Source organism: Nicotiana tomentosiformis, chromosome 6, assembly GCF_000390325.3.
Source record: "Nicotiana tomentosiformis chromosome 6, ASM39032v3, whole genome shotgun sequence".
NCBI lineage: Eukaryota > Viridiplantae > Streptophyta > Magnoliopsida > Solanales > Solanaceae > Nicotiana > Nicotiana tomentosiformis.
Window position 1 is genome coordinate 74,055,839 of NC_090817.1, and position 72,089 is coordinate 74,127,927.

At 40.2% G+C, this 72,089-nt stretch overlaps 2 protein-coding genes, 1 non-coding gene and 1 pseudogene across 3 annotated transcripts in view; 1 reads left to right on the forward strand and 3 right to left on the reverse strand.

The window, feature by feature from the left end:
* Window positions 1-25,800: 25,800 nt before the first annotated feature.
* Window positions 25,801-25,880, reverse strand: TRNAL-UAG (transfer RNA leucine (anticodon UAG)). The gene has a single exon. It is a non-coding gene; the product is annotated as a tRNA-Leu (tRNA).
* Window positions 25,881-25,954: 74 nt separating this feature from the next.
* LOC104088110 (general transcription and DNA repair factor IIH subunit TFB4-like) lies at window positions 25,955-30,038 on the forward strand (annotated as a pseudogene).
* Window positions 30,039-37,201: 7,163 nt separating this feature from the next.
* Window positions 37,202-40,705, reverse strand: LOC104084531 (CASP-like protein 4A3). The gene is made up of 3 exons (XM_009588418.3): window positions 39,977-40,705; window positions 38,579-38,714; window positions 37,202-37,678 (listed from the first exon to the last, which is right to left on the reverse strand). Exons 1-3 carry the CDS (start codon window positions 40,573-40,575, stop codon window positions 37,484-37,486), a joined length of 930 nt encoding a protein of 309 aa, XP_009586713.1. The 5' UTR covers window positions 40,576-40,705; the 3' UTR covers window positions 37,202-37,483.
* A 30,396-nt stretch (window positions 40,706-71,101) lies between these two features.
* LOC104096535 (protein EXECUTER 2, chloroplastic) overlaps window positions 71,102-72,089 on the reverse strand; it is a 7,629-nt gene continuing 6,641 nt past the window's right edge. Inside the window, exons 10-11 of the mRNA XM_009602919.4 lie at window positions 71,589-71,681; window positions 71,102-71,474 (exon numbers count right to left, since the gene is read on the reverse strand). Of these exons, the coding sequence (XP_009601214.1) occupies window positions 71,373-71,474; window positions 71,589-71,681 (195 nt within the window). The 3' untranslated portion in view covers window positions 71,102-71,372. The remainder of the gene's footprint in view (window positions 71,475-71,588; window positions 71,682-72,089) is intronic.

A 72,089-nucleotide genomic window follows, 5' to 3' on the forward strand; every position in this document is an offset into this window, starting at 1 on the left:
ACAACCATAATGTTACAACCAACTCCTCAAATTTCGTGAAGATGATAACCGTAGGCGCATGTGCACAATTAGGAAATTAATGAATCAGATAAATTATCATAGAAATAAAATTCTCACACACGGCATGGATAACTCACGTGCCAATAATATGAATTGTCCGGCATGGTCACAGGCCTCCAGTCCCCGCATATCATACAGGAGAAATTAAACAAGTACACTTGTATATGATAATGAAATAAGATTATCATGCTCATGGACTAGTATAAATAGCACGCCATAATGTAAGCATGTGCAAAGTATGCTATCACACTTCAAATCGGCAATTTAACGCAGAATTAGTCACTACCCCATTTATTTAGGGAATCATCTTCTTTGTAATCTCAAGTATAGCCCAGATAGTTCTCAACAAAGGTACGAATACGGGAAACATTATAACTTTATGCTTAACAGTCAACTCTAAGCATATTATAGCCTAAGCATTCTTCATAGTATGAGTACTTGCTCTAATGCCCGCACATGGCTCAAACCTCACATATATGCGCTCTCATAGCGCATAGTTATCACAAATAATTAACGCAACTAGTGCATCCACCGAGTTTTAAATATAATAGTCACCTCAAATAGGTCGCAACCCCGAAACAATATACTGTTGAGAACTTCCAGCCTCAAAATTCATCGAACACATGAATCACCGTAACTAATCCCAACTCCAGCACTAAAATGACTAACACATCTTCCATTCATGATAATCCCATGAGGAATACTTTCATAATTCTTCCGTGCCACATGGCAATAATTTGAATATCAGTAGTCTATCAACCAGGTGAGTACTACAATACCGATGAACATCCGTAAGTTAAAACACAACGCGCCTTCTAAAATGCGCACCTTTCTTAGGAATTACCGAGCAGTTATAATATTCATCAAAATATTTGAAACTGACCATGTTGTCCAACATTCGTTACCTTCTCTTCAAGACTGAACTGTCACCTTGTACATGTAAATCCTAATCTCGCACAACACACCACATCTATTATACCATCATTTGACAAGCACAAGAATCCCATTATCAACTCTGAGTCACCAGCAAATTACATACCCGATTAGTTAGAAACCTTCCTCTTGCTTCCTTCCAGGAGAAAATCATAATACATAACACGTTTCCCACACCAATAGAAAATATCCGGTTCAAACCATGGTAGAAACCATCAAGAACACTTTGAAATCCATCTGCACATAACCAAGCTATTAGAACTAAATTCCTCTAACTCGACCAAACCATGTAGGTCACCAAAACCCAAGAATATTACCATCAAAACATCTGTAGAGTCTCACCACATCATAAGTACCCCTATAAATACCACAACCGAAACACCCACTCTGAAAATACCTTATTTGAGTCTAAGGTCGTTTCATTCACCTTCCTAATACCGAAATAGAAAATTCATAATGATATACAAAAATGCCACAAGTCTCGACACCATCCAACTTAAATCTCAGATTTTAGCCATAAACAAATCTGCCAAAAATTCTCAATTGTTACATATTAATGTCGAATCCATTAGAACTTCCTCGAGAGTCACCCCCTTTGTTCCAATCCACATTACACCGCCCAAATGGGCCAAAAGACACGTGCCACATAGTACAACAACACTCAAAGAAGTAAATCTACTTTAATACCACCTATCAAATTCATACTCCGTGCGCACTACATCATTCACAAATAACAACTCACTTATCCTACGATTCATATACTCATAAAGCGTAATATAACCTGTATCCAGAAATTTGCTTACTCGAGTCTTCCTCGATTTCCACCTCTGTAAGTCATAACTAACCCACAAATATGCCTCAAACCAAAACTAAACTTTAACATATATCCATGAAATTGAATTGTCAATAGCAGACTCCTCCACTTGGCTCAAAGCCATAGAACAAAACACTCGATAACTCATAATACCCATACTTTATTACTGCCTTGATACCGCGGTCAGTTCAACGGAAATTCTCCTCAAGCTCAAGACACACCAACCATAAAATATCTCAATCATCCGCTAATCTCGCATTCATCTCTTAACACTCAAGTCAACTTTCTCAACCAGATTCAAATTCAAATCCCAACACATACGCCTCACTGGCAGAAAAGAAACTCTCTATTCACATAATAAGGAACACACCTACATAGATTACCCCGCAGGAGATAACCCACCTGCTTAATCTCAAATTTGCATCTTGTTATACTCTTTCGCAGCCACAGTTACTATGAAATCACTTAATCTTTCTGAGTCCAAACTCATTAACCCGACACGAGAATTTAATTTGGCACAAAATTTAACAACGTGAAAGATCTTTCAAAATATTCACACTTGAGACTGTACAACACAACAAAACAAAAATAAAGCACCCAATGTCCTTCCTTTACATTTCAAGGAAACACTTTTCATCAAATTCAAATCGTCTTAACATATCCCGTAGTTATATCATACTTATCACAAAGCCATTCCACCGCTCATCGAGCCACAAATTCCACTCGTAGGGACATTACCGGACATATGAGTCCAAATGTACAGGTTACAACTGAAGTTACCGGGCCTAAGCTGCAGTCTAAACCTAGCCTCAAGTTCTCCATACTGGCTCATCACCAAAACACAGAATACACATCTTGAACCTCGTTCATAGAATCCCAAGTCGGCAATGCACAGCTGATACCGAGCGCTCATATGTGCATACGAAATGCGTGGAAGGAATTCAAAGAGTTATGTTTCAAGCTAAATCGATTCCATGATAGAATACAAGAAAGTGAAATTTTCCTAAGGGTTCGGCAGCCTCTCGAAGATAAGTACAGACGTCTCCGTACCGATCCGCAAGACTCTACTAAACCTGGTCATGACTCGTGAGACCTATATTACCTAGAGCTCTGATACCAACTTGTCACGACCCAAAATCTCACCCGTCGTGATGGCACCTATCTCAATACTAGGCAAGCCAGAAATCTCAATAAACCACATATCTTTTAAATTTGAAAACAAAATGATTAAATTCAATGGAAGAAATCTCACATGTACAAATATAAATACTCCCAAAATCCGGTGTCACTGAGTACATGAGCATCTAAATGAATACAAAGTCTGACTGATAAATATCATTGTCTGAAGTATAGAACAATACAATAAATAAACAGGAAGGGAATCAAGTTTGCGGTCGTCAAGCAGCTACCTTGATACTCTCCAACAGAAATAACTCTGAATTCTAGCAGTTGGCGTATCCGGGAGCACCTGGTTCTGCACACGAGGTACAGAGTGTAGTATGAGTACAACTAACTCAATAAGTAACAAGACTAACCTCTGTGCTGAAAGAAATGACGAGCTCCACAGGTACAGTCCAGTATAAATAATGGTACAAAAATGTAGGTATGCTTTCAAATTTAACAGTTAAACTCAGTACAAGTGAAATAGATCAATACTGCATGATATGAGGCATATGGCATCTCAGTAGAAAGACCTCGTATAAATACTGGTCACAAATTATTCGATCACTCGGTGCTGTTTATGGCCAATCCAGCCCAGGGGTGTTCCAAACCGTATATAAATACACATCGAATGACAGTCAGTCACTCAGTACCGTATAAGGCCAATCCAGCCCTGGGATAATTTATACCCAAATATAAATAATACGATCAAGATCCATGTCCAAGTAAACTCATTATAATACAAATAAGTAAGGCAAGTCCATGCCCTGGGAAAATCCATCCCAAATATATATATATATATATAAGCAGTAAGTAAGGCAAGTCCATGCCCTGGGAAGTCCATCCCGAATATATATGATCATCTACGCTCATTGGGGGTGTGTACAGACTCCGGAGGGGCTCCTTCAGCCTAAGCGCTATAAGTCGACCGCGCTCATTAAGGGTGTGTGCAGACTCTCGGAGGGGCTCCTTCAGCTCAAGCGTGATACAAATCCAATATGGCCTACTGCAGGCGGGCAGTCCCGATCCGTATAATAATAATGCCAATAAGGCCTGCTGCAGGCGGGCAGCCCCGATCCATTTAATAATAAAGCCATTAAGGTCTGTTGCAGCCGGGCAACTCCGATCAATTTAATAATAAAGCCAATAAGGCCTGATGCAGGCGGGAAGCCTCGATCCATATAATAATAATAATGTATAAAGCCATTATGGCTGCTGCGTCGCGCAACTCAATCCCATAAATATCCTAACAATGGAAAAATATTACTGAGTGCGAAATGTATATTTTTGAATAATTAATTCAATAGCAACACGACCTCATGGGTCCCAAAATATTGGCACGTAGCCTAAACATGATCTTTAATAGGAGCCTCGGCTCAATTTCTCTAACACGGGCCATATATTCAGATAATAACACGATTCTTTAATTTTTACAACTTCACAGGATTTATTCAAGACACAATTTCTGTGGTGCACGTCTACATGTTCATCACCTTTCGTGTGTGTCACCTTCAACAATTCATATCATACCAAATTCGAGGATTCATACCCTGAGAACCAAGTTTAGAAGTGTTACTTACCTCAAACCGTGTAATTCTTTACTCCGCTATGCCTTTGCCTCGTGAATTGGCCTCCAAATGCCTCAAATCTATCCACAATTAATAAGATTCAGTCAATAAAATTTATTGGAATTAATTCCATAAGAAAATGCTAGTTTTCCATAAAAATCTGAAATTTAACTCAAAAGGCGCCTGTGGGGCCCGTATCGCGGAACCTGACAAAAGTTACAAAATTCAAACACCCATTCTGATACGAGTTCAACCATACCAATTTTATCAAATTCCGATAACAACTCGACCTCCAAATATTAAATTTCATTTTTGAAAGATTTTGCAAAAATCTTGATTTTCTTCCATTTGAATCCGAAATAAATGATGAATATAACCATAGAATCATGAAGTATAATCACTTTTGGATATAGAACACTTACCCCAATCCATATGGTGAAAATCGCCTCAAATATCGCTCCAATCCGAGCTCCATAGCTCCAAATGTGTTAAAATGGCCGAAACCTCAAAATATATCTTCTGTCCAAACATTTGATCTTCGCGATCGCGAAGCACAAAATTTTTTAGCCCCAAAATTGCTCTTTGCGATCGCCAAGAACAAACTCCCCCAACTCTTCCAGACAGCCTCTAGTATAATGGTCATGACGTTTTGTACAAAACTCTAAATTACAAATGTTTAAACTTTCTGAAAACTAGACACACCAAGGGATATAACTTTCATTTGTTTCTCATCCCAATTCGTTATAGATTTCTAGATATAAGTTTTCAAAGTCAGCCCTGTGCAATAGAGATTTCCGAACTCTTCCCAGCCAGCCTATAGTATATTTACCATAACTTTTTGTACACAACTCCACATGACTAATGGTTTCTATTTCTGAAAACTAGACATCAAGGACTAACACTTTCATTTTTGGATCATCCTCCAATTCCTTATAGATTACGAGATATAAGCTTCCAAAGTCGGGTCAGTGCAGTAGAATTTTCTTCTACGCGATTGTGAAAAGGGTTTCGCGATCGCGATTCACAGTGCCCAAACAGCAAAATTGCTCTTCGCGATCGTGACCTTTTGTCCGCGATCGCGATTCATACCTCAGTGGCCAAAATCAGCAACTAAAATGGCCTAGAAATGGTCCGAAACCACCCCGAAACTCACCCGAGCCCCTCGGGACCTCAACCAAATATACCAACAAGTCCTAAAACATTATACGAACTTAGTCGAAGCCTCGAATCACATCAAACAATGCTAAAATCATGAATCACACCTCAATTCAAGCCTAATAAACTTTGAACTTTCAAATTCTATATCTTGTGCCGAAATACATCAAATCAATCCGGAATGACTTCAAATTTTGCACACAAGTCATAAATGACACAACAAAGCGGATCCGACCTCGATATCAAAAAGTCCCCCCATCAAACTTCCCAAAAATTCAACTTTCGGCATTTCAAGCCTAATTCCACTACGGACCTCCAAATAATTTTTCGGACACGCTCCTATGTCCAAAATCACCATACAGAACTATTGGAATCATTAGAATTAAATTTCGAGGTCGTTTACACATAACTCAATATCTGGTCAACTTTTCCTACTTAAGTTTTCAATTATGAGACTAAGTGTCTCATTTCACTCTGAAATCCTTCCGGACCCGAACCAACTAACCCGATAAGTCATAAATCAATTGTAAGGCATAAATTGAGTAGTAAATTGGGGAACGGGGTTAAAATAATTAAAACGACCGGCCTGGTACACATCTCCACCTTCTTAAAAATCTCAAAAGGTCCGATATACCTAGGGCTTAGCTTGCCCTTCTTTCTGAACCTCCTAACACCCTTCATGTGCGAAACCCGGAGTAAGACCCACTCCCCAACCATGAATGCAATGTCCGCATAACTTCTCTGTCTGGATTGGGTTGTACGAAGTCGATCTTGAATCAATTTAACCTTCTCCAAATCATCCTGAACCAAGTCTGTACCCAGTAGCCTAGCCTCACCCGACTCAAACCAACCCACTGGAGACTGGCACCGCCTACCATACAAAGCCTCATACGGGTTCATCTGAATGATCGACTGGTAATTGTTGTTGTAGGCAAACTCCGCGAGCGGCAAGAACTGATCCCAAGAACCCCCAAATTTGAATAGTGCGCTCAGACTGTCCGTTTGTTTGAGGGTGAAATGTTATACTCAACTCCACCCGCGTGCCCAACTGATGTTGTATGGCCCTCAAGAATCGCGATGTAAACTGCATACCCTGGTCAGAGAAGATAGATACCGGCATGCCATGAAGCCTCACAATCTCACAAATATAAACCTGATCCAGCTGCTCTGAAGAGTAAGTAGTCACCACTGGAATGAAATAAGATGACTTGGTCAATCTATCTACAATCACCCAAACTGCATCGAAATTCCTATGAGTCCGTGGGAGCCCAACAACTAAATCCATAGTGATTCATTCCCATTTCCACTTTGGGATCTCTAACCTCTGAAGCAATCCACCAGGCCATTGATGCTCATACTTCACATGCTGATAGTTTAGGCACCGAGCTACATATTCCACTATGTCCTTCTTCATTCTCCTCCACCAGTAATGTTGCCTCAATTCCTGATACATCTTTATGGCACCTGGATGAATGGAGTACCGCGAACTATGAGCCTCTTGGAGGATCAACTCACGCAAAACATCTACATTGGGCACACATAGCCTGCCCTGCATCCGTAATACACCGTCATCTCCAATAGTGACCTCCTTAGCATCGCCGTGCTGAACCGTATCCTTGAGGACAAATAGATGGGGGTCGTCATACTGACGCTCTCTGATACGATCATAAAAAGAAGACCGAGAAACCACATAAGCCAAAACTCGGCTCAGTTCAAAAACATCCAATTTAACAAACTGGTTGGCCAAGGCCTGACATCCAAGGCTAATGGCCTCTCTTCTACCGGTAGATATGCTAAGCTGCCCAAACTCTCAGCCTTGTGACTCAAGGCATCGACCACTACATTGGCCTTCCCGGGATGATATAGAATGGTGATATCATAGTCCTTGAGCAACTCTAACCACCTCCGCTGCCGTAAGTTAAGATCCTTCTATTTGAACAGATGATGTAAACTCTGATGGTCGGTGTATACCTCACAAGGGACACCATACAAATAGTGCTGCCAGATCTTCAAGGCATGAACAATAACTGCTAACTAGAGGTCGTGGACATGATAGTTCTTCTCATTCACCTTCACTTGTCTAGACACGTAGTCAATCACTCTACCGTCCTGCATCAACATCGTGCCGAGACCAATACACTACGCATCATAGTTCATAATATAAGACCGCGAACCCGAAGGCAACACCAATATTGGGTTGTGGTCAAAGTTGTATTGAGCTTTTGAAAGCACTCATCACACTCTTTAGTCCACCTGAACGGAGCACCCTTCTAGGTCAGTCTGGTCATAGGTGCTGCAATAGACGAGAAACTTTCTACAAATCGACGGTAATACCCCCGCCAAACTATGAAAATTCTGGATCTCCGTAGCTGAAGACGGTTTGGGCCAACTCTGCACTACTTCAATCTTCTTCGGATCTAACTTAATCCCCTCACTTGATACTATATAACCCAAAAATGCCATCGAATCAAGCCAGAATTCACACTTTGAAAATTTTGCATATAACTTATTTTCTCTCAAGATCTGAAGCACGGTCCTCACGTGCTACTCATGATCCTCCCGGCTCCGGGAGTACACCAGAATGTCGTCAATAAACACAATAACAAATGAGTCAAGATAGGGTTGAAATACACTGTTCATCAAGTGCATGAATGTTGTTGAGGCGTTGGTCAGCCCAAAAGACATCATAAGGAATTCGTAATGACCATACCGAGTCCTGAAGGCAGTCTTCGCGATATCTGGCTCCCGAATCTTCAACTGATGATAGCCTGAACGCAAGTCAATCTTAGAGAACACTCTGTCACCCTAAAACTGATCAAATAGGTCATAAATCCATGGCAATGGATACATATTCTTCACTGTAACCTTGTTCAACTGGCGATAATCAATACACATACGTATAGAACCATCCTTCTTCTTTACAAATAAGACTGAGGCACCCCAAGGCAACATACTGGGCTGAATGAAGCCCTTATAAAGCAACTCTTGCAACTACCCCTTTAACTCTTTTAACTCTGCTGGGCCCATACGATAGGGTGGAATGGAAATGGGCTGAGTGCGTGGTAAAAAGTCAATGTCAAAATTGACATCCTTGTGGGGCGTCATGCCTGGAAGATCCGCCGTAAATACATCTGGATACTCCCTCACTACCGGAAATAATTCCACGGTAGGAGTATCAACAATTACATTGTCACGACCCAATTTTATCTATAGGTCGTGATGGCGCCCAACACCACAGCTAGGCCAGCCAACTAGTGAATTAAACATAAAATTATTCTTTCAATAATTTTTTCGAGTAATTAAGCTCTTCTTACTTGCAAAATTTAAGAAAAATAAAAAGGTTTTGGTTAAATAAAAGTAAAAAAAATAATTAAATCCACAAATTCTACTAGAGTGTGTTTCAAGACCTGGTGTCACAAGTATATCAGCCTATAGTAGATTATACAAAAGAAATCCAAAATATTGTCTGAACACGAATAGACAAGAAACAAATACAAAGGGAGACATTGGGTGTTGCGGAACGGCCAGGAGAAGTAGCTCACTACTAAGTCTCGCGATAACGTGGGTATGTGCCGGTAGAACCATCTACTGCACCTATCTTAGATCCTGCATAAAAAGTGTAGCAAGCGTAGCATGAGTACGTAAAATAACGTGTACCCACTAAGTATCAAGCCTAATCTCGAAGAAGTAGTGACGAGAGGTCGACCTTGACACTCACTATGGGACAATAATATTAAAATAGAAATATTTAAATAAACATAATTTATGTGAACAACAATAATTTCCTTAACAAGCAGAAATAATTAACTCTTTCAATTTCAATAATTTTTAATTTATCAATTAATTTCACAAGCTGCAATAAAATGCCAAGGTATCATGTAATTATTAATTTTAGGCATGATTTCTGTCGAGGTCGTTCGGCCCGGTCCAGAGTATCGTGTACACTGCCGAGAGACGTGTGGCACAAACCATAGATGCATCTATACTGCCGAGGTATTCGGCCCGCTACACAAGAAATGAGAACATTTTCATATGAACCTCCAGAAATGAGAAGATATTATAAGTTTAACACATAAGGATGTACAATTTATATTAACAGTCAAGTAATTTGTACAAAAATTCAAGTATGTGAAATTTAGGTCTTTTACTATTTTTCTCTAACAATTTCAAATATAATTCCAGTACTTTAATTAATAAAGGATGCAATTATTACAAATAATTCACGATTTGAGTCCTAAACTACCCCGACATAGCATAATTAGTAGCTACGCACGGACTCTCGTCACCTCGTGTGTACGTAGCCCCCATAATTAGCAACAATTATTAATTTAAATCATATATGGGATAAATTCCCTCTTACAAGGTTAGACAAGAGACTTACCTTATCTCAAAGTCCACTTCCCGATCACAACATCGCGTTAAAGTCTCAATTCGATGCCAAAAAATCCAAAACTATCCAAATGTTATACACAATAATTAATACATGCTCAATAATTCGAAATTCGACTATTAAATTAATTACCCGACCCAAAATGGTAAACTTTTAAAATTTCACCTCGAGTCCACGTGCCCGGATTCTGGAAATTTTCGGAGGAAAACATTATCCATAATCGCAAGAACTCAAATATACAATTTTCATCCAATTCCATAACTATTTTCGTGGTTAAAATCTCATTTTTATCAAAACATAGGTTTTTCATCTAAACCCTTGATTTTCACAATTTACAAGTTATAATCTACCCATAATATATATATTTAACTCAAAGTATGTAGAATTAACTTACCTTCAAGTTGCTAGTTAAATTCCCCTCTCTAAAAGTTCCAAAATTGCCCAAGAATGGAGAAAATATGGGCTAAAATGGCTGAGCCTCGTTATCTTTAAAACATTCTGCCCAGCAGCATTTTCGCACCTGCGGAGGGCTAGCCGCACCTGCAGAAAAATCCTCACAGATGTGAGTTTCCCCCACCTGGCCAAGCTCTGCATCTGCGACCTAAGGACCGCTCTTGCGCATCCGCTCCTGCGGTGATTCGTCCGCACCTGCGGCCCTAGCCGCTTCTGCGCCCTCTTGCATCGCACCTACGCGCTCGCAGGTGCGCCAAAAATCTAGCATCTGCGATCCCTTGGCGTCTCTGGATGGTCCGTTTTTGCAGCTCGTGGCTCACTTCTGCGAGCTCGCACCTGCAACTGGCCAAGCACAAGTGCGATTGTAGTAGAAGCTGAAAGCTTCAGTTACTGCTCCAAATTCCAAAACTGCTCTGAGCCTCGTCCGTTAACACCCGAGGCCCCCGGAGCCCCGCCCGAACATAGCAACAAGTTTGAAATCATAAAACGGACTCTATCGAACCATCGGAACGTGTAAAATAACATCAAAACTAAGAATCCTACCTCAAACCAAATTGATTCAACTTAGAATTTTCAAAAACTTCAAACTTACTCCGAACGCGTCGAATTATACTTATACTACTTGGAATGAAACCAAATTTTGCCTGCAAGTCTTAAATCACCATACAGAGCTATTCCCAGGCTCGGAATTCCAAATGGACCTCAAATACTCTAAAACCTACTCCAAACCAAATTTAAAGAACCTTAAACCTTTAAATAGTTGATTTTCACTATTAAGCACCGAAACGCTCCCGAGTTATCCAAAACTCGATTCGAATATACGCCCAAGTTCAAAATCATCATACGAACCTATTGGAACCGTCAAATCCCGATTCCGGGGTCATTTTCTAAAAACATTGACCATAGTCAAACTTGGCCTTTTAAAGCCAAACTAAGGAACCAAGTGTTCCGATTTCAACCCGAACCCTTCCAAATCCCGAACTAAACATCCCCGCAAGTCATAAATTAGTAAAAACACATACTGGGAGTTTTATTTAGGGGAACGGTGTTCTAAAAGGCAAAATGATCGGTTGGGTCGTGACATTCTCCATCTCTTAAACAAACGTTCGTCCTCGAACGGGTTTAGAATTATACCTGTAGTGCTGAATAAGTGTGGATATCTGCTCCGCATGTCTTCCTCGGCCTCCCAAGTCACTTCCTTGACTGGTTGGCCCCTCCATTGGACTTTTACCGCAGAAATCTTCTTGGACCTCAACTGGCAAACTTGTCTATCAACAATGGCAATTGGCTCCTCGTCATAACCCAAGCTTTTATCTAGTTGAACTGTACTGAAGTCTAACACATGTGACAGGTCGGCATGATACTTCCGGAGCATAGATATATGGAAAATCGGATGAACTCCCGATAAACTGGGAGGCAAAGCAAGCTCGTAAGCAACCTCCCCAACTCTTCTCAACACCTCAAATGGGCCTATAAACATTGGGCTCAACTTCCCCTTTTTTCCAAATCTCACGATTCCCTTCAACGGCGAAACCTTCAAGAGAACTTTTTCACCCACCAAAAAGGATAAATCACACATTTTTTGATCCGCGTAACTCTTCTGTCTGGACTGTGTTGTACGAAGTCGCTCCTGAATTAACTTTACATTTTCAAGGCATCTTTCACCAAATCAGTACCATATAACTTAGACTCACCGATCTCAAACCATCCGATGGTCGAGCGACATCGCCGACCATATAAAGCCTCAAAGGGGGCCATCTCGATGCTGGATTGGTAACTATTGTTATAAGCAAACTCAGCCAAAGGCAAGAAATGATCCCACTGACCTCCAAAGTCAATCATACATTCCCTAAGCATATCCTCTAAAATCTAAATTGTCCGCTCTGACTGTCTGTCGGTCTGCGGATGAAAAGCTGTGTTGAGCTCTACACGGGTCCCCAATTCACTTTGTAGTGCTCTCCAGAAATATGAAGTAAACTGAGAGCCTCTATATGATAAGATGGAAATTGGCACACTGTGCAACCGAACTATCTCCTGAATATAAATCTGGGCCAACCTTTCTGAAGTATATGTAGTCACAACCGGAATGAAGTGTGCCGACTTGGTCAACCTGTCGACAATGACCCAAACTGCATCAAACTTTCGCAAGGTTCGCGGCAACCCAACCACAAAGTCCATAGTAATGCGTTCCCATTTCCACTCTGGTATAGTCACCTGCTGAAGTAGGCCACCTGGCCTCTGGTGCTCATACTTAACTTGCTAGAAATTTAGGGACCAAGCGACATACTCAACTATGTCCTTCTTCATTCGCAGCCACCAATAATGATATCTCAGGTTACGATACATTTTCGTGGCACCCGGATGAATAAACTACCTAGAACTGTGTGCCTCCTCTAGGATCTTTTCCCTTAGCCCATCTACATTAGAAACACATAGACGACCCTGGAGTCATAGAACACCATCTTCGTTGATAGTAACCTCCTTGGCACCACCTCGTAGTATCGTTTCTCGAAGAACCAATAAGTGCGGGTTATCAAACTGGCGAGCCTTAATCCACTCATATAGTGAAGACTGGGCAACAACACATGCAAGAACTCGACTAGGCTCTGAAATATCCAACTCACAAGTCTGTTTGCCAAGGATTGAATATACAAAGCTAATGGCCTCTCCTCTGCTGAAATAAAAGCCAAACTACCCATACTCTCCGCCTTTCTACTTAAGGCGTCTGCAACTACAATTGCTTTGCCCGGATGATACAGGATAATAATATCATAATCTTTTAGTAACTCAAGCCATTTGCGTTGTCTCAAGTTTAGATCCCTCTGCTTGAATAAATGTTGCAAACTGTAATGATCAGTGTAAACCTCACAAGATGCCCCATAAAGATAATTCCTCCAAATCTTAAGAGTGTGAACAATCACAGCTAACTCCAAATCATGTACAAGGTAATTCTTCTCGTGGGGCTTCAACTGACCTGAATCATATGCAATAACTCGCCCCTCCTGCATAAATATACAACCCAAACCAACGCGTGAAGCGTCACAATACACTGTATACATCACCGAACCGGAAGGCAACACTAACACTAGTGTTGTAGTCAATGCTGTCTTGAGCTTCTGAAAGCTCACCTCACAATCATCGGACCATAGGAACGGAGCACCCTTCTAGGTTAACTTAGTCAAAGGCGCGGCAATAGATGAAAAACCCTCCACAAACCAACGATAATAACCTGCTAAACCTAGGAAACTCCCCATCTCAGTCGCCAAAGTGGGACGATGCCAATTCTGAACTGTCTCGATCTTTTTGGGATTAACTTTAATACCCTCGCCTGATACAATATGCCCAAAAAATGCTACAGAATTTAGCCAAAACTCACATTTGGATAACTTAGCATATAGCTTTTTTTCTCGTAAGGTCTGAAGCACCACTCTCATATGCTGCTCGTGCTCCTCCTTACTGCGCGAGTAGATCAAAATGTCATCAATGAAGACAATGACAAAGAAATCAATATATGGCCCGAACACCTTGTTCATCAAGTCCATAAACGCCGTAGGGGTGTTAGTCAAACCGAATAACATCACCAGAAACTCATAATGACCATATCTAGTCCGGAATGCAGTCTTCGGAACATCTGAATCTCGAATATTCAACTGATGGTACCCCGATCTCAAGTCGATCTTAGAGAACACTCTAGCACCCTGCAACTGATCAAACAGATCATCAATACGCGACAACGAGTACTTGTTCTTAATAGTAACTTTGTTCAATTGGCGATAATCGAGACACATCCGCATAGTCCCATCGTTCTTCTTCACAAATAACATCGGTGCACCCCAAGGCGATACACTCGATCTGACGAATCCTTTGGCTAGCAACTCCTCAAGTTGTTCTTTCAACTCCTTCAATTCTTTTGGAGCCATGCTATACGGTGGGATAGATATAGGTTTGGTATTTGGAGCCAAGTCAATACAGAAATCAATATTACGATATGGTGGCATGCCTGGAAGATCTAAAGGAAATACATCGGAGAACTCTCGGACTTCAGGCACTGAATCAATCGCCGGAGTCTCTGCGGTAGTATCCCGAACATAGGCTAGATAAGCCAAACAACCCTTCTCGACCATGTGTCGAGGCTTCAGAAAAGAAATAACCTGATTAGATGCACTAACAGACGAACCCTTCCATTCAAATCTAGGTAATGCTGGAATCGCCAAGGTAACAGTCTTGGCATGGCAATCTAGGATGACATGATATGGAGATAACCAGTACAGGCCCAGTATGATCTCAAAGTCGGTCATCTCAAGCAGTAGAAGATCTGCTCTAGTTTCATAACCTTAGAATATGACAATGCAGGACTGGTAGATCTGGTCTACCATAACAGAATCGCCCACAGGAGTGGACACATAAATATGAGTACCCAAAGACCCACGAGAAACACCCAGGAAATGAGCAAATAGAAATGACATATAGGAATATGTAGACCCTGGATCAAATAATACAGAGGCATCTCTGCCGCAGACAGAAATAATACATGTGATCACGGCATCTGAGGCCTCTGCATCTGGTCTGGTCGGAAAAGCATAGAACCAAGCTGGAGCGCCAACTGGCTGGCCTCTACCTAGCTGGCCTCCATCTCTAGGACGACCTCTACCCACCTACCCTCCACCTCTGGGCGGCCGGACGGCTGGTGGAGCAATTGATGCGGTAATCATGGGCTACTGACCCTGTTGCACTGGTGTACCCCGAAGCCTGGGGAGAATCTCCGCATATGGCTGAAATCCCTGCACTCGAAACAATCTCTCAGTGTGATGGGCTGCTGACCCGAAGTCTGGCCCTGGTGACCTGAAAACCCACTGCAAAAACCTTGAATAGCCGGTGGGCGGTAAGAACTCTCTGCATAGCACTGCAATAAGGTCGCATTGGAGCAACCCGAGGAGGCAGTGGTGCTGGATATGGGGGCCTGCTGGACTGCCCTCTCACAAACTGACCTCTATCCCTAGACGGGACACCTCTGAACTCTCCAGAATATCTAAACTGCTTATCTCTCATAACTTGATCTCAGCTACGCTGACGTACACCCTCAATCCTCCGGGCTATCTCCACGACCAACTCATAAGAAGTCCCCATCTCAACCTCTCGGGCCATAATGGCCTGAATGCCAGTATGCAAACCCGCAGCAAACCTCTGTACTATCTCTGCATCAGTAGGGAGTATCATAAGTGCATGGTGAGACAACTCAGAGAACCTCGCCTCATAATCGATCACTGACATCTAACCATGCTGGAGCTGCTCAAACTAAAACCGTAACTCTTCCTTCTAGGAGGGTGGAATATACCTATCCAGGAAAATACGGGTGAACCTGTCCCAAGTCATGGGAGGAGAATCTGCTGGTCTGCCAAGAAGATAGGACTTCCACCACCTACGGGCCTTGCCCTCCAGCTGAAAAGTAGAAAAGTCTACCCCATGAGACTCCAATATCATCATGTTGTGCAGTTTGTCCCTGCATCAATCAATGAAGTCTCGGGGATCCTTATGTCGCTACCTCCAAAGACAGGAGGATGTAGCCTAGTCCATCTGTCTAATAGCTTCTGCGGCTCGGCGGCTACAGCTGGTCTGGGATCAGGTGTAGCTGCTGCCATTTGTTGGGCTCCACCCACGGGTAGTGCACCCTGGGTCTAATATACAGCAGTTGCCTGCCCATGAGCCTGTGCGGTAGGGGTCTGTGCTCCCCCTCCCGCCTGATACGTGGCTGGGTTTGCTGGAAATAAACCGGCATGAGTCATAGTTTCCATGAACCGCATCATACGGCCCATAACCTCCTGAAATCCTGGTGCGGAGGTGAAATCCACCGGAGCTGGCTCTGTTGTGGGCACCTCGCCCTGCTCTTCAATGATAGGATCCTTTACTATAGCCACAGGTGGCATAATTGGAACAACTCCGGGACGTCCTCGTCCCCTATCACGGGCTGGAGCCCTCCTTCGGCCTCTACCTCGGCCTCTAACAACTGGGGGAGTAGCTCTTTCCTGGTCTGAAACCTCATTAGAGCGCGTTTTCACCATCTGTGAGAGAATAAGAGAAAGATACTTAGTACTACATCAATTGCACAATAGAAGATGAAGTAAGGTAGTTTCCTAACACCCTATAGCCTCTCGAAGATAAGTGCAGACGTCTCCATACTGATCTGTAAGACTCTATTAGGCATTCTCATAACTTGTGAGACCTACGTGAACCTAGTGCTCTAATACCATGTTGTCACGACCCAATTTCACCTATAGGTCGTGATGGCGCCCAACGTCACAGTTAGGTCAGCCAACTAGTGAATTAAACATAAAATTATTCTTTCAATAATTTTTTCGAGTAATTAAGCTCTTCTTACTTGCAAAATTTAAGAAAAATAAAAAGGTTCTGGTTAAATTAAAAGTCAAAAAAATAAATAATTAAATCAACAAATTCTACCAGCATGTGTGCCAAGACCTGGTGTCACAAGTATATGAGCCCCTAGTAGATTATACAAAAGAAATCCAAAATATTGTCTGAACACAAATAGATAGGAAACAAATACAAAGGGAGACATTGGGTGTTGCGGAACGGCCAGGAGAAGCAGATCACCACTAAGTCTCGGGATAACGTGGGTACATGCCGATAGAACCACCTACTGCACCCGTCTCAGATCTTGCACAAAAAGTAGCATGAGTACATAAACAATGTGTACCCATTAAATATCAAGCCTAATCTCGAAGAAGTAGTGATGAAAGGTCGACCTTGACACTCAATATGGGTCAATAATATTAAAGTAGAAATATTTAAATAAACATGATTTATGTGAACAACAATAATTTCCTTAACAAGCAGAAATAATTAATTCTTTCAATTTCAATAATTTCAAATTTATCAATTAGCTTCACAAGCTGCAATAAAATGCCAAGGTATCGTGTAATTATTATTTTTAGGCACGATTTTTGCCGAGGTCGTTCGGCCTGGTCCAGAGTGTCGTGTACACTGCTAAGGGACGTGCGACACGATCTGTAGATGCATCTATACTACCTAGGCGTTCGGCCCGCTCCACAAGAAAGGAGGACATTTTCTTATGAACCTCCGAAAATGAGAAGATATTATAAGGTTAACACATAAGGATGAACAATTTCTATTAACAGTCAAGTAATTTGCACAAAAATTCAAGTATGTGAAATTTCAGTCTCTTACTATTTTTCTCTAACAATTTCAAATATAATTCCAGTACATTAATTAATAAAGGATGCAATTATTACAAATAATTCATGATTTGAGTCCTAAACTACCCGGACATAGCATAATTAGTAGCTACGCACGGACTCGCGTCACCTTGTGCGTACGTAGCTCCTACAATTAGCAATAATTATTAATTTAAATCACCTATGGGGTAAATTCCCTCTTACAAGGTTAGACAAGAGACTTACCTTGTCTCAAAGTCCACTTCTCGATCACAACATCGCGTTAAAGTCTCAATTCGATGCCGAAAAATTCGAAACAATCCAAATATTATACAAAATAATAAATACATGCTCAATAATTCAAAATTAGACTATTAAATTAATTACCCGACCCGAAATGGTAAAATTTCAAAAATTCATCCCGGGACCACGTACCCGGATTCTGGAAATTTTTGGAGGAAAACATTACCCATAATCTCAAGAACTCAAATATATAATTTCCATCCAATTCCATAATAATTTTCGTGGTTAAAATCTCATTTTTATCAAAACCTAAGTTTTTCATCTAAACCTTTGATTTTCACGATTTACAGGTTATAATCTACCCATAATCTATGTATTTAACTCAAAGTCGGTAGAATTAACTTACCTTCATGTTGCTAGTTGAAATCCCTTCTCAAAAATCTCCAAAATCGCCCAAGAATGGAGGAAATATGGGCTAAAATGGCTGAGCCTCGTTCGCTTTAAAACATTCTGCCCAATAATATTTTTGCACCTGAGGAAGGCTAGACGCACCTGGGGCTCCGCACCTGCAAAAAAATCCTCGCAGGTGCGAGTTTCCCCCACTTGGCCAAGCTCTGCATCTGCGGCCTAAGGATAGCTCCTACGCGTCCGCTTCTGAGGCTATTCGTCCTCACCTGCGGCCCTAGCCGCTTCTGCTCCCTCTTGCATCGCACCTGCGCGCTCGCATGTGCACCAAAAATCTCGCATATGCGATCCCTAGGCGTCTTTGGCTAGTCCGCTTCTGCGAGCTCGCACCTGCGGCTGGCCAAGCGCAGGTGCGATTACAGTAGAATTTGGAAGCTTCAACTACTGCTCCAAATTTCAAAATTGGTCTGAGCCTCGTCCGGTTAACACCCGAGGCCCCCGGGGCCCCGCCCGAACATATCAACAAGTTTGAAATCATAAAACGGACTCTCTCAAACCCTCGAAACGTGTAAAATAACATCAAAACTAAGAATCCTACCTCAAACCAAATTGATTCAACTTAGAATTTTCAAATTCTTCAAACTTACTCCGAATGTGCCGAAATATACTTATATTACTCGGAATGACACCAAAATTTGCGTGCAAGTCTTAAATCACCATACAGAGCTATTCCTAGGCTCAGAATTCCAAACCGATCTCAATTACTCCAAAACTTACTCCAAACCAAATTTAAAGAATCTTAAATCTTTAAATAGTTAATTTTCACTATTAAGCGTCAAAACACTCCTGGGTTGTCCAAAACCCGATTCGAACATACGCCCAAGTCCATAATCATCATACAAACCTATTGGAACCGTCAAATCTCGATTCTGGGGTAGAAATAAATATTGACCGAAGTCAAACTTGGCCTTTTAAAGCCAAACTAAGGAACCAAGTGTTCTGATTTCAACCCGAACCCTTCCAAATCCTGAACTAACCATCCTCGTAAGTCATAAATTAGTAAAAGCACATACGAGGAGTTTTATTTAGGGGAACGGGGTTCTAAAAGGCAAAACGATCGGTTGAGTCCTTACAGACATCCCTCACGAAAGCTATATAAGCATTACACCCTTCTCAACCATACACTGAGCCCTTAGAAATGAGATAACCCTGATAGGAACATAATCTAAAGCACCTCTCCACTCTATCCGTGATAATTGAGAATAGCATGATAGGCCGACAACCAGTCCATGCCCAAAATAATATCAAAATCTACTATACTGAGCAATAATAGATCGACTATGGTCTCAAAACCACCAAGAACAACTAACCGCGACCGATACACACGGTCAACAATAATAGAATCTCCCACAGGTGTGGACACATAGATAGGAGAACTCAAAGAATCACGGGATACACCCAAATATGGAGCAAAATAAGACGATACATAGGAATAAGTGAAGCCTGGATCAAATAAGACTGATGCATATCTATGACAGACTGGAACAATACCTGTGATGACTGAGTCAGATGCAACTGCCTCCGTCCTAGAAGGAAGAACATAATATCTGGCATGGCCTCCCCCTCTAGGGCGACCTCTACCTGCTCGACCTCCACCTCTAGCTAGTTGTGCAGGTGGAGTGGCAACTGGTGCGACGACCATAGACTGAGAAGCCTGAGGACCCAGTGGAATACACGGAGCCTGAGTAGTCAGTGGAGGTGTACCCCTCCTAAGTCTGGGGCAATCCCTCACCATATGACGAGTGTCACCACACTCAAAACAAGCTCTCGGAGGACGTGGCTGTTGTGGCTGGCTCGGGCCTGATCGGTTGGACTGACCGCTGATAGCACCCGGTGCAGGAGGTACACTAGACAATGATGGTGTATAATAAGGAGCCTAAGGCCTAGGAGTGGCCGGAATACCGCTGGAGGCTAGAAGTGCTAAATGAACAGGGCGACTCGCATAGCCCCTACCATGACGAGCTGCAATTGGGGCACGAGTACCATTATATGTGCCAGAATCTCGAGGCCTCTTGTCCTCGATCTCCTCTCTATCTCAAGTCCACATACCCTCCAATATCCTAGCGATCCCCACTACCTGCTGGTATGCGATGTCCATATCCAACTCTCAGGCCATGCTAAATCTGATACCGGGGTTGAGCCCCTTGATAAATCGACGGACTCGCTCTCTAACAGTAGCAACCAAGGCTGGTGTATGCCTAAACAAATCACTGAACCGGATCACATACTCCGACACGGTCATAGAACCCTGGCGCAACTGCTCAAACTCTGCGCGTCATGCATCTCTGAGACTCTGGGAACAAACTCCCTCAAGAACATATCCGAGAACTGAGTCCAAGTGAGTGAAGCTGCCTCGACCGGACTACCCAACTCATATGCTCGCCAACACTGATAAGTCGCTCCCTTAAGCTGGAACATAGTGAAAGCAACCCCACTAGACTCCACAATACCCATAGTATAGAGGATACAATGGCACTCCTCAAGAAAACCCTAGGCATCTTCTGAAGTAAAGATGCTGAAAGTATGAGGGTGGTATTTCTTGTACCTCTCGAGCCTGAGCTGCTCCCCCTCAGAAATTACTGCCCTAAACTCGGGCTGAACTGGGGAGACCGGCTGGCGGCTGCACTGGTATGACCTCTGGGACCTGGTCAACCTGGACCCGCTGCTTTGGGGTACGGGCGATGGGATTCTGTGCTCCTCCCCCGACCTGAGATGTGGCAGGAGCAAGTGGGATCAACCCTGCTTGAGCTAAGGTGCCGAACATGCTCAAAAATTGGGCGAGAGTCTCCCGGAGTGTTGGTGCAGTAACAGGCGTCTCAGGTGCCTGCTCTCCAACTGGACCTACTAGTGGCTCCTCTATAGCAGCTCGTGCAGTGCTCTGGCTGCACCATGTGTACGTCCTCGGCCTCTACCCCGACCCCAGCCTCTCGCGGCTCTAGCAGGGGCGCGGGTGCTTGGTCATCTGATCCAGCTGTACATGTCCTCACCATCTGTGAGAGAATAGAAAGACAAAAATTTAGAATTCCGAAGTCAACAACTTCGCACGATAAGGAATCAAAGAAGTGAAGATTTTTCCTAACAGTTCTATAGCCTCCCGAAGATAAGTACAGACGTCTCTGTACCGATCCGCGAGACTCTACTAAACCTGCTTATGACTCATAACACCTATGAACCTAGAGCTCTGATACCAACTTGTCACGACGCCAATTTCCCTCCGTAGGATATCGTGACGACACCTAGTCTCTAAGACTAGGTAAGCCTAACAACATGCGAAAATATTAAATAAAAGCTTAGAATTTCAAAACTCCAATAAAATCTGTAAACTCAATACATTCACCTCCCAAAACCTGGTGAGATATAAGTCACAAGCTCTAAGTACAGTGATGAACAATCCTATACATCACTATCTATAAAAAATAAAATAAAATAAGGAAGAAGAAGATATAAGGGGACTCCGAGGCCTGTGGACGTGGGCAAGTGTACCTTGAAGTCTCCAAAAACAAGCTCAGCACGCTAGTACCGGGACTGATAAGATGTACCTGGATCCGCACAAAATATGTGCAGAAGCATAGTATGAGTACACCACAATAGTGCCTAGTAAGTGCCACGCCTAACCTCGGTAGAGTAGTGATGAGGTCAGGTTAAGGCCCTACTGGAGATAATAAGAAAATAAGACATAAGACATAATGATATAATGATAATGACAAAGGAAGTGAAACAATAAAGAATCTACGGAAAGTTAACAACACGGAATCAAAGCAGTTAATACAACACGAAAGGAAAACAAGGATTTTACATGTTAAGGAAACAACAACCAAAGCAAATACAACAACTAGAGAAAGATCAACATGGGCCCCTACCGAGGTACCGCCTCGTAGTCCCAAATCATAAAAGTAACTCACAGTCTTTCCTTATACCACTGTGGGGCCTTTACATTTAGTTTTGAAAATTATTTTTCCAAAATAGCACCTCGCGTTTTATCCCACCTTATCACACTGCATGGCTTCTAGTAGTTTCCCTACTAGCCACGCGTATCAAGCCCACCTTATCTCACCACATGCGTTTCAACACCCAGACCCTATACCACCGCATGCGTATCAATAGTAACAACGACACTGCAGAAACCTCGAACAAATAGTAACAACAACAAGATAGAAATATCATGCAACCAACCAAACAATCATCTCAACAATAACACGAATGCCAAAAACATAACAACTCAATACAATGATATTTCACAACTTACACTTTGCCTCAATAGAAACCACAACCTTTGCAACTCAACACCAGACTCAACAACAAGATATTTCAAGGATAGCGAATTTCAAATAAAGAATCCCACAGTTAAGTAATGAATACGGAATTAAGAAAGCAAGTAATTCAACTAAAACATGTAGTACAAGTTGCAAACAAGAGATAAGACAAGTAGATATGTAAAATTAGACTAAACATGGTGGTTATAACATGCTAAAGTAACTCAATTAACGCATGAAAAAGAAACTACGTAGCTAAAACCAAAATCTCAATATTTAGCTCATGTACGCACTCGTCACCTTGCGTACACGGCCTCCACATATCACAATTGGCACAACAATACCAAATCCTAAGGGGAAACCCCCCCCCTCCCCACCACGAGGTTAGGCAAGTCACTTACCTCAAACCACGCCAAATCAATCAATTAGAAGGCCTTTCCCTCAATTTTCCGAACCGAACGACTCGAATCTAGCCAAAATAATTTCATACTATAAATATAACTATAGGAAACTAATTTAAATAATGAAATTATGATCTTAGCAAAGAATTGAAAAATCGCCCCAAAAAGTTGACTCGAGCCCGCGTTTCGGAACCTGACCAAAATTATAAAATCCGAACACCCATTCGATATCGAGTCCAACCATAAAAGAATTATTCAAATCCGACCTCATTTCCCCTTTCAAAACCCAAAAGTTTAGCCTAAGGAGTTTCTACCATTTCCCCCAAATTTTAACTCCAAAACACTAATTAAAAGATGTAATTAACAGTAGATTGATGGGAATTAATCAAAAACGAGTCAACAATAATTAACCCAACAATTCCTCTAAAAATCCCTAAAACTTTTGCCACAAACCGAGCTCTGAAAATCCCAAAATGAAAATGAAGCAAAACCCTTGAAAAATCCCCTTTTCTGCCCAGTTACGCTGCACCTGCGACCACACTGCCGCATCTGCGGCTCTGCACCTGCGAAAAAACCATCGCAGGTGCGTACTTCACTTGAGTCCAGAGAATCCGCTTCTGCGGAAAAGGGCACGCACCCGCGCATGCGCACCTGCGGCTCACGCGTCGCACCTGCGCTTATGGACGCAACCGCGAACTTCTCCATCGTAGAAGCGAAGCCGCTTCTGCGAAACCTTTTCCGCACCTGCGAGCCAGACTTGGGTTGCCTTCTCCGCTTCTGCGCTCCCCCACATGCACACGCGAGTCCGCACATGCGGTCATTTCCTCCGCAGGTGCGATGACACTAGAAGCTGGAAGTTTTAAGAAATTGTACAAGTCCAAAAATGATCCGGCATCGATCCGAATCACACTCGGGCCCCCCGGGACCCCGTCCGAATGTACCAACAAGTTCCAAAATACATAATGGACCTACTTGAGGCCACAAATCACATCAAACAACACAAATTTTATTAATCGCAACCCAAATTCAAGCCTATGAACTGTGAACTTTCAAATTCCGAAACCAACACCGATTCATACCAAAACAACTCCGATTGACACTAAATTTTGCACACTAGTCATAATTAACATCACATACCTATTCTAACTTCCGGAATCGGGATCCGACCCCGATATCAAAAGTCCACTCCCGGTCAAACCTTCCAAAATCTTTCAACTTTTCAATTTTTGCTAATTATGCCGAAATAAACTACAGATCTCCAAACCAATATCCGGACACGCTCCTAAGACCAAAATTTCCTCAAGGATCTATTGGAGCCGTCAAAACTCCATTCTAGAGTCATCTTCACACAAATCAAACTATGGTCAACTCCTACGACTTAAACTTCTAACTTAGGGACTATGTGTCCCATATCACTCCGAAACTCTCCCGAACCTGACACCAAGCACCCCGATAAGTCACGTAAGCACAATATAATATAGAGGGAGCATAAATTAGGGGATCAAGGCTAAAATACTCAAAATGACTGATCGTGCCGTTACAAAATCTGGCGCCTTAGACCACTCGGCCAAACTAGGATTTGAACGCAGATTAGATTTTGGATTTAATTTTAAATTTTTTTGAATTTCGGATTGGATATTGGATTTGATAATTCAGATTTTGTGATATCCGAAAATCCAAAATTTTTATACTTTATATTTAGTCCATTATCCATATGCCAATAGTAATAAGTTCAACCCTACCCATTAGATATTATCTCATACATTCAATATTAATTACTAAGTTACTGTCAGAATACTTTCTATTTGGACATGATTTTACTATTGTTGCTTCTTATCAGCCGTATTAATATCTCTGTTGTATTTTTTTTTAATAATAATTTCATTACTTGAATACTTTGTTTGGATGATTGCGACAAGAATGAGGAACTTTTCAGGTAATTTAATATGAGTACTTCATTTGGATATTTATTTTTGTAAAAAGTAGAAACATTTTAACTTATATGCTCAAAATCGAAAATCCATAATATCCAAACCAACTAATCCGAAACCGAACTTAAAAAATTTGATTCAATCTGAACTTATTTGGATTGTCATTTCTTCAATCCGAAAACTAGAAATTCAAACCGAAATTCTCATATCCAATCCGAACTGCCCGAACGCCCACCCCTAAAACCAACAAACCAAACCACAAGTCGATTTTTTCTTCGGTTTGACTTGGTTCGGCGGTTCGGTTTGGCTTGTACAAACCTACTTGGGATGTGCTTAAGGGGTCGTTTGGTAGGAGGTATTAGAAAAAATAATGCAAACAATAGCTATTTGCATTACTAATATCTTGTTTGGTATATTTTTTCAATTTGTGTATAATTAATGCTTGTATTAGTTGTACATCATACTTGTATTATCCTATGTATAAGTAATGCATAGAAAACCATGACATTAGTAATACCAAAGCTATTAATGCATGTATTAGTATGGTTAAAGATAAAATTGTCCTTAAAGTCTCTTAAGCTAGAGAATATGGAGTGCATTTTTGTAAACAACTATTTCTTTAATACACCACACCAAAATAATAAATAATATCTGCATAACTGATGCATGCATTACTAATACAACTTATTCCGCACTATTCTTGTACACCCTACCAAACGACCCTTCATAGTCACATTGTTAGCAAATTGGAAAAAGAAATAATTTTAGAACGTACGTTCATTTTGACAGCTGTGGGATTTGAACCCACGCCCTTTCGGACCAGAGCCTAAATCTGGCGCCTTAGACCACTCGGCCAAACTGTCCTCACGGGTAAAGTCACTTTGGACTTTCTACTTACCGATCAGAGAAAACTCGAACGGTACTAAATTACTCCTCTCTCTAAATCTCTCTCTCTCTCTTTTTCTTCTGCTCCTTTTCTGTGTTTTCACTTAAAACTTTACAACGGGAGAGCTAAAAGGCAAAATCCGACAGTACGTTGCAGCAAAGGTTTCACTGGAAGTCACACCCCGAACCCGCACTTAGGCTTTTCCTCTATTTCCCATTTTCAGTATTCCAGTAAGTTCCGCCGGCGGCCATGACTCCGGTTTCATCAAAGCTTTACACAGGTCTCTCTCTCCCTCTCTAAGTAGCTGTATTTTTGCAATAAGTATATGCTAATGGACTAAAATAAAACTACACATAAATTGATTGTCTTAAATTAATCTTCTTTCTGAATAATTTCAGATGATGTAAGCCTATTGATGGTTCTGATCGATACAAATCCGTACTTTTGGAGCTCCATGAAGAATACTGCCTTCACATTCTCTAAATTCCTATCTCATGTAAAACCCCCCAAACCCAAAAAATTTGTCTTTTTAAATAAATAGTCCTTGTAGTTTCTATTCATTGAAGTTTGATGCTGGAATTTTTGGGAAAAAATGCAGGTTCTTGCTTTCTTGAATTCAATACTTCTGCTGAATCAGATGAACCAAGTGGTTGTGATTGCAACTGGTTACAATTCATGTGACTATGTGTTTGATTCGTCTAGTTCCTCAATGCAAAGGGCTGAATGCTTGTTGGAGAAACTGGAGGAGTTTGTGGATAAAGATGAATCCTTGAGTCAAGAAGACTCTGTTGATGGAGTTGGATTTTCACTTCTTTCTGGTTCCCTTTCCATGGCTCTCTGCTGTATCCTCAATCACTTCATGTTGGTTTGGCTTTTTTTATCCTCATTGAATTGCAAGTTTAGTGCTTTTTTATCTTTTATGGTGCATAGCTATAAATTCATGTTTGTTTAGAGGAAGTGTGCTTCTCTTAACCTGCGTGAATGGTTAGATATTCAACGGGTATTTCGTACTGGCCTCTTCATCCACAGCCTCGGGTAAGTTCCTCAATTCAGAAGATACTGAAAATGGGTTCTTGGGTATTTAAATTGGTAGAATTTGATATGAAAATTTCTACTAGTGTTCTGTGGATTTTGTTGCCCACTTCCACTTGTAGATTCTATTGCTATATGATATTTTACTGGCTGATCATTTGGGGATAGTAAAGTTTAGCATAAAATGTTGTTACTCCAAACACATTATCCACGGAAATTTCTCAGTGACTTCTTTGGCTTTTTTCTGTTTCATGTTACTTCTGAAAGAGTGTTTCTTAGCCCAGAGGTGCATAACCAACTTAATTTGGGTGGGTGGGTGGGTGTGGCAAGGTAATATTTTAATTCGTTTGATGTTTTATGTACCTTGATAAAAACATCAGTTTAAATTTTGAAGTGTCCTGATCTACTTGTACTACAATTTTTTCCAAATGGCATAATGAAACTACCATTCCCAGTGAAATGCCTAATATTAACTGCCTTTTCCTCTGTCCCATTTCATGGGCAATTTTATTTACGTAATATTACCAGCTATTGCGACAAAATTGATACTGCATGTACTACTAGTTTAATTTGATCTTTTAGTGTCTTTTAGAAGTAAGGTTATTGTTGGGAACAATGTTGTCAAAGGCGCGCTTAAGCCCTAAAGCGAGGATTAAAACATGATGAGCGCTTCGCCTCGCTTACCGGGCGCTTCGGTGTTGTCATCAATGCTCTAAGACATATTTTTTCTTGCCAATGAACGTAATCCTGAAGAGGCAGACCTAAACAATTGATATTTCACTTTATTGTAAACAAAATTCAAAATTTTTATCCATATATTTGTTATTCATGCTTATAATTATTAGTCTTGGATTACACATACATATTTATATTTTTTCTCCATTTGCGCTTTTCTTCATTAAAGCCCACGCTTTGTTTTCGCTTTGCGCTTAAAGCCGCGAAGTACCTTAGAGTTTTTTTGCGCTTTTCGCCTTTGATAACACTTTTGGGAAAATACGAATCTTTTCTTGTATTGTGCTTCAAAATTTAATTCCTTTTCTGTTATGTTGGATATCAAAGTTGCCAAAAGTTTGTGCTTGAAATGATGGCAGATATTGTGTCTGCATGGATCGCCAGATGGGCCCGGACAATATGTTTGATCTGAGCAGCCTACAATCTTTTCATCATTAGGATCTCCGCTGAAACTTTTTTTTCTTGGGCAGATATGTCGCAGTCATGAATGCAATTTTCTCAGCTCAACGTTCAATGGTATGTAGAGGTTTAGTAATTCTTTTCTTCAATTTTGTAGCCGTTTCATTTCCTTCTAGATTAATTCGAAAATAACAACACTGTCTTCATAAAGGTAATCTCTATAAACTAGGGAATGGGACTCAGATTGTTATATTGTGGTTCTACTCTAAGAAATGCATTTTATTGCAGGTACCGATTGATTCATGTGTAATAGGATCCCAGCATTCTGCCTTTCTTCAGCAGGTATCATTTCTCTACCTGCAATATTTGGTCCTAAATCTTTTCTTTCCCAGTACTAGTTCCTTTTTGGCTCACTGATGTAATGGTGCATATCTGTGGACAGGCCTCTTACATCACTGGTGGTGTATATTTGAAACCCCAAGTATCAGATGGACTGTTTCAATATGTCTCGGTAAGTGTTGTTGAATTTGTAAAGACTAAGTTATCTCTAGCTTACCAGTTTAACTCCTCAGTAGCTTATATCCAGCATCAAACATTTAGGGGTCGTTTGGTTTGAATACGGCTTATGCCGGGATAAGTTATGCTGGGATTAGTTATGCTGGTATTGTTTTTTATCCACTGTTTCGTATGTTGTATTAAAAAATGACAATTGCATAATTTCTAAGAAGAAGGTATAAGTTATCCCGGTACTAATTTTAATCCCGGGATAACTTATACCAGGTTTGCTAACCAAACAAAGTATTAAGGTGGTATTAAATTTTTATACCAGCACTATACCTTCTTATACCTCATACCAAACAACCCCTTAAAGTTTTCCCTACTCTGCAGTGGCTTCCTTTAAGCATGAATCCGATCTGATTTGGAAGCTTGTTGAACTGATTTGATTTGCTTATTATATGTAATGCTTTTACCAAGGAGCCTATGCTATAAAGACCTGCCAAGAGTTTTTTCCATTGCATATCTGTTTTCTATCTTTTCATATGTAGTCTTCTCTGTTGTAGTTGGATATACAGTGACCAACCAAGTGGTAGGGATTAATAATAATGTCATTGAAAAGATATGACTGAATAAATCCCAATGTTCAATGACGTTGGGGGATTTTTTTGGGTGGGGGGTGGGGGAGGGAACATGTATAGGGAACTATAAGCCTCGGGGATGACTTTTGTGACTGCGTCAAATTAAAAGTTGGTAATGGCATGAAAGTGAAGATGTGGATAGACAAATGGATAAATGATACCACTTTAATGGAGATATTCCTAGATCTTTTATTCAATCAGCACAAAAATAACTGTACTGTGGCAGATTGCTACACCAATGGGGAATGGAACTTACTTTTGAGGAGGAACTTATATGATTGGGAAATTGAGCATGCTAATCCAGAAGCTGGAACTGGTCTCCTTTAATGATCAGGCAGAGGACACTCTATGGGGGAAGTATCAGAAGGATTAGTAAATTCACAGTGAAGGCTCGTTACAAAATTTCTTAAAAGAATATAAGAGGAACCAATGAATGTTGGCCATGGAGATCCATCTGGAAAACCATTGCACCCCCCACAGATGCATGTTTTGTTTGGATTGCTGCTCATGAAGCCTGCCTAGCGAATCAGTGAATCACCTACTGCTTCATTGCTCAATTACCAGGCAGATATAGGAAATATTCTTTGCCAGATATAGGATGCATTAAGCTTGCTTTAAGTAGCTAGTATGGACAGATCTTTGCCAGTAGCACACATTACTGGAAACTATTCCCATTTGCATTGTTGGAATGTTTGACTAGAAAGGAATAACAGATGCTTTAACAATGGGAAGGAAAACATATCACTTGTAAAATGTAGGTGCTTGACATGTCTTTACTTGTGAAGTAGGAGGAATATTGTAACCCATATTGACTCACTGTTAGACATGTTGCACTCCTTCAGTCTACAAAAGGAAGCTCTCTCCTAACCCTCAGGGTTGGCCTGGTGGCAATTGACTTGAGCCTTGGGGTTTGCTCCCTTTCAAGGTCTCAAGTTCGAAACCCACTGGGTGCAAACAAATTCTGAGGGCCATCGGACTGGGTAAAACTTGAATTAACCGTGGTGCACTTGCGAGAAACTCCTTGCCGAAGGCCTGTGCACCCCCGGAATTAGTCGGGGCTCAAAGAGACTCGGACACCCGGTGCAAAATCAAAAAAAGGAAGCTCTCTCCTTTCTCTGATGTACTCTTTTATGTACCTTCTTGGTACTTTTTAATAAAATCTTTTCCTTTCCTGACCAAAAATAAAAACAAAGAATTAAATTAATTAGTTTTAGTAGTTCATTAACTTTAATTAATTGAAATATATACTTATATAAGTCTAATATACATTTATTGGTCATATCTATGGGTGTTTAACGGGCGGGCTGGGGCGGGCTGGACCAAAAAAAAAAAATCAGCCCGTCCGTTTAATGTTGCGGGCTGTACTTTTTCGGGTTTTTTTTGTCCGTCCGGGTTCAGGCTTAGTGGGTTGTTAGCGGGCTGTGGATTGTTTTTTTTTTTTTTTTTTAAAGTAAATTTTGTTTTTCTTATTCAATGTTATTGATACTTAAGTGTTTGTAAACTTTTAAGGTTTAGAATTAAACTTTGAAGTTTAAAATTTGAAATTTGAAATTTGAATTTTATAATGTTAAAATTAAAATTTGAAAGTAAGTGGCTACAAAAAATTATTTAATTAGACCTATATGTAAGGATCAAGCTCCGAAAACTTTCATTTGATATTTTTATTGAATAATATATAATACTTCAAATTAAGTTGCAAGTTCTTTCTGATTTTGTTATTTTTGAACTTGCAAATTAAAAGTTTACAACAATTATAAAAAAACAAATAGTACATCACATGCTTTGCATCATTTTTGGAAGTTCATCCATGTCAACATGAGGTTCTTGGTTTCCGACATTGGTTGAATTAGAACCATAAACCATTATATCTCCAATTTCTTGGTCCTCCGCTTCATCTACCTCGTCACGCCCTTGATTTCGTCGTTCTGATTTTATCCAATCTCTGAAGCACACTAGAATTTCCAAAGCGTTGCTACCCAATGAATGACGGGTATCTCCTAGTTGCTGCCTTGCTTGGCTAAATGCGCTCTCTGATGCGACTGTTGAAATCGGCACATTTAGCACGTCTCGAGCCATGGCCGAAAGAACAGGAAATTGATTTGAGTTGCTCCTCCACCAACCCAATGGTAGAAATTCCTTTGTGCGGGGCTCTGCTGACTTTTGCAAGTAGAATTGAAGTTCATCAATATTCCTGCTACTGGTTTGTTGATGCTCCTCTATTGTAGACCAAATCAAATAATCTTCAACACCATCATTATCATCCAAAGCACTGGTCCCAGATGTTGAAACTGAACTTGAAGGAATATTTGCATCTACAGCAGAAGAAGCATCAACAATGTTAGCATAATAATTATATAATGTTTCTAAATGTTTGTGTAGATAAGAAATACAAGTGTCAATATCAGGAGTTTCAGTTGGTCCATTAAAAAAAAAACAAATTAAAAAAAAACGTTAATAAATGGGCTGAACCGGGCTGTAGCCCGTTAACAACCCGTTAACGGGTTAACGGGCTGAACCGGATTGTAGTCCATTAACAACCCGTTAATGGGTTAACGGGCTTAGCGGGTTCCGGTGCACCGGTATCAAAAAACTGTTCGTTTGAAACTCGCTCCCTGCCCAACCCGTCCCAGCCCGCCCCCCACGCTACAGTACCGGGCTGAACCGGGCTGTAAGCGGGTCAGCCCGGCCCGATTAACATGTATAGTCGTATCCCAACACTCGTATTCGGCACAAGGATCCATACCCCTAGATCTAAATTTTTTGTGATGAAGAATCCGTCCTCTAGATTGATACCTGTATCAGCTACACGCATCCGAGTCTGAGCAATACAGGTGAAATGTTCATGCTATGACTTTTTAAGTGCGTAGGAGCTGATAAAATCATGAATGAAGATGTAATTGTTGTATAATCTTATGTTCAAAATTTTGTTCACTTAGCATGAATTACAATGGTTCATTGCTTTGACGAGCGCAAAACACAACACGAAGTTGATGCTCGCTAGCCAAAGATAGTATAGTAAAATTATCGTCTCCACAGGGATTGGATTCAAACAATGCTCTAGTAGTTTCTGGTTTAACTACTATTCAGGATGATCAAAACTTGATTTGGAATGATTACGAACTACGATTAACTACTAAAGTAAAGCAATTGATAATTGACTGCATCAAAGTAGAGATTAGCGGAATTGATTTCTTATCAATGTGAGAAATAAGGGCCATGACAGGATAGATGCAAGACTAAGTTGCGCGGACTCTTCGTTTTTGGTGCCGCACCCGTCTCGACACGGAACGAGAGCGGGATACGTCCCGGATTCGTTCAACTAACTTCGGATACTTTGACCTGAGTCCATTGACAAAATTGGAGGGAAATTGAGATTTTGATTTCTCAAAATTAAAAATAAAACAGATTTAAGACATGGGAAATGACATACCTTCAATATTGTAGTACTTTTGTCTCATATTTGCTGCTTTGTGTTTCAGAAAACCAAGAATTCAACGGGTCATTTTTTAAGTTCGGACTTCCGGTAGACAGTAGCGGCGATATAGATAGAGAGTTGGTGGAAGGCCTTGAATGACTTTCTTTTTCTCTTAATAGCTCTATTTTTTTTATAATTTTTAATTTTTTTAGCCGAATCCCCGCACCCGTATCCATACCTAGATCCGCACCCCTGAATCTTAAAATTTAGATTCTGCCGAATCCGACACTCGGATCCGTGCTTGTATCGGATGCCCGCACCCGAGTCCGAGCAACTTATATGCAAGATAGCTATTTGGGATCCAATTCTAGTTCAATTCACTCTAATGTTCTAATGATTCTCACAATTTCACTTGATGATTAGTTCAAACGTGTAGTCAAGACTCCTCTCTCGATTAAATCTTAACTCTACGAGGTGAACTAATATAAGCACTGTGAAAATATGCAAGCATGCGTTAATGGTTTAGTCTTTAGGAGAACGTCTCTCGAATATTCTCCTAACTTGATTCAATCAACAATTCAACAAGCTCTTTCGATTACTTAAGTGAATCACTGAATTAAACCAAACAAAATAATGCAAGATAATCATCACAATATTCCTCTTTCGATTAAATAAACTGGTGAATGAAATTGCAAACAATTCAAAGCTTCATAAACGAATTCAAGCAAAGAACTAGAGTTAAAATTCACAAATAACAATCAAAACACCATATCCGTCAAACCCTAAGGGAAACTACTCCATAATCACGGAGGAAGTCATCACAAATATAATTAAAGAGTAAGAAAACATCAATCTTACGTTATAATTCAAACTCCCGTATTGAATTGATGGAAAGATGATGAAATTTTGTGTCTTGTAGCCTCCAATGCTCTCCAAAAGCTTCCCAGGTCAAAAGTCCCTTCAAAAGCGTCTTTTTGGTGTATTTATACCATGTAGGAGTGGGCCCGGACGAAACTACTCTTTCCAAGCCAAAACAATGAGAAAATTGTTCAGGCGCGCCGCCCCATGCGCCGCGGGAGTAGTTTTTTTATAGAGTCGTTTTCTTCACTTTTTGACATCCAGACTTGGCTCCCGATCCCCGAACTCGATCCCGGTTTAATTCCTTAGGCTTTTACTCAGACTTCAAAGTTCCAACTTGTTTGATTTAACTCCCGTTTATCTTTTTAACTCGGAATCACTTCCTGCAAGACATAAAATACATAATAAGTACAATTCACTATCATTTAAGCTCAAACACAAGTAAAATGCAGTATTTAGAGTGCAAACTATGACTAAAACACGGGTTTCTAGTCTACCATCAACCCTCCACACTTAAACCATTGCTCGTCCTCGAGCAATCAAGCTGCACTTCACATAAAGACGACCTTCTTATCAGACACTTATCTAACGCATCATGCCAAAAATATTTAAAGCAGACTAAACACCCTATCATAACATCTTAGCCTCAAGACTCGACTCACACGCACCACGTATGTTATTGGCCGATTCCTTTGCAATGGTGTTATTAGTAAAAGTTATTTCAACTTCTTTGTGCACTGAAGTGTTGTTGGGGTTAACACGATTTAATCAACCATTATTAATATATTAGCTCTTATTTGGTTCATATAAGTCCTTTCACTTTTTCACATAATTATTAAAAGAAGTTAATTGGATATGTTTTGTACGTAGCTTGTTAACGACAAATTATTTTACTAATTTTACTTTGCTTGCCATTTTGACTGAACATAATATGGTTAGGTAGAGAGAGTAAAAAAAGTTTAATAATATATATATATTTATATATAGGTTTTGTACTTTCTACCGTGATCAACATTCTTGTTTGAGATATACAATAAATTAAGATAATTTAACATCTTGTGCTGATAGTAACTATTTTTTTTAGTTAGTACATTAAAATATTTTAATTAATTAAAAATTGAAGTATTATCAATTGTGTGACCGAGTAATCCAAGTAAAATATTAGGAGAAAAGAAAGTATAGAATACAAATTTACATTGGATGCAATATAAAATTTATAGTGAAAGAATAATAATTTTCAAATGAAAGTATGTGCCAAACAAATACAAAACTTTGAGAGTTTGTTTCAAACAAACAAAAAATTTTGCAAACAAATGATTAACTTAAGCCAAATAGTATGTCTATTACCAAGTAAAACCGTCCCATATGCAAGGATACTAACTAAAAGAGCTAAGTTTTTGTAAAAAAATAATGCCAAACATCTCAGAACAAAATAAAATATTGAGAAGTCACTTTTTTTTCATTAGCGTTTGGATAGGAACGGTATCAAGTTTTAAAACTGTAATTCTTTAAATGATCTAGTTTCATAAGAGATAATATATCTTCTGTGTAACAACATTTTAAAACTAATACACCTAGGAACAAAGTGATATTTTTGCATCAAAGGAATCTCATTTGAATGAAACTTTCTTTATCGTATTCATTTTTGCATTTAAATTTTAATTTGCCTAGAAAAAAACTGAAACTATTAGCACTTTAAAGAAACCCTCCTCCATTTATTAGGATATTTAAAACATCCCTTAAATCATACAATAGAAAATTTGAAGGGATGGTTCAGTTGTAACATTGAAAGTGAATACATGCATGCTTGGATGACAAGAAATTTTTCAACTGCGCCAAAATAAGAATAAGTAGCACAATTTTCACTTCCTTTCCGTTCACTTCCATCAGATATATTTCTGATACTGTAAATATATATAAAGTTTCATCAAATTTAATTTAACAAACAAGCACACATCTCTCATTCCCAGCAATGAACATTATAGGGTGAATTAATGATTTTATCGAACAAGTCATGTTGGATATCTTCATTTCAATTCGTTTGTCTGCCATAAATTTATTGGAGTAAGATTTAGTATTTGGAATGGTTATAAATGAGATTGGGAAATTTGTATGAAGAGAAAACAATTGGCGTATATATTCTATTCTTTCGGAACGAAAGAATAATGGAGAACAATGGATTGAAGATTCCATCAATTTAACATTAAATATTTTATACATTATAACATATAGTTCAATTTTACTTCTTTGGTTATCTTAGAATGTTTTACGACCACAAAAATTTCTCGTATCATATTTTCATTCTTTCACAAGAACTTTAATTTATTCTGTATTCTACTTATTGCAATACGGAAATCATAAAATTCCTCTCTCAACAATATTATACCATTCATATTGCCAATTCTTTTATTGATCATAGTTTCAATTTAGAGGCAATAATGGGATAGTTGTACTATAAATTTATACTGCAACATCACTTTGAGAATAAACACTATTTTGCACCAACTTGAGATCATGATAGTAAACAATCGTTATATTTAAATATTGGTTAAGGGTTAATGTTCTTTGTGATTAGATATTTCATCCCACAATTTAAAAATGAACTTCACATGGTTTTATGCATGCAAGTATGCAACATATATATTTTTGCCATCTAAATACTATTTGGCAACGAAATAACAATTATAAACATATCAAAAATGTAAATTTAGCATACATTTCAAGATCATCATTATAAGTATGTCATTTATCCTAATATTTACAAAACATAAATTTCACAAAATCCACAAAAGGTAGAAATTTATAAGTAAATAATAAAGTAAAGTTAGGAAAACAGAACTTGTTTTTTATCGAGTCTCACCCAAGAGATTTGCATATTGTCAAAGATTGTTGCCTTTCGTTTTTGTTCCTTTTGTTCCTTTTGCATGCAAGGTATCAATGAATTTTTATCTTCTAAACGCGTTATGTAGACTCCTTTGTATGAGAAGAAGATCCACAAAGGAAACAATCACCAATTAACACACCTTTTGACAGAAATATAACCCACATGGAAAGAGTTTGCCACTATATAATTTTTGTCACACACAGGAAAAAATATAAGTTAAACAATCGGGTCTTCCCTCCCTTGACACATTATTAACTGATACTACTATGAAAAGTTACACCTCTTCAAATAAATTTAGTATTTTTATTTAATATTTTTTATAAGTAGAATATTTAAATTAATTAGAAGGGCAATTATGTAATTTAACTTTTCAGTTAAAGTCTTCCTACTTTTAATATAATATTGATAGATAGATATAGATATAGAAGATATAGAGATAGATAGATATAGATATAGATATAGAATATAGATAGATGGATATAGACTTGTTATGGAACAAGTAAAATTTGCTAGCCGATCATTTTACAAATACTTGTAACGGAAAAAGTAATCTGAAATTACGAACAGACAAGCGTTATAAATCTAAAACCTCAAGAAAGGTTTGTGTAAGATACGAAAGGACAATTTTTTTTTTTTCTGTTTCTAGGCCAATTTTTCTAATTCAAAATAACATAAGGTTTTACTTTACATGCTTTTATACACCAACTAGTGCAGCATGATTCAAAGAAGTGATATTACAGATTCTGTTTCTTGGCAAATTTTTGGAGTAAAATACTAAACAAATAGAAGATTGCGATAAAAAGTTAGGGTGTGATAAGAAATTAAGAATTAGGCTGCGAGTCTTATGAAAACCTTCATCTGACGATATGATACAGATTAGATTTAGTAGTATACTATATCCAAAAAGATATGGATATTCGACATTATTATTCTTATATACTCAACAATGCATTTCGCTAACCACATTTGGACACTTTATTTCTCTGCAATAGGACTGAAAAAAAAATTATACTGCTAAATCTATTAACTACTTCTGTACAACTTCTGATCCACTAGAAATTAAAAACTAATGCTCAATTTCTCAAAATTACGCAATGAATAAATAGTGGTAACTGATTTCAGGATCATGAGGAACTACGGTTGCAGAGGCTATAACCAGATATAAGAGAGCTGAAGGCAAAAGCAACGAAAGCCAGGAAGGACAGCGCGATTGATGCACTTGCCATTTCTGTGAACTTATCTTTTCCCCAATTTGATATCCAGTCGTCTACCCTCGTTGCAGCAGAAGAGGATGCTGACATAAGAAGATATGCCAATATCTGCACAGATACATGCAAGAAATAAAGACCATCTTCAGAGCATATAATACATAGAACAGCAGCAATACCAATAAAGCTAGCATTTGGTATGTAACAGGCACAATCAGAGCAAATTAAATTGATCCAGAAGTTTTCAACTGGCTACATAGAAACTATACACTTGGGAAGTACTTAGTACACTGCAACAAACGAGGACCCCTTATGGTCCATCATCAGATGTACCTGGTAGTTTTTGAGTGAAACTTCTTACTTAAAAACTTAAAAGTATGTCATATTACGACAGTGAACTGTTAGTCGGGATTATTAGTGTCCTACCACTTATTGGGCAAAGAGTGCTTTGATAATCTCCAATTTCACATATTTTCCTAGTTCATTGAATTCTTGCCCCAAATTTGGCTATAAGTTATTTAGCTCCGAATTCTTGCTCAAAAGTGATGGTCCCAAGATCTTTTGGGAGTTATGGATATCTATGTGCTATAATTGATGCTATTGGCTACCGGTTGTTGGGCTTGCCTCAGACAGACAGTGGTAAACTTACCTCTGATTCTATCCTAACCACTGTGAATCAAAAACTTTGAATGAGGCTGTCCAAAGCCTAGATGAGGCATTGGAAAGATTTTCTTCAACACTAAGAGCTGAATGAAGTAAATAAATAGCTCCTAAACAAGGCACTTGGAGTTCTTTTTCGCCCAAACTCCACAGAAACTTTTTTGGTAGCTTCTAAACTAAAATCTACACAAGCACTTAGAAGCTGGACCTGTAGAGCATGAAATATCACGACTCTGCACCCTCCCCTGTTAGCAACATTTTAAGAGCAAAACCAATTATAGATTACCAACTTCATCTCAAACTAGAAACACATGTTTACAGAAGTACACCAGCTGAAATGGTATTACTTGCCTGATCCGTTAAGAAATCAAAATGATATCGCATATGGTGAGAGAGGAAGTGTTTCCCAGTTGCCAAACTGTATGCTAGATCAAATGCTTGAAATCCAGAATATGCAAATCCGATAACATTAACGGCTACGCAATACCTGTGGCAAAAATTATTTTTAACATTACATAAGGAAAGTAGTTCATAGGGAAATAGTAAACGTAGAAACCAGAGGCGGATCTAGGATTTTAATTCTATAGGTTCAATATTTAAAGTTTTTAGCATTAAACCCATTATATTTTAAAGTTATGGGTTCATATCTATTACTCCATCCGTTCCAATTTATGTGAACCTGTTTGACTGGGCACGGAATTTAAGATAAAATGAAGACTTTTGGAATTTGTGGTCCTAAACAAGTCAAAAAGGGGCCCAAAGTATTTGTGTGGTTATAAAAGCTTCTTATTAAGGTTAGAATGGTAAGTTAAAGCTAAATTATTATCAAATTTAAAAAGGGGTCTTCTTTTTGGAACGAACCAAAAAGGAAATAGGTTCACATAAACTGGAACAAAGGAAGTATTTATTATAGTTTAGTGATTTTTACATATAAATTTATGCTCCGCGTCGAAAGTACTGGGTTCAGTCGAACCCGATAACTGTATGCTGCATCTGCCCCTGGTAGAAACAGGGGGAAAAAATGAAAGAAAGAAATCAACTGTGAATCCCTTGGATCAACCAAAATAGAATTCATTTGCTTCTGATGAAAGAAAACTTCAAAGCAACAGAAACTCGTATCTACAGCTAAAATCTATCAGCTGAGTTGCACACAAGCTAGTTCACATAATAAGAGAAAAAAAACTACTACTACTATCTTCCAATTACAACTAGACCAGATACAAGTTTCTATGTGTTAATTTCACAGATGGTCGCTCAACTTTTATTTTATTGCACCAAAATCATAAGACCATTTTTTGTGACAAAAATATCATTCAATTCTGCCAAAGTATCAAAAAAGTCACTAAAGTATTTTTTGTAATAAAAAAATCTCTCAACTTTGCTTAAATATCACAGAAAATCACTAAACAATTCTTTTGTAAACAAAAAGTAAATTGACTCTGTCTAAGTATCATATAAAATTTATCTTTTGTTTCATCCTAATGACTTTCTGTGATTATTAGGCAAACTTAAGTGACTTAGTCTAATGACTTCCGTAATACTTAGTGAAGTTTAGAGATATTTCCGTTAACTTTAGTGCAATAAAGTGAAAATTGAGTGACCATCTATAAAACAAACCCAACTTTATATTCAATACTATATTAGCCACCAAATCCACTTCAAAATGATATCTTTACAATTGAAACAAAAATAAAATAAATAAAGGGATAATAATAAACAGATATTAAGCAAGGAAAAGCAAATGCGAACCTGTACTCTTTGTAACGATCAAACGAATCACCAGTCCAGCCTTGAGTTTTATCAGCTGCCATAACCGAGAACGAAATCAAGCAAAAAATAACCTCACAAACCCTAAACCCTAAAGCCGCCCGGTTCAGCAAAACATCCCTCTGCGACCGTCCAATAATCGACGCCACAGCCGCCCTCGACCGCCGCTCGCCGCCAACCTCGCCAGCTTCCACGTCAGCACCCCCACCGCGAACCGGGCCCACCTTCGTCACCCCAGGCGCCGCATCCTCCCTAATCGCCCTACTAAAATACACAACCGGCGATCTCCGTTCTGACGGCGGCGTCGAGCTCAAATTTTCCGACGAGGGTTTATGCGGTGATCTGAGCGGGGAGAAGTACTTAACAATTGCCTTAGAGGGGGATTTAGGGGGGTGTGGTTCAGGGAAAGGGTCGTCGGAACGTATTGGTGAGTCGGACCGGAGAGGTGAGTGGAACGAGTCAATTTGACTCCCTTGTGACTCGGTGTCCGACATTGATATGTGACTGTTGTGTTTTTGGAGATTCCGATGACTGGAATTTGAATTGTGCTCTGAGTTTGAATTTTTCATTATGGGTTTCATGAAAAAGATGTGAGCTTTATTGAGAGAGGAAAAAAGTATGATTGAATGAAGAGCAAACACAAAAAAGGAAGGAACTGTAAAAAATACTTTGGAAAAGAAAGGGGGCTGTCTCTGTCGAGTCTTTGAATAATAACTGGAGTGTAATGAGTTCCATACTTGTTATGGTGTTCTCTTCTTTAATCATGAATGAGATTGTGCCAGGTGGAACTTTTGGAATTTAGTGTGATGTGGCAAGTACAGATGATCTGGCTAAGGATTTTGTGCTCCGCTTTAGATTGTACGTGAATCTTTATGGAAAGTGATTCTTTACGTGGGAGCTCTTGAATGGTAATGCATGCTAAAATACGATGCTGTTTTCCTTATTGGAAATAAATTATTCGTACTTGAGCTCTTTATTAGTAATTTTATTTTATTTTTATACTCGTACTGTATGAGACCTTATACAAAGCTCGATTCGACTATTTCGTTGGTGTAGTGGCGAACTCAATTTTGATAAACGTCTAATATATATGTTTAAAAACTAATTTTGACCCAAGTACACAATAAATTTTTTTATAAACACACATTAATATTTCCATAAAAAATTACTATATTTAACTAACCATCCTTCCACCTAAGCGGCTATGGCATAACTATTGAATACTTGCTATCTCACCTAAATGTTTCTTGTCCGTTGATGTTTACATCAAATTCAGTAATTTATCATAGCTAAGTCATTAAAAGTAAGGTAAAAATTTGTATCAGTTAATTACGAGTAATAAGTAATAAAAATACATATAAAACACATACTCTCTCCGTTCACTTTTACTTTGCATGTATACTAAAAATAGATTTTCATTTTTACTTGTCACTTTATACATATCAAGAGAAGACAAAAAAAAATTTCATGTTATACACACAATATTTATTACTCATTTCAAATTATTTTCTCAAATCAAATAAAATATGCATCAATTAATATGTATATCATGATAAATTATGTACTTCATTTATTATTTCTTAAGGGACGTGAAAAGTCAAAATGTGCCAAGTAAAAGTGAACGGAGGAAGTATGTTGTATTGATTGGGTCAATATCAATATTAGGTGCAGAGAAATATTTACTTTTGAGGGTAGTAAAAGTGAGGGTGAGGAGGAGTGTGTCTATTTTTGAGAACCAGTTCGGATTTATGTCGGGTCGTTCGACTACGAAATTCATTCATCTTGTAAGGAGATTGGTAGAGCAGTATAGGAAAATGAAGAAGGACTTGCATATTGACTTGGAGAAAGCATACGACAAAGTCTTAAGAGAGGTTCTATGAAGGTGTTTGGAGGCTAAAGGTGTGCCGGTAGCTTACATTAGGGTGATTAATAACATGTATGATAGAGCTAAGACCAAGGCAAGAACAGTCGGTGGGACTCAGAACACTTTCCCATTGTGATGAGGTTGCACCAAGGATCAACCCTTAGTCCGTTTTTATTTTCTTTGGCGATGGATGCACTGACGCGACACATTCAAGGGGAGGTGCCATGGTGTATGTTATTTACAGATGACATAGTTCTGATTGACGAGACGTGAGACAGTGTTAACGAGAGGCTGGTGGTGTGGAGACAAACCCTAGAGTCTAAAGGTTTAAAGTTGAGCAGGACGTGATTCAGGAAGCGGACATGGATGTAAATCTTGATATACAAGTCATCCCCAAGAGAGAAAACTTCAAGTACTTTGGGTCAGTTATACAAAGAAATGGAATGATTGATAAGCATGTCACACATCGTATCGGAGCAGGGTAGATAAATGGATACTCGCATCTGGTGTCTTATGCGATACACGGGCGACTCGACATAATATGGGGCCTAAGGCGAAAATAGAAAGTGAGGCCTTAAAATTTTTTAATTACTTTTTTTTTTACTTTTATAATTTATCGAAATCTAAAGAAGTTATAATCAGTTTTAATTATTGCCAATGTCTAACCAATTTATTTAATCTCTCGTGTTATCATGTTGAAATTTATTGATTTAGTTTTAAAAAAAAATTCAACCGAGGCAACTAATATAGTAATTGTTAACGACAATTGAGTTAACGCTTTTTACCTGATTGAGTTTGCCAATTAGAGTATTCTTCTACTTATACAGTTTCTCTTAACACTTTTAATTTTAAATATAAGTTGAAATAAATAATACTATAATAACTACTATGTTTCAAGAGTAATTCAATGTTAAGGACAAATTTTAATAGTTACTTATCAAAGTAGTTTGAAAAATATCTAAAAAGGCACTCAAGAAATCAAGAAAAAATGTTCTAAAACTAATATCGTAAGAAGATCAATTTAAGTTGGGACGAACTAAAGTCAGAAAAATAACTAATAACTACAATTTAAGATGTGTAAAACTTTAGCTATAACTATTTTACCAAATGATTTAAAATTCTATCAATAGTGCATAATATAATATTATTTATAGATTTTGGGGTCCTAAGTATTTTGGGGACCTAAGGCCATTGTCTTAGTAGCCTTAGGCTCCACCCGGCCCTGATGCGATAAGAATATGCTACTAAAACTTAAAGTAAGTTCTACAAAGTAGTGAATAAACCGACTATATTATATGGGCAGAGTGTTGGCCAATCAAGATCTCTCATGTTTAGAAGATGGAAGTAGCCGAAATGAGGATGTTGAGATGGATGTGCGGGCATATCAGATTAGATAAGATTAGGAATGAAGTTATTCAAGAAAAGGTGAGAGTGACCCCTGTGGAGGATAAGATGCGGGAGGCGAGATTGAGATGAATCGGACAAGTGAAGAACGGAAGAGCAACACCAGTTAGGAGGTGTGAAAGGTTGACTTTGGTATGTCGGAGGAGAGGTAGACCTAAGAAGTATTAGGGAGGGGTGATTAGGCAGGCACGACACAACTTCTGCTTACCGAGGACATGACCCTTGATAGGAGGTGTAGAGGTCAAGGATTAGAACAGAAGGTTATTGGTAGTTGAGCGATTCTCTTTTTTGTCCCCTTACCGGTAGTATTAGTGTTAGTATGGTATATTTGATTCTTAAATTGTTATTACTACTTACTGTTTGATTGTTATATTTCGTTTCGATTTTTATAATATCTTATTGTTGTTACGGTTTGTTGCCACTACTTTATTTCTTATTTTCTTTCGCTGAGGGTTTATTGAAAATAGCCTCTCTGCCCTCTCAGGATAAGGGTAAGCCTTACGTATACATTACAGCCTCCCCAAATACCACTTGTAGAAAATCACTAAGTTTGTTGTTGTTGAGTAGTAGTTTAATTATTAAAAATTGAACTCCTGAAACTATGGTATAAACTGTGAATTATGATATTTAGTCACGAACAATCTCTTTAGTCATTTTAGAGGCATATTTCAAAATTTGAGCAAGGAAACTTTAGAAAAAGCCAAAGATTGTCATGCCATTTCTTTTTCCCACTTTAACTCTTTTGATCTCGAGAAAATAAAGTAATAATAATTGCTATAAGGAGCTTCCCGTCCACCCCCACCCCCTTTTTTAGGGGTGGTTAGTGGGCCGGTTAGGACCGTGACGGGCCCAGGACTGCAAGCCCACATGGGCAGTGGGCCTAAACGGTCCTAACCGGATAGGACCGGGACCGTGGGGTGGTGGGCCGGGTAATGAGCCGATCTCATAGGGGAGGCCCGTGAGACCGGAACCGTTTAGGACCGGGACCGGCTCAGAAGTGGGCCGGTTCAAGCCATCCTAAACGGGCCCAACGCTTATTTTTTTAAAAAAAAAAATTTGACCGTTTGGCCATTTAAAAACTAGCCGTTTGGTCTGCCAAAATAGCCGTTGGCTATTTGCAAAATAGCCATTTAACCCCCCAAATTTTATTTTAACCCCAAACTTTTTATAATTACACTTTTTCCCTATTTTCAACTATAAATACCCCCTCATTCTTTCATTTTTCTCACAAAATCATCAATCTCTCTCAATCTCTCTCTAATACTCTTCTATAATTGCTTACTTAATTGTTACAATTTGTGCAAAATTGTGAAGTTGGTGAATTGAAGTCTTCAAGTCTTCAACGATAATTATTTTTCAACAAGTTGTTCGTCAATTCGGTAAACACGTTCCAACTCTTAAGTTTTAATATTATAGTTTTGTTTGTTTTATTTACTTTTCTTGATTAATTAAGATGGCTTATTCCCTAAAAAAATATTTAGTAAAAATAAGAAAAAATCCAAGAGTGGTGAATCTAGTGGCCAATCTGTTCCTCCTCCACTTCCCCCGGCTCCTCGGCCGAAACCCGGTACCCGTCCTACACCTGCTATTCTTGATAGCGATAATAGTTTATTATAATTTACCGAGAGTCAATTTTGCCATAATATTGCACTCGGTGAACAATTAAATCATGAATATATGAATGCTCTTTATGGTAATCCAACTATTGATGAAAATGATGATGAAGAAATAGATTTTGATGAAACGCAACCGGATGACGATACACCCACTAGTCCTGCTCCTGAAGTTAACCCAACTAATAATAATCCAAATGATTCCTCGTCTGACCCTCCTGTTACTGCCCCTACTTTTTCTAGACAATCTTCTAAACGGGCAGAAACATCTCTTGTTTGGCCATTTTTTACTCAACTAAGAGAAAAAATAGGGCTAAGTGTAAAACTTGTGGCAAAGAGTTAGTTTTTAAATATGTTGGAAGTCGGGGGGGACGGAAAGTTTGACTAGGACGGGAAGTACATATTACTACACCCTCAAGATAAAGCTAGATATTTTCGTATGAAAGCTTTGGCCGAGGGGACAAGTGCACCTAGTATGACTGACCTTAGTACCGGGTCAAATCAATTTCAACCGAAAATTAACCCTGTTACCGGTGGTATTTTATATTATGATCCAAAAAAAGATCGGGAAGAATTGGCAAAAATTGTTACTGTTATGTGTTTACCCTATAGTTTTTCTTCTAACCCTCACTTTATTAGAAAAGTTTATAATCCTACTTATAAAGGTTTTCCTCGCACAACCGTAAAGAGTGATATTTATAAATATAAACATGAATATAAACAATATTTGCGCTATTTATTTACTCATATAAATTATCGTGTTGCTATTACAACTGATATTGGTAGAAGTGGTAATGACTGTGATTACCTTACTGTTACCAGTCATTGGATTGATGAGGATTGGATAATGCAAAAGCGTATTATTGCTTATAGAATAATTAATTCACGTCACACAGGGCAGTTTATTTCTAGCACGATTACGGATATTTGTAGATATTTTTGCATTAGTGATAAAATAATATCAGTTTCAATGGATAATGCTACTAGTAACACAAATGTTGTAGCCTTGCTTACCACTACACTAAGTCCTGCATTTAGTAACATTTTTCATGTTAGATGTATTTGTCATATTTACCATTTAATTGTGGGTGATGGTATGCGAATTTTAAATGTTAAAATTAAAAAGGTTAAAATGGCTCTTAATTGGCTTTTTTATTCAAACCGTAGAAGTAGACTTAGAGAATATTTTAAAAGATGCGATGAATTTGGCCTAAGAGAAAGAAAGGTTCCTAAACCTTGTCCAACTAGATGGAATTACATGTATGAAAGTTTAGTTGTTGCATATGAATATAGAAACCCCATAAACTCAACGTTTAATGCTCATGTAAGTGATGATGATGAGCACCTTACAAATGCGGATTGGGTTAATGTTAAAATGCTTGTAAATTTTTTAGAAAAATTTCATATTGCTACAAATAAATTTTCTGGGCAATATTATCCTACTATTTCTAACTGTTTAGTTTATATTGCCGAACTTGCAAATTTGTTTGATCATTTTTCAGAGGGTGGGGAAATTTATCAACTTGCTATTGATTCCATGAGGAAAAAATTAAAAAAATATTTTTTTCCTATTCCCCCTATTTATGGTGTTGCTGCATTGTTAAATCCTACTATGAAATTAGGAGGTCCTCAATTTTGGTATGAAACTGTTTATAATGGTTTAGCACTTGAAGATGAGGAGTTATCTACACTTGTGGACGTAATAGCCTCAATTAAAATAAATGTTCAAACTATTTATAATGCTTATCAAGTTGCATTAGACCATGCTAGACCAAATGTTCCAACTCCTTCTTCTTCTAGTTCTCAATCATCTAAAAGAACTGCGGGAGTAAGAGCACTTAGTGCTTGGGCAGGGTTCAAGGGTTCTCAAGGTTCTAGTACTAGTGATTTTTCACAACTAAATGAGCTTGAAGTTTATTTGTCACAGGGAATTGAGGAAGTGAATCCCGACGGCTCCTTTAATATTTTAGAATGGTGGAAAGACAAAGAAAAACACTTTCCGATTCTTTCAAGGATGGCCCGAGATATTTTAACTATTCAAGCTTCAACAGTGGCATCAGAGAGCGCTTTCAGTCAAGCAAGACTTCAACTCGGTGATTATAGAGCGTCTATGAGGGAGAGCTTGAAAAAATCAGTACTTTTCAGAGATTGGATCCGTTCGGAAAGAAAAAATTTTGGACTTGCTGAATCACAACCAGAGGTAGACGAAGCTTATGAAGAAATGCTAGCTGAACTTGCGGAGGATGATGCTTCGCCTGGAAGCAGTGATGACCAAGCTTCATTTCCGCCACCACTAACGGAAATTCCTCCGGACCTTGAAGGATTTATGAAATTTGTAAGAGATACCATGTAAATTAATATGTAACTTGTATTTTGGCACATCTTGATTAGTTTCTTTTTCTTCTCAATGGTGGCATTAGCACCTTGTTGTGCTCATTACATAGGGGGGAGGAAGACTAAGAAAGATATTGCCATAATTTTTTAATGCTATAATAAAATATAACGCATTGCTTTAAATATCTCTTTACAATATTTTTGTCTTTTTATATACCTTAAGCTATACATATAGTATAATATAGTATATACTATACTCTCTCTCTCTCTCTCTCTCTCTCTCTCTCTCTCTCTCTCTATATATATATATATATATATATATATATATATATATATATATATATATATTATAACGCATTGCTTTGAATATCTCTTTACAATATTTTTGTCTTTAAATTTAAATTAAAAAATTTAGGTGACAATTCTATAATATAATTTACTAGGAATTGCCTTAGATATTTTTATTACCATTTTTTTCTCTAACTTGTATAAAAATAATTTAAAAAATAGAAAGTTTTCGTTGGGCCCACTTGGGCCCGCTTAGGACCGTTTGGGCCCGCTTAGGGCCGGGACCGGCCCACTTAACACGAAACCGCTAGTTCGTGGTCCCGGTCCCGGACCGGTTCCAACGAGAAGCCCGCGAAGCTCGGGACCGCTTAGGACCGGCCCGCCTAGGACCGGACCACTTAGGAACGGGCCCGCGAAGCCCAGTTAGGACCGGGCCCGGCCCACATGCCACCCCTACCCTCTTTTCTGTCCCCACTTTCTTTAGTAGGCGTTTGGACATAAGAATTGTAAAATTTCAAAAAAATTGAAAAAAATTCAAGTAAAAATGGTATTTGAAAATTAGAATTGTGTTTGGACATGAATATAATTTTGGGTTGTTTTTGAAGTTTTGTGAGTGATCTGAGTGAAAATTTTGAAAAATAGTTTTTTTGGAGTTTTTCAAATTTTCGAAAAATTCCAAAAGGTATTTTCAAGTGAAAATTGAAAAATTTATGACCAAACGCTGATTTCGGAAAAAAGTGAAAATTTTTCGAAAAAAGTAAAAAATTTCTTATGTCCAAACGGACTCTTAATCTGTTAGAAAAGTTATATCCCTTCCCTTGGGATTTGGTCTGTCACTTTTTCATTTCCGATTGATAGAATATATTGCAGCATGCATATGTTAAACGGTTCCTCTAAGTTCACCGTTCAAAAGTTTTTGTGGTCGGCATATTTATAACTGGGGATGAGCTCTGACCTTTTTTTTTTCCCTCTGTTCCAGGATATGACATCCATAAGTTTGATTCACTATCAGTTGATTCAAATAAATAATTCTACTACAGTATACGAGTAAAATACGTTATGATATAGGACCGCTTAAGAGAATGACACGTGAAACTTAAGGCGGGGATAGTTAGAACTGAAGACAGTTTTCCCGTTTGTCACCGGAAAGAACGACACTCGTAAAGATACAACAAATACCCTCCAACCGGTAGCATTTAATGGAGAATATTCCACAGCATTTAGTGCACTGTCCGTTATAGAGAATTTGTCATTAATGCTCACCGTTACACCTTCATCAATGACCATCATAATTGACATTAAAGAAGGGTACGATCCTAGGACCTTGTTCTCTAGGCGTAACTATAAATAGTGAGCTGCTATCATTGTAAAAGACACAATTTTTCTGGCAAATTTACGCTATAATCGATCAAAAGCTTTACATAATTTTACTTTCTTGTTCCTTATTTTCAACATTGTTGAGCCCGGAAGCTCTGCCCTCGGAATTACTATTTTTCGTGATTTTACCTTCATTTCAAAGCTAAGTATTGCACATTTCTTTAATTATTTCATTATTGTAGGATCAAATTAATTCACTTGTCTAAACCACGTATAAATTCGACTGTACCCTTTTACGGGTAAACAGTTTGGCGTCCACCGTGGGGCCTAGACAGCTGTGTAATTAAGTTGATCATTGCCTATTTTACTAACGTGTTTTGATTATTTGTCTTAGCAAAAAATCATAAGAAATGACACATAATGGTGTTAACAACACACACAATCCTGAGGTTCAAGGAGACCAGCCTCATCTCGAGGATTCAATCAGTGACACCTACAATGAGGGGAACGATGCCACGCCGGTACGACCGGCGGTACCCATGACATGTTCGGGAGGCAACTCCTGATGACGCTGAAGAGGAGCATATTGTTGATGCGGTAAGGGTCCTACAAGAGCAACAAACGATCATTCTACGTCACCTCACACGACAGGATAAGGTTATGACGGAGTTGAAGCATGCGTTATCGGGGGATTCCAATAAGGTGAATAGACGAGGTCTAGTTCCTCCTTGCGCTCCCGCAAATCAAATAACACAGAGGGTTGACAGGTTGGTTTCGATGGGGCTGGGGGGAGCGGATCCGGCCCCAGTAATTAAAATGATCCCTTCAAGAATGAACTCTTACGATTTATAAGAGAAGTGAATGTTCGCATGGACCAAATCCTGGGTGCACCATTGGTACTGAAAGGTACGGATTCAAAGAAGTATACTCAGTTGCCGTACAAACCAAGCGCGACACCAGAATTAATCCCGATGCGATTTAAAATGCCCGACGTGCCAAAGTATGATGGAAATTTAGATTCTGAGGAGCATATTACCACCTATACAATGACGACGAAGGGGAATGATTTAGCTCCTCACGAGACTCTCAAGAGGGGAGCCTTGACGTGGTATTCGCTGTTACCCGAGCATTCCATAGATTACTTTTAGATGCTCGGGGATTCTTTTATTAAGGCTCATATCGGGGCCAGAAAGGTGCATGCTCGAAAGGCCGACATATTCGGAATTGCACAAGAAGAATTCGAGTTGCTGCGAGAATTCGTTACCCGATTCCAAAAGAAGAGGATGTTGCTCCTAGCTATTCCAGATGAATGGGCGGCTGAAGCATTTACCAAGGGTCTGAATCTGAGAAGTTCAGACACTTCCCGGAAACTGAAGGAAAGCTTTCTTGAGTTCCAAGCAATGATTTGGGCGGATGTCCACAACCTGTACGAGTCAAAGATAAAGATCGAAGATGATTAGGTTGGCTTCCCGTCATCGGCAAAAGGACGGGAGAAGAGTAAAGAAAAAACAAAAGACGATTTCTACACGGACATACGTTTTTTGAGGGGTCGATTTTTGCCATACGAAGGAACCGAAGGCTGCGACAGAGGCTTCCGGTCAGCAGACAGGTTCGCTACCGACAGAAGGACTAATTGCGGTCGGAACAATAGATCATTGCAGGACAAAAAAACGCTAGGTACGCGGGATCCTTCCCCCAGGATTTCAGATTACAATTTCAATGTCAGTGTATTAGAGTTGGTATCGGCTATGAGAAACATCAAAGAATCACTGTTCCTAAAGCCAATGAGATCTGATCCCAGCCAGAGGGATCCCAACTTGTGGTGTGAGTACCACGGGACGAATGGCCACCCGACTGGGGACTGCCGACATCTCCGGGAAGAAGTGGCGACACTATTGAAGAATGGGCATCTTAGAGAATTCTTAAGTGACCGGGCCAAGAATAACTATGGTCGCAACCGAGATAACACGGAATCCTCGAAAGCAGGAGAAGATACCCTGCGCCAGACGATCAACATGATCTTCGGGGGGAACGAGATCAACAGGGTCACCTTCTCGGCAATAAAAAAGACGAAAGTATCAATAACCTATAGCAAGAGACTCCGGGAAGTTGCTGAAGACTATATCACTTTTGCGAAGAAGGACACAGACAAATTGTTGCTACCGCACAATGACGCATTGGTAATTTCTTTAAATGTGCTAGACTTTAAAATCAAACGTGTTCTAGTAGATCCAGAAAGTTCGGCCAATATCATACAATGGAGAGTATTAGAGTAAGCTAAACTCACCGGAAGCATCATTCTGGCCACTAAACTCCTCGTCGGATTCAACCTCGCGGGTGTGACAACCCGAGGAGAGATTTTGTTGCCCAGAATGCTGAAGGAGTGATGATAACGAATCTTTTTGAAGTGGTGGATGGTGATATGGGATATAATATTATTCTGGGACGACCATGGTTGCACGAGATGAGAGCTGTACCGTCAACATATCATCAGTTGCTGAAATTTCCAACGCCCAAAGGAATTAAACAGATAAGGGGCGACCAACCGGTGACAAGGGATATGAATGCGATTTTGGTCTCCAATAGCAAAGGGAAGGAGCATGCAACATAGCAACTACAGGAACCGGCGCCCTCTCCCAAATCAAATGAAGTTGGTCCGAGGGTAGAGGCGTCGGAATCTTATCAGGTGCCAAGATATTTCTAGGTACTAGAAGAGACGAATGCAACAAAATCCACGACATAGGAGATCAAGCAAGTTGCATTATTTGAAAAGTTCTTAGAAAGGAAATTCCACTTGGGGACAGGACTGCATCCCGAGCTCAGGTTTGGCTTTATTGAATTTCTTAAATTTAATATCGATTGTTTTGCGTAGTCATATGCGGACATGATATGTATCCCAATAGAGGTGGCTGTACACAAGCTAAGTTTAGATCCCGACATCCCTACGGTAAGACAAAATAAGCTCCCTATTGCAGAGGCCAGGAATAAATTCGTCAAAGAAGAGATAACTCGCTTACTTGATATCGATTCGATCAGAGAGGTAAAGTATCCAGACTGGCTAGCTAATGTAGTATTAGTTCCTAAGAAGAACAATAAATTTCGCATTTGTGTAGATTATAAGGACTTGAATAAGGCGTGCCCGAAAGACTCGTTCCCACGGCCAAACATCGATCAAATGATTGATATGACGACCAGAAATGAGTTAATGAGTTTCCTTGATGCTTATTCCAGGTACAACCAAATTAAGATGAACCCGGAGGATCAGGAAAAGACTTTGTTTATAATGAATTTTGGCACATATTGCTATAATGTGATGCCCTTCGGGTTGAAGAATGTCGTTGCCACTTATCAGCGGCTCGTAAACAAGATATTTGAAAAATAAAAAGGGAAAACTATGGAAGTTTATATAGACGATATGCTCGTTAAGTCTTTGAATGCAGGTGACCACATTAAGCATTTGCAAGAAACTTTTGACATCATAAGGAAGCATAACATGGAGCTTAACCCTGAGAAGTGCACGTTCGTGGTCAGCTCCGACAAGTTCCTAGGATTTCTGGTATCGCAAAGAGGGATTGAGTTAAACCCCGATAAGATCAAGGCCATCGAAGACATCCCGGACCAGATGTCAAGCGTAAAAAAAGTCTAAAGGTTCACGGGGAGATTGGCCGCTTTGAGCAGGTTCATTTCCCGGTCATCAGAGAAATGCCACCGTTTATTCGCACTACTCAAAAAGACAAACAACTTCGAATGGACCCCGGAGTGTCAGCAGGATTTGAGAGATTTGAAAAGGTACTTGTCAAGCCCTTCATTACTTTCGAAACCAAAGGAGGGTGAAACAATGTTGGTCGCAATCTGGGAAGTAGCTGTAAGTGCAGTTTTAGTCCGTGAAGACGAAGGTACGCAATCTCCCATTTATTACAATAGTAAAATTTTAACGGGAGCAGAAACTTACTACCCACATTTGGAGAAGCTGGCCTTATCTCTTGTAGTCGCCGCTCGAAAGATGAGGCCATACTTTCACTGTTACCCGATAGTTGTAGTGACCATATTTCCCCTGTGGAACATCATTTACAAACCTGAACTCTCGAGTAGGTTGGCCAAATGGGCCGTCGAAATGAGTGAATTCGACATAGAATATAAACCAAGGACTATGATTAAGTCACAAGTCTTGGCTGACTTTATGGTCGATTTCAGTCTGGGATTGCTGCCTCTAGCAATTAATAAGGAAGTAATGGTGTCAGAATCGATATCGGGAGTTTGGACCTTATTTACGGACAGAGCCTCCAACGTAAAAGGTTCCGGGCTTGGCATAGTATTAACCACGCCTTCGGGAGAAACCCTAAGGCAAGCCATCAGAACGGTCCCTTTAACTAACAATGAAGCAGAGTATGAGGCTTTGATTGCAGGACTCGAACTGCCCCAAAGACTAGATTCTGAGGTCATAAAAATCAAGTGAGCCTCACAGCTGGTGGTAAATCAGGTCTATAGGATCTTCGAAACCATAGAGGAGCGCATGCAACAATACGTGGTGAAGGTCTAGGCTCTGCTGGCTCAATATCGGGAGTGGTCGATTACTCATATCCCGAGGGAAGAAAATGCAGAAGCGGATGCACTGGCTAACCTCCGTTCATCAACAGAAATGAAGGGAGCAGAGTCCGGGATGGTAGTACAAATGATGCACTCGGTCCTGGATGTAGATAGCTACTACGAGGTAAATACTACTAATTTGGTCTGGGACTGGAGGAATGAGATCATCGATTATCTCGAGCACAAAAAATTGCTTGAAGATTCGAAGGCATCCCGGGCGTTGCGTGTCAAAGCAACACGGTATAGCTTCAAAGAAGGCCAATTGTACAGAAAATCTTTCCAAGGCCCGCTGCCTGATGTTTGGGAGCATCCGGAGCTAATTACGTTATGAGAGAAGTCCACGAAGGGATATGCGGGACCCATTTGGGTGCAGATTCTTTAGTGCTAAAACTGGTAAGGGCAGGATATTATTGGCCGCGCATGGAGCAAGATGCCAAAGCTTTCATACAAAAATGATAAGTGCCAGCGCTACGCACCGCAGGTACATCAACCGACAGAACCACTACATTCAGTTCTATCTCCGTGGCCATTCATAAAATAGGGGATGGACATCGTCGGACCACTGTCGCTGGCTCCCGGTAAGGTAAGATTTCTTTTGATTTTAACTGACTATTTTTCTCAGTGGGTGGAAGCAGGTCCTTATCAAAAGATCGGTGAACGCGAAGTGGTGGATTTCTTGTGGGAAAACATAATTTGCAGGTTCAGAATACCAAAAGAAATAGCAGGCGATAATGGGCCACAATTTATCGATGCAAAGATCACAAAGTTACTTGAAGATTTGACAATAAAGAGAATCACATATTCACCCTATCATCTGAGTGCACATGGTCAAGCGGAGTCAATGAACAAAGTGATTATACAAACCTCAAGAAAAGGTTGGAAGCAGCCAAAGGTAAATAGCCTGAGGAACTACCCGAAGATTTATGGGCATACCGAACGACGGCTAAATCGAGCATGGGGGAAACTCCTTTTTCCCTTGTATACGGAGCAGAAGCCTTAATTCCGGTGGAAGTAGGGGAACCTACCTTAAGGTATTTCCAGGCAAGCAAAGAAGCGAACAATGAAGCGACGTTGGTCAACTTAGAGTTACTCGATAAGCGCAGGGACTTAGCACAAATAAGGATGGCGGCACAGAAGTAGAGAATGGAAAGATATTACAATCGAAGAGCCAATATTTGTTATTTCAGAGTGGGAGATTTGGTTCTAAGAAAAGTAACTCAGAACACCCGGGAAATCAACGTAGGGAAGCTAGGTCCAACCTGGGAAGGCCCCTATCGGGTTTCAGTTGTCACCGGGAAAGGTTCATACGAGTTAGAGAATCAGAGTAGAGAAAAGCTGCCAAGCAACTGGAACGTGGCACATCTTAAGAGATATTATTACTGACAAACATTGCATGTACTGAAAGTATGTGCTGCACTCTTTTTTCCTTCATCCAGTTTTTGTCCCAATTGGTTTTTTCTAGAAAGATTTTTAACAAGGTAGTAACGGAAAACATACTATGAAGAAAGTTTCAATGGCAGCAATAAGACCTTTAATAGCAAGGCACACAAGCGAAGAACCACTCCGGGGCGGTTAGATAATCATTGGCTCGATTGCAAAGTTCCCACCGGGAAAATGAGTTTGCTATCCAGCAAAGGTTATCCGACCGTTCACAAGTGCAAACCAATAGAGGATTGTTAGATAATCTTTTGCTCGATAGCATAAATTCCTAAGGGGAAGCAAAGTTTGTTACTGTGCAGAAGATTGTCTAGCAATTCATTAGTAGGATCCTCGAAGGTTCAAGATTCCTAGCGTTCTAATTCACATTCCTCGCATTAGAACACTAAGGGGAAATGATATGAGAATGCAACAACAATGACTGCCACGTAGACCGGAGCATGAAAACCGGCAACATAATTATGTCATCGGGACCGGAGACTGCACGGCCAGCCCCATAGAAATAAGTTGTACGAATTAGCCACAAGAAATGACAATTTCTCTTTAACATAACAAAAGCTTATGTACTTTTTGAAAATGGAAGGAATAAAATAAAGTCCTTTTTATTTTTCATCTTGTTTCTTGTCTGATCGATGAATTAATTTTATCATTTGAAAGTTAAACAAGTACTTCAAATGCTAGTGCCGTAATGAACAGGAGACGTCCTCTTCAAGAGCATCGTAAATATAAGATGGCCTTCTCTTATAAAAACCCTTATGTTAAAGGGTTGATTTCGGAAGAACTTATGCACAGAATCAAAATGCTTTCGGGAAAAAATACACCCAAGGCATTACGTAATAAGACGCAAACAGTAAAACTTGCGCAAAAGACATAGGCAAAAGAAAAAAAAAGAGTGCAAAACTTGCATAAACGTTCAAACGAAAGAAAGACTCAAACAATTCTTGAGTAAAAGATGTCTTTACTTACAATAACATGCCAAAGTAGCACAAATACAAAAGTTGGAGAAAAAGAAAAGCTAAACTGCTACATCTTCGGAACTCGGAGGAAGAGAAGTGTCCGCGCCCCCAGGGGAAGTGGGTAGATCCGCCAATGGCTCAACATTTTTCCCTTCATCAGTTTGGCCTTCAACATCTTCACCTTTCATTTCCTCTTCAATTCCCAAAGTTTCAGAACCGGAACCAGAAGAACCAGAAGCATCAGGCTCTGTCGGGAGACCACGTTTAGCAGCTAACTCAAGCTCACGGGCCTTAGCAATTTCAGCATCAAAGTCAATGATACCAGTTTTGGCCGCTTCCAAGGTTTCTCTCCTCATGCTGTACATAACGTAAGTTATCTCAACAACGAGGGAAGCCGCTCGACGCTTAAGTTCTTCTTTGAGTTAGGTTACCTCGGCAGAAAGGTTTTCTCGGCGGATCTAACGGATCTGAGGCTAACATCAAGGTCACGGACAGTTGAACTAAAGAGCCTATTATGCTCAATAGTCTTCTTATACTTCTCCTCCAGCTGAGCATGTTTCACCCCCGCAGCAACAAGCTCTTCAGTTTTGGAGTTCAAGGCTACCTCTAAGTTGGTCAATCTTTCAGCGGAGGTAGCCTCGCGGTCAGTTGCAGCAAGAATGACATTATGTACTTCAGCCCATTTGGCCCTGACTTCGTCAAATTTAACCCCCAGCGGGCTAATCTCTTGGCTAAGGGTTACCACTTCTTGCTCGCTTTGCTGCAAATGAGTTTCCAATACAACGGTCTCAGCAGCTTTGGATTCCAATTATGAGAGGCGAACAACAGTTTGCTCCCGCTCGGCCAAAAGCTGATCCCGTGCGGAGGTAAGTTCTTCCTTTTCCCGAATCAACCTTTGGAGGCCTTCGTAAGCAAGACAATTGGCCTACAAATCAAGAAAGGCAAACTCAAGATATTTTTAGGCAAAAATAGAAGAAATAACAAAGGAAGTAAAGAATATATCATTGCGGCGTTGTGCATGGCGTTGTTTAACAAGCATTCTCACGAGAAAGCTTGTATCTTTTCTCAATCTTTCTCTAAAGCCAAAGGCTTCAGATAATTAGCATGTTCCCCTGGCCGGGATAACAAGTTACATCTGGTAGAGACCAAGAGAGTAACGTTCCTCCTCCTTTGCGGATCTGCAGAGGGGGTAGCATAATTGTGCCCCAAATTCCCATGAACAAGGGATTGGGAAGAGTAATATCCTCTTCTCGGACAGATACGGCCGGTGGAGATGATGTAGCAGTTGTTGAGGGAAGAGCTAGTAAAGAAGGAGATAAAGTTGATGGTGATGAAGGGTGAGAAGTAGCTATGACAAATGCAGTGCTAGTTATTGGTTGCCCGCCAGCAAAACACGACAGGGACCCGATACAGAAATGGGAGTTGGAATTTTCTACCATCTCAAACTCCCCTCAAAGTGCTTAGACACCGTCCTCGGTTGGTGTAACTAACTCAACAAGTTGAGTATTCTATTGAGTTGATGAGGATCGTCATCTTCTATGTAGAGAAGCTTTCCCATCACTAGCTTCTCCATCATTGTCGATCATCATGGTGCCTATGACCAGCCCGGGAAGAGGGCTAGTCACCACAACTTCTGAGATGACTCGGGGGCAACAGTCTTCGCCCTCTTATTCCTTTCCCCGGCTGTGGAGGAGCGTCTTCTTTTTCATTGCTTGTCCTCCGGCCGGTTACTCCGTGAAGAAACACTTATACCCGAAGCAGGCCCAGAGACACCTCTTCGAGTAAGCGCCTCCTAAAGAAGCCTTGCTACATCAGTAGGATCACCCTAAATGTCCTCATCGGGAACAACAACCGAACCCGCAGGTAGACCTGATTTCAGAAAAAAAGGGAGAAAGGATTAATCAATTTCCTTGCGTAAAAAGCAAAAACAAGACGAGTTTAAGTTACCATGGTTTTTGGACTTCCACCCGTATTTGAGGACCAGTTTTTTCCATGTGTGGATTTTGGGCGTAGTAACGTCCAAGATTTTATGGACCCACTGGGCCAAGCCTTCAACCCTAGATGGAACCCATCGAGTTGCTGAAATATGCAAAAGGAGAAGGATCAATATGGATATGAAGGAATTCCAGATAAAAGAGATATTGAACAAGGAGCTTATGAGTTAGGTTCTATGATTCCGGAAAGGATGAAGCCATTTTCGGAGTGATATCATTGGTGGCAACTGCAACGAACCGTTCCATCCACCCACGGTCGTTTGGCCGCGTTTGCTAAATTTTATCATTCTCCCGCGGAAGACTTTGGGGGAATAGAGATTTATCACATGAACTAAGGATAGCTCCTCTCCCATATCTTAGCACAAACGCCAAAGGCAAGCAATCGTCCTCCACACAGAAGGACTTACTTGTGCCAAAAACACTTGATAGCAGAGGCAGAACTCCGTAATAATGGAGTCAAGCTCTCCACTCAAAGCAAACACACCCAAAGTAAAGGGATATGTGTAAAAGTATGTAAAACCTTCCCTGGGTAGGGTTACTCACTCTGTTATATCAGGAAAAATAATGTCCAAATCTTGGCAGCGACAATCTTCCTTCTCAACAGAAATACTAGAAGGATGGATGGAACAAGGGTATCTGCCAACGGCCAACGTGTGAGGGTTAGCTGAAGGGAATTTCTCTTTGAAGTCTTTTGTTATAATAAGACTTTTAGGAGTGATTGTTCCCACTATTGGAGGAGCAGCGTCCTCGACTTTGCTTTTGCCCTTTGAAGAGCTGGTATTCTTTGAAGAAGAAGCCATTATATGTTATGGATGAAGGAAAAGCTTTTTCATTTGAAGGAAGTTAAAGAAAGGTTGAAGAACAATAAAGAGAGTTTTAGAGAGTTTGATGTGTTATGGAGTATGAGTGAAGAAGGTTGATGCATATAAGTAAAGGTTGGCTAAATTCGTGGCCATGATTACCTCGATAAACTCGTGTTCGGGGCATTAAATGCGGAGAGACGTGCACCTAATCAACCGTTAGAAGCTTTTCAGAAGGAATCATAGTAGTTCCCGCCAAAAAGAGTGTTTCTACCAACTTTCTGATGACACAAAGTTATGTCACCAGAAAGCAGGGGAACTATCTGTATACTGTAAAATACGTTATGATACGTGGACGCTTAAGAGAATGACACATGGAACTTAAGACGGGGGATAGTTAGAACCGAAGGTAGTTATCCTATTTGTCATCGGAAAGAATGACACTCATAAAGATGCAACAAATACCCCCCGACCAGTAGCACTTAATGGAGAATATTCCATAGTATTTAGTGTGCTGCTCGTTACAGAGAATTTGTCATTTATGCTCACCATTACACCTTCATCAATGGCCTTCATAATTGACATTAAAGAAGGGCACGATCCTAGGACCTTGTTCCCTAGGCGTAGCTATAAATAGTGAGCTCTGTTATCATTGTAAAGCACACGGCTTTTCTAGCAAATTTACGCTATAATCGATCAAAAGCTTTGCATAATTTTACTTTTTTGTTCCTTGTTTTCATCACTGTTATGATGACCCGACCGGTTGTTTTGCTTTCTAAATCCCTGTTCCCCTAATTAAGACTCCCTGCATGTGCTTGTTCTATTTTATAACTTGTAGGGATGGTTAGTTCGTGTTTGGAAGGGTTCGGGTTGAAATCGGAACACTTAGTTTCTTAAATTGGCTTAAAATGATTAAGCTTGACTTGAGCCAACGTTTTGAGTAAACAACCTCAAAACCAGGATTTGACAGTCCCAATAGGTTCATATGATGATTTTGTACTTGGGCGTATGTTCGGATTGGGTTTCAGATGACCCGGGAGCGTTTCGACGCTTAATATTAAAAGTTGGCACATTAAAGGGTTTTCAAGTTCTTTAAGTTTGGTTTGGAGTAGATTTTGGTGTTATCAAGGTCCGTTTGGTATTCCGACCCTGTGAATAGTTCCGTATGGTAATTTATGACTTGTATGAAAAATTTGGTATCATTCCGAGTTGATTTTATAGGAATCGAACGTGGGGAAGTTTCTAGATGTTTTTGAGTTTCATGATTTAATTTATGGATTTTGGCATCTGATTAGTGATTCTAGATGTTGTTTCGGTGTTTTGATCGGGCGAGTAAAATCGTACGGTGTTTTTATACTTGTGTGGATGTTTGGTGTGGAGCCCTGGGGGTTCGGGTGAGTTTCGAGTGCGGTTCGGAGTGTTTTGAAGAACTTAAGTTCTGCTGGGTTTTGGCTGGTTCTGCAGGTCTCGCAAATACGAGATATTATTCGCATTTGCGAAACTCGCAATTGCGAAAGTAGATTCGCATTTGCGAGCCTGAGGTAGAGTTGGTCAGGCTTCGCATTTGTGACGCCTTTGTCGCATTTGCGAACCAGATGTCGTAAATGCGACATCTGCGACTGGTGCAAGGGCTTTTTATTACGAGACTTAGCTTCATTTTCCTCATTTCCCACTTGGTCTTAGGCAATTTTGAGAGCAGTTTATGGATGAATTTCATCAACATCAAGAGGTAAGTGATCCCTATCAATTCTTTATCTAAATACGCGGATCATATGTAAATTTAACATGGAAAACTTGTGAAATTAAAGGGGATTTGTGAAAAACCTAGGATTTTGGTAAAAATGAGATTTGACCACGAAATTAGTTATGGAATTAAGTAAAAAATTATATATTTGAATTCGTGAGGCTATGGTTAATATTTATCTTCGCAAATTTTTGGAATCCAGGCACGTGGGCCCGGGGATGAATTTTAGGAATCTTCCAATTTGGGTTGGGTAATTACTTTAATAGCTAAATTATGAACTTGTGAGTGTATATTGATTAACTTATATAATATTTGGCTAGCTTCGGATTGTTAGGCACCAAGTTGAGGCTTTAGAGTGAGTTTATGGGCCGGAAAGTGAGCTTTGAGATGAGGTAAGTGACTTGCCTAACTTTGTAAGAGGGAATTTACCCCATAGGTATTTTATTTCTATTTGCTTCTAATTGTGGGGGCTACGAACGCACAAGGTGACGAGAATTCGTGCGCAAGTACTAATTATGCTTAAGTCCGGGTATTTTTAGGACCCAAATCATGAAATACGTGTACTGTTTGTACGAGGTGACGAGAAATTGGGTCGTGACAACACGGTATCAGAGCACTAGGTTCATGTAGTTCTCACAAGTTATGAGCAGGACTAATATTGTCTTGTGGATCGGTGCGGTGACGTTCGTACTTATCTTCTAGAGGTTATAGGGTGTTAGGAAACTACTCTTTCTTCGTCTCTTATAGTGTAGTTGATGTTGTGCTAAGTGTTTTTCTCTTATCCTCTCACAGATGGTGAGAACGTGTGCGACAGATGTACCCGACCATGGAGGAGTTGCCCCCTATTGCTAGAGGCTGAGGCTGAGGCCGAGGGAGGGCTCCAGCTCGTGGTAGAGGACGAGGGCGTCCTAGAGTTGCTCCAGTTGTACCATTAGTGGATCCGGTGGAGGATCCTGCTATTGAAGAGCAGGGTGAGGTGCCTACAGTGGAGCCAGCCCCAGTGGATTTCATGTCTGCACCAGGATTCTAGGAGGTCATGGGCTGTATGCTACGGTTCATAGATTCTATGACTCAGGCTGGTTTATTTCCAGCAGACCCAGCCACATCTCAGGCAGGAGGGGGAGCACAGACCCCTACCGCTCAGGCTCTAGGGCATGCAGCTATCGTATATCAGACCCCAGGTACACTACCCGTGAGCGGAGCTCAGCTAGTTGCAGTAGCTATACCTGAGCCCAGACTAGCTGCGGCCAGAGCCGCAGAAGCTATTGGATAGATGGACCAGGCTACATCCTCTTGTCTTTGGAGGTGAGCGACATGAGGACCCCCCAAGACTTTATTGATCGTTGTAGGGACAGACTGAAGAACATAAGGATATTAGAGTCCCATGGGGTGGACTTTACCACCTTTCAACTGGAGGGCAGGGCCCGTAGATGGTGGCAGTCCTATCTTCTTGGCAAGTCAATAGATTCTCCTCCCTTGACTTGGGACCAGTTCACACGTCTCTTTCTAGATAGATATATTCCACCCTCTCAGAGGGAAGAGTTATGATTTCAGTTCGAGCATCTCCATTAGGTCCAGATGTCGGTGACCGACAATGAGGCGAGATTCTCTGAGTTGTCTCGCCAAGCACTTATGATACTACATATCGATGCAGAGAGAGTGCAGAGGTTCGTTGTGGGTTTGCACTCTGGTATCCAGGCCACTATGGCCCGAGTGGTCGAGATGGGGACTTCTTACGAGCTGGTTGTGGAGATAGCTCAGAGGATCGAGGGTGTTCATCAGCGAAGCCGAGAGCAGACGTCGAGAGACAAGAAGTTTTGATATTCTGGAGGGTTCAGTGGTGTTCTGGCTGGGGGAAGAGGTTAGTTTGTGAGGGGTCAGTCTAGCAGGCCCACATATCCAGCACTGCCGTCTCCTCGGGGTGCTCTAGTGCGGCCCTATTTCAGCGCCATTCCAAACAGTTCCTACCATCCACCTACTATTCAGGGTTCCTCTGGTGGGTATTCGGGCCATAAGGGACAGACTTCAGGTCAGCAGTCTACTGTTCCAAGAGGTTGCTTTGAGTGCAGGGATCTTGGTCATGTGAGGAGGTTCTGCCCCAGGCTTCGGGGCAAGGCAGTACATCAGGGTCAACAGCTTATGATTACAGCACCAGCTGCCACGCTAGCCATCCGGTCGCCCAGAGGTGGATGACAGGTGGGTAGGGGCCGTCCTATAGGTGGAGGGCCCTATTCTTTTCCAGCATAGGGGCCTCCACCTATAGTTTCTATACTTTTCCAGCCATACCAAATGCAGTAGCCTCAGATGTCATGATCACAAGTATTATTTCTGTCTGGGGTAGGGATGCTTCGGTATTATTTAATCCAGGTTCTACATATTCCTATGTTTCATCTCTGTTTTCTCACTTTCTGGGTGTTCCTCGTGAGTCCTTGGGTGCTCCTGTATATGCGTCCATGCAAGTGGGCGATTCTGTTATTGCGGATCAAATCTATCGGTCATGTATTATGACTTTTTGTGGTTATAAGACTAGAGCGGATCTTCTATTGCTGGATATGACCGACTTTGAGGTCATCCTGGGCATGGACTGGTTGTCTCCATATCACGTCGTCCTTAATTGCCATGCCAAGACTGTAACCTTGGAGATGCCAGAGCTGCCTAGATTGGAGTGGAAGGGTTTGTATGTCAGTGCTTCTAGTTGGGTTATCTCTATCCTGAAGGCTCGACACATGGTCGAGAAGGGTTGTTTGGCTTATCTAGCTTATGTTCGGGATACTATAGAGACTCCGGCGATTGATTCAGTGCCCGTGGTCTAGGAGTTCTCCGATGTGTTTCCTTCTGATCTACCAGACATGCCACCAGATCGTGATATCGATTTTTTTATTGATTTGGCTCCAGGTACCCAGCCTATCTCTATTATGTACCGCTTGGTTCCGAAACAGTTGAAGGAGTTGAAAGCACAACTTGAGGAGTTGCTAGAAAAGGGGTTCGTCAGACCGAGTGTGTCGCCTTGGGGTGCACCGGTGTTATTCATGAAGAAGAAAGATGGGACTATGCAGATGTGCATTGATTACTGCCAGTTGAACAAAGTTACCATTAAGAACAAGTACCCATTGCCACGTATTGATGATTTGTTTGACCAGTTGCAGGGTGTCAGGGTGTTCTTTAAGGTCGACTTGAGATCGGGGTATCATCAGTTGAAGATTCGTGATTCGGGTGATCCGAAGACGACTTTCTGGACTAGATATGGCCACTATGAGTTCCTAGTGATGTCCTTAGGCTTGACTAACGCCCCTGTGGCGTTTATAGATTTGATGAACCGGGTGTTCAAGACATATATTGACTAGTTTGTCATTGTCTTCATTGATGACATATTGATCTACTCGCTTAGCATGGAGGAGCACGAGCAGTATTTGAGAGTGGTGCTTCAGACCTTGTGGGAACAAAAACTATATGCTAAGTTCTCAAAGTGTGAGTTCTAGTTAGATTCTATGGCATTCTTGGGGCATGTTGTATCAGGCGAGGGTATTAAGGTAGTTCCCAGAACGATCGAGGCAGTTCAGAGTTGGCCTCGTCCTACCACGCGACCGAGATCAGGAGCTTCTTGAGGTTAGCAGGTTATTATAGACGGTTTGTGGAGGGCTTCTCATCTATTGCAACACCTTTGACTAGATTGACCCAGTAGGGTGCTCCGTTCCGATGGTCCGATGATTGCCAGGTGAGCTTTCAGAAGCTCAAGACCGCATTGACTTCAGCACCAGTGTTAGTGTTGCCTTTCGGTTTAGGGATATATACTGTGTATTGTGATGCTTCACGCATTGACTTGGGATGTGTATTGATGCAGGAGGGATGAGTTATTGCATATGTTTCATGTCAGCTGAAGCCCCACGAGAAGAATTAGCCCGTACACGATTTGGAGTTGGCCGCGATAGTTCATGCTCTCAAGATATAGAGGCATTATCATTATGGGGTGTCCTTCAGGTTTAAATCGATCATCGCAGCTTGCAGCATTTGTTCAAGTAGAGGGATATCAACTTGTTGCAGTGCAGGTGGCTTGAGTTACTAAAAGATTATGATATTACCATCCTTTATCATCCGGCTAAGGCGAATGTGGTTGCGGATGCCTTGAGCGGAAAGGCGGAAAGTATGGGTAGTTTGGCATTCATTTCAGCAGAGGAGATGCCATTAGCTTTGGACATTCAGTCCTTGGCTAACAGACTTGTGAGGTTGGATATTTCAGATCCCAGCCTAGTTCTTACATGCGTTGTCGCTCAGTCTTCATTATTTGAGAAGATCTAGGCTCGTCAGTTCGATGATCCGCATTCTTAGGGAGACGGTACTACATGGTGGTGCTAATGATGTTTTTATCAGTGAGGATGGTGTTCTGCACTCCAGGGTCGCCTATGTGTTCCTAATGTTGATGGCTTGATGGAGAAGATCCTAGATGAGGCACACAGTTCTCGGTATTCTATTCATACAGGGGCTATGAATATGTATCGCGATCTAAGGCAGCATTATTGGTGGCGGCGGATGAAGAAGCATATAGTTGAGTATGTGGCGAGATGTCTAAATTGCCAGCAGGTCAAGTATGAGCACTAGAGGCCAGGTGGCCTACTTCAGCAGATGGTTATACCTGAGTGGAAGTGGAAGCGCATCACTATAGACTTTGTAGTTGGGTTGTCGTAGACTTTGAGGAAGTTTGATGCAGTTTGGGTCATTATCGATAGGTTGACCAAGTCGGCACACTTCATTCCGGTTGTGACTATGTATTCTTCAGAGAGATTGTCCCAGATTTACATTCAGGAGATTGTTCAGTTACATGGTGTGCCTGTTTCCATCATATCAGATAGAGGCCCTCAGTTTACTTCGCATTTCTGGAGGGCAGTACAAAGTGAGTTAAGGACCCGGGTAGAGCTCAGCACAGCCTCTCATCCGCAGACTGACGGGCAGTCGGGGCGGACGGTTCAGATCTTGGAGGATATGCTCAGAGCATGTGTGATTAACTTCGGAGGGTAGTGGGATCGATTCTTGCCTTTGGCCAAGTTTGCTTATAACAATTATTATCAGTCCAGCATCGAGATGGCTCCATTTGAGGCTTTGTATGGTCGGTGATGTCGTTCGCCCATCGGTTGGTTCGAGCCCGACGAGGCTAGGTTATATGGTACTGATTTGGTGAAGGATGCCTTGGAGAAGGTGAAGTTGATTCAGGAGCGACTTCGCATAGCACAATCCAGATAGAAGAGTTACACGGATGATAAGGCGTGTGATTTATCATTTATGGTGGGCGAGAAGGTTCTCTTGAAAGTCTCATCGATGAAAGGGATCGAGGTTCGGGAAGAAGGGCAAGTTGAGCCCAAGGTTTATAGGTCCATTCGAGGTGTTGAGACGGGTTGGGGAGGTTGCTTATGAGCTTGCTTTGCCTCCCAGTCTATCGGGAGTTCATCTGGTTTTCCACGTGTCTATGCTCCGGAGGTATCATACCGACAAGTTGCATGTGTTAGACTATATCACGGTTCAATTAGATGAGAGCGACTATATCACGGTTCAATTAGATGAGAGCCTGGGTTATGAGGAGGGGCCAGTTGCCATTGTTGATAGGCATGTTCGCCAGTTGATGTCCAAGAAGATTTCTGGGGTAAAGGTTCAGTGGAGGGGTCAACCATTCAAGGAGGCAATTTGGGAGACCGAGGAGGACATGCAGAGCAGATACCCACACCTATTCGGCACTCCAGGTATGATCCTAGACCCATTCGAGGACGAACGTTTGTTTAAGAGATGGAGAATGTAACGACCCGACCGGTCGTTTTTATTTCTAGATCCCCGTTCCCTAAATTAAGACTCCCCGTATGTTCTTTTACTGTTTTATGACTTGCGAGGATGGTTAGTTAGGGTATGGAAGGGTTCAGGTTGAAATCGGAATACTTTGTTTCTTAAATTGGCTGAAAATGGTTAAGTTTGACTTGAGTCAACGTTTTGAGTAAACGACCTTGGAACCGAGATTTGACGGTTCCAATAGGTTCGTATGATGATTTTAGACTTGGGCGTATGTTCGGATCGAGTTTCGGATGACCCGGGAGCATTTCAGCGCTTAATATTGAAAGCTGGCACATTGAAGGTTTTTCAAATTCTTTAAGATTGGTTTGGAGTAGATTTTGGTGTTATCGAGGTCCTTTTGGGATTTCGAGCCAGGGAATAGTTCTGTATGGTGATTTATGACTTGTATGCAAAATTTGGCGTCATTCCGAGTTGATTTGATAGGAATCGAACGTGGGGAAGTGTTTCTAGATGTTTTTGAGTTTCATGATTTAATTCATGGATTTTAGCATCTGATTTGTGATTCTAGATATTATTTCAGTGTTTTGATCACGCGATCAAGTTCGTATGGCATTTTTAGACTTGTGTAGATGTTTGGTGTGGAGCCCCGGGGGCTCGGGTGAGTTTCGAACGCGGTTCAGAGTGTTTTGAAGAACTTCAGTTCTGCTGGTTTTGGCTGGTTCTGCAAGTCTCGCAAATGCGAGATCTTATTCGCATTTGCGAGAATGTCTTTGCATTTGCGAGGTTGGGGATGTTGGGGCGGAACTGATGGATTCTCATTTGCGAAGTCACGTGGGCGTAGCATTTTTTGCATTTGCGAAGTTTTCTTCCGCTTTTGCGAGATGAAATACTTCGCATTTGCGAGCCTTGTGTCGCATTTACGACTGAGGCAGAGTTGGTCAGGCTTCGCATTTGCGACCTTCGCAATTGCGAACATTATGTCGCAAATGCGACATCTGCAACTGGTGCAAGGGCTTTTTATTACGGGACTTAGCTTCATTTCCCTCATTTTTCACTTGGTCTTAGGCGATTTTGAGAGTATTTTGTTGAGGTATTTCATCAACATCAAGAGTTAAGTGATCCCTATCAATTCTTTAGCTAAATACGCGGATCATAGGTAGATTTAACATGGAAAACTTGTGAAATTAAAAGGAATTTGTGAAAAACCTAGGGTTTTGGTAAAAATGAGATTTGACCACGAAATTGGTTATGGAATTTAGTAAAAAATTATATATTTGAGTTCGTGAGGCTATGGGTAATATTTATCTTCGAAAATTTTCGGAATCCGGGCACATGCGCCTAGGGTGAATTTTAGGAATCTTGCAATTTGGGTTGGGTAATTACTCTAATAGCTAAATTATGAATTTGTGAGCGTATATTGATTAATTTATATAATATTTGGCTAGCTTCGGATTGTTGCATCAAGTTGAGGCTTTTAAGTGGGTTCGTGGGCCGGAAAGTGAGCTTTGAGACAAGGTAAGTCTCTTGCCTAACCTTGTAAGAGAGAATTTACCCCATTGGTGTTTTAAATTTCTATTTGCTTCTAATTGTAGGGGGCTACGCATGCACGAGGTGATGAGAATCCGTGCGTAACTACTAATTATGCTTAAGTCCGGGTATTTTTCGAACCCAAATCATGAGATACTTGTACTATTTGCACTTACTTGTTAATTTAAGTGCCTAAACTATATTGAAACTTGATAAAGGATTCGTAAAGACCGAATTTCACGTACTTTGAGTTTTAGCGGGTTACTTGACCGTTAATGGAAATTGTGCTTCCTTGTATATTAGTCTTGTAATAGCTTTTAAATCGGATGTTCGTAGAGTATTTTCTCTTCTTGTAGAGCGGGCCGAACGCCTCGGCAGTATAATAGATGCATCTATGGTTCGTACCACTCGACACTCGGCAATGTACACATTATTCTGGATCGGAGCGTACGACCTCCACATAAATCGTGTGTGTTAATGCTTGGGGCCGGATACACTTGATATTATTATTTTTATGAAATGAGGTGTTATAATTCATTTATTGACCTGGAATTGATTTGGAGTTAGTATGTGTTAGTTGGAGATTATTTTTTTTGAAAATTACTATCAGTTAAAAAATTATTTATTCACTACTTGCTATTATGTTATTATTATTATTCACATATTCCATTCCTATTTAGAATTTTCTGTATTTTTATTGTTGGCCCATAGTAAGTGTCGATGTCGACCCCTCGGCACTACTTCTTCGAGGTTAGACTGGATACTTACTGGGTACATATTGTTTATGTACTCACGCTACACTTCTGCACTAATCGTGCAGGATCTGAGGCAGGTGCATCTAGCAGTCAGTCAGGCGCGCACCCCCGTTACCCCGAGGCTTAGTGGTGAGCTGCTTTCTGAGTCGTTCTGTAGCACCCGGAGTCTCTCTTTTGTATTTACTTTCTGTCTACCCTATTTCAGACAGTAGCTTAGTGTTTTGTATATTCTGCTAGTTGCCCATTCACTTGTGACACCGGGTCTTGAAAACATACTAGTAGATATTTGATGGTTATTGGGTATTTATATCACTGCACTTGCTCCTTTATGAGCTGACGCTTACTTTATTAAAATTTTCACTTCTCTTTCACTTAATAAATACAAATTCACTACTTTGAAATTATTAAAAAGAATAAATACATGGCTAGTTCACTGTTGGCTTGCCTAGCGGCGACGTTGGGCGCCATCACGGCCTATAGGAGAAATTGGGTCATGACAACTGTTGAGCCTGGAAGCTCTGCCCCCGGAATTACTGTTTATCGTGATTTTACCTTCATTTCAAGGCTAAGTATTGCGCATTTCTTTAATTATTTTTTTATTTCAGGATCAAATTAATTCACTTGTCTAGAAATCACGTATAAATTCGACTGTACCATTGCATTTTAATTCTAGGACAAGGTTTCTGCTATTAGATTTTCCTCGTACTTTTGACCACTTCACATAAGAAAGAGACATAAAGGGATTGCACACTTGTACCAAGAAATTAAGTAGGAGTTTGGACATAAAAATGATTGACTTTTAAAAAAGATAGTATTTGAAGTTAAGTGGAAAAATGACATTTAGAATTTGAAATTATGTGTGGATATGCATTTCACTTTTTTTTTTCTGAAAAACTTGAAAAAGTGGTCAAAACTATTTTTTGGTTTTTGAAAAAAGTCTTTTTCGAAAAATCTCCAAAACTTATAGCTTTTCATGGACAAACACATTTTTAAAAAAGAGATCGAAAAAAGGAAAAAAAACTCTATGAACAAAGGCCTGAGGCGACAAAGTGAAATGTATCATGATAAAGGCTCGCTCCTATTCCTGTACTGTAACGAGAAGCTTTAAATTTTTAAAGAAACCTCAATTCTATCTTTTGGAGGGCTTAGAAAGTGTTTTTAATTCCCAACATGCTTTAAAGTAGAATACTCGACGTTTATCATTAGCAGTCCCTTTCTTCAATTGATTTCAAGCTTTTCAATCGGATTTGATTCGAATCATTTGAGTAAAGAGTGTATTGTGGAAGTACAGATGTCCCCTTTTAATTTTAATTCAGCAAAGTCTCAGAAGCTTGTCAAGGCAAAAACGGGTTGGGAAAAGAGCAAAAGCTCTAAGTGTAGCAGCGTCGCCAATCAAAGAAAAGCATAAACGTATAGTTCAATTAAAAGTTGATTCATCAAACTCTAGCCTGTGTATAGACCACAATATATTTCAAGTATCTTATCAATTAACATAAACTTTTGTCTAGTTAGAAAGCATTAACTTGCTCTTGTAAAGCCCCGCAAAATTTCGAAGGATTCTAAAGTGCACCAACGAAGATTAAAACTAACGTTCTGCGTGACAGCGAGGCCTACGAACTTATACCATATCATCCGGTCATGATAATAAGTATAGAAAATATCATGACAGATTGGTCCGCTCGATCAAGTTAAGGTATTGTCCGTCATAGAGGGTTGGGGCGTGATAGATCCAAAATCAAATAAAAAAGAGACGTGGGGTATATTGAAATTCACAAAAGTAATTTAGGAATTTAAAGTGTATACACCGACAATACAAAAAAAAAAATTACACAAACTATATACTACTTTAACATGTTTAGTAGGTTGCATGCCCAATTTTAAAACTTCCTTTTACACTATCAACACATAAAAGTTAAACTCATCCTATAAATAAAAAAGTTTATATAGTCGACCCGAACCAACTTTGAATTTGTGTGTAGGATTGAATTAATCTGTCAAATTAACCTATGCCTGGCAGTAAACATGTAGCTTGTGACACTTTTTCTTTGTTGACACTTCAGTAGCGGTGCCTGGTGACCCCAGCAAGCAAAGTTAATAAAGTTTTGTCGAGGGGATATAAACATACTTCAGACAAGAGATTGCATCACGTCTCAAAAAGGACTGGTTTCCTTTCAGGGTAGGCTTTGTGCAGCAAAGACAGATTCTTGTTTTCACAATATATCTTCCTACTTCAAATTGAATCCTTCAGACTCATATCCCATAAGTTCATACATGAGAAGGAAACTTTATTCTAAGCACTGGAACATATTCTCTTAATACATGTGATTCCTGAACCTGGATACTCACTGACAATTAAGGAAAGGATCAGATTCTTTTCTCCTACTCGCTTTTACAGAGAGAGAGGGAGGGAGGGAGAGAGAGAGAGAGGGAGAGAGAGAGAGAGAGAGAGAGAGGGAGGGGGAGGGAGGGAGGGAGAGAGAGAGAGAGAGAGAGAGAGAGAGAGAGAGAGAGTGCGCGCGCGCGTGTCCTCCAAACGCTTTTTTTTCTAAATAGTGGAAGCACAAAAGCGAGCATTTGATCGAAGCTGCCTTTATTGCAAAGTAAGCCACCAAAAGATGTGACATTCTGCCTTCCAAAAACATTGCCATGCCATCTTCTTCATTAGCTAATATGGACAACTTTCTATGACCGTACAAGAAGAGGAACTCATTAATATGAATTTCAACTCTACTATAATATTATTTCCAGATCATCTCTTGGCAAAAGTATGCTTACAAGATATGAGTTTTAGGGTTTAAGAGGAAAACTGAAAGGATGTACCATTATTGGACAGCAAAGCACTCACTATGCCGAAAAGGGAGGGGAAAGGGTTGACTTTCTCAGTCACATTGCAGGGTGATGCCTCTCTGATGAAAATGATACATAAGTTATCCGGCAAAAGGGAAAAACCTGCTGTAAGAAGGAATCTGCTAACCCAACTTGCTCTTTACTCTGGTAGTTTCAAACGATTGAAGAGTACAAGAAAGCTGTGCTCTGGAATGACATAAAGAAAGCCAAGGTCTGCACCTTTCATGTGCGGCCCCATTCCCTAATGAAAATTAACAAGCACATGAATAGAAAGAAACAAGGACCTCTCCCCTACATCTTTTTTATTATCAGTGAGATAGAAAATCTAAGGGAAGATGGACAGCAATTTTAGTACCTTTCCATTGAGTTGCAGAAGTTCCCCCTCAACCCACCTTGGGTTTTTGAAACCAAATTCAGCTATTCTTCCTTGACCTTTGTAACTTGCAACCTGGAAGAAACAAACACGATGAGTCGCACTTGTAATTCTGATGCAATCTAAACTGGAGGATTTAAATCTTATAATGTTTCAACCCCGATAGTTTCTTCCCCTGTAGCCAAATTATTGATGCCGAGTCACGCTAAAACTAGGGCTCACCATGAAAGTTGCATTGGTCAGCGTAATATGATATCATGGTTAACAACTAATGGTTTATGTGCACAAAATAAACAAACCATGTGTGATATGCCGATTGTTTTAGCCTTTTCCAGCTAGTAGTGTACTGTAGTAGTAGTCTATAATCTCCAAGCTACTTGCACACAGTCAAGAGTATGTGTGACATCCTACTAGTAGAGCTATTGGGTAACCAACTGATGGGAAGAATTCACCTACTATCATCTTTTCTAAGATTTGAACCTT

Bases quoted from the DNA above. Each gene is read 5' to 3' on its own strand.
- LOC104084531 (XM_009588418.3), bottom strand. From the start codon at position 40,575: ATGAAACCCATAATGAAAAATTCAAACTCAGAGCACAATTCAAATTCC. The intron at 38,715-39,976 runs GTTCGCATTTGC...TTTTTGCCACAG, and splicing joins GATCGTTACAAAGAGTACAG to GTATTGCGTAGCCGTTAATG. The intron at 37,679-38,578 runs GCAAGTAATACC...GTATCTGTGCAG, and splicing joins TTGATTTCTTAACGGATCAG to ATATTGGCATATCTTCTTAT.